At 42.0% G+C, this 68,585-nt stretch overlaps 1 protein-coding gene across 3 annotated transcripts; it reads left to right on the top strand.

The window, feature by feature from the left end:
• Positions 1–21,540: 21,540 nt before the first annotated feature.
• LOC146571941 (atlastin-2) lies at positions 21,541–64,823 on the top strand. Of its 3 annotated transcripts, XM_085275948.1 has the most exons (14): positions 21,541–21,621; positions 36,360–36,646; positions 37,712–37,846; positions 40,884–40,988; positions 41,121–41,171; positions 50,361–50,417; positions 50,704–50,796; positions 51,009–51,147; positions 54,861–54,988; positions 55,117–55,173; positions 55,475–55,546; positions 55,839–56,270; positions 59,163–59,177; positions 62,628–64,823. In XM_085275948.1, exons 1-14 carry the CDS (start codon positions 21,561–21,563, stop codon positions 62,736–62,738), a joined length of 1,743 nt encoding a protein of 580 aa, XP_085132074.1. In that variant the 5' UTR covers positions 21,541–21,560; the 3' UTR covers positions 62,739–64,823. The 3 variants fall into 3 exon arrangements, with proteins under 3 accessions (XP_085132074.1, XP_085132075.1, XP_085132076.1); XM_085275949.1 differs by lacking the exon at positions 59,163–59,177; XM_085275950.1 differs by lacking the exons at positions 59,163–59,177; positions 62,628–64,823 and adding an exon at positions 57,598–59,154.
• The last annotated feature ends 3,762 nt before the right edge of the window (positions 64,824–68,585 follow it).

Genomic DNA, 68,585 nt, shown 5'->3' with positions numbered 1-68,585 from the left:
CACACACACACACACACACACACACACACAAATGCTTTAACAAAATCTGTTATGTTTTTGTGACACCTAAGTGTCCAGACCACTGGCTTTCATGAGCAAGAGACAGGACTTTATGTCTATACATGGTTGGTATAACAATCTGCCTAACTTTACTCCAGTCTGCCCTTTCCAAACTTGATGGAGACCACTGAGACATTAAAACATCCTGTTCTACAAAATAGGCTTGCTGTTCTTTACTGGCTTGATCAGCACTTACCACATGCTTGAAACAATTACAGATGTATTAGCCACGTGGAGCTCTTGCACAGAGCTAACACGTGCTTCTCATTGACATGGAATGATGACTTATAGGTGAGCACATCACATCATTTAAATACAAAACTACACATTCAGGAATGCTTTCTAAAGTCTTCCAGCAACACTACCTCTCGCAGGCAGTCATAATCACTGGCTTTCGACGCAAGACACCAGTTATCAAAGAGAATCCCCTTCTCTCTGGCAAACTCCACATAGGTTTGAAAGTTTCCTCTGCTGTCGAAACTTCTGCCTATAAGGGACCAATTCATAAGCTTGCAAGAAAGCTGCTTTAACACTCGGATTAGGCTTTCCTTTAAAGGAAGTGCGGCCACCACCTCTTGAGCTTTGCCAGACAGTTTGCACTGCAACAAAAGGGGCCAAATATCAGTAGGCCACTGCAAAGCACTAGCAAGGCGTTCAAATGGTGCAAAGTATGAATCAACTTCAGCTTCCCTAAAAGCGAGCACTAGAGAAATACACTTACTGACATCGAATGCTATAGCAGACGTGGAGATGGAACCTGGAAAGTCAGCAGAGGCAGATAAGGCTTGTAGCTGGGACTCCAGCTCAAGCTTATACCAGCTTTTTCTGCCTCTATCTCCAGCCTTCTGCTGGCCTGGGCCTTCCCAGAAGCCTCTCCCAGAAGAGAGTGGATCATAGAGAGGAAGCTTGCACGGCATCTACCCCCACTCATGCCCTCACCATCCATACTGGAACCATCCTTATGATCCTCCTCAAGCAGCTTGGCTCAGCCCAACAGAGACCTCAGCCAGATCAGGTACTTGAATCAGGCCAGCTTCCACCAACTTATCTACTACTAGGGCTTTTAACTCACTTTTACAAACTGTTTTTGGGACCAGCAGCTTAAAGTGGTCTACAATTTGCAGCAAATCACACTTGCAGCAACTAGTGCTTAAGTGCTCCAAACAAAATGCAGCCAACATAGCGCTTAACCTCTAACGGAAAAGGCTACTTTAAAGCAAACACACTTTCACATTTCTAGAAACAGGGAATCACTTTGCGAAAGGTATCCTGGACGAGCCCCCACTTATGTTACGACCCAGATCTGCCAGGGGACATGGGACGTAACATAAACGAGAGCCTCACAAGCAATGTTCCCTCTAATTTTTCATGTGTCTGAGCGAACACACAAACTCCCTGAGCGGTCCCTTGGACCAACAGCAGTTGTGTGCACTGTGGTCACGCCAGCATCAAATCCATCCAGGTTACGTGTTTTATTAAAATAATCAAATTACAGCATTTACATTTATGTTAGACTACTTTTAATTAACTGCTTTATCCCACTTACAATGAAAATGTAAAAAAATTTTGTTCATGACCTGTGTAGTATGTTAACACTGTTGGAAGTAAAAATAACTTGAACTCCGATTTTGAAAACACAACTTTCTTTTTATTTTATAAAGCTCTGACTTGTATTATGAGTATGAGTCTGTGGTCTGGGAGAGAGTCCTGTAACTCTCTATCTGCAAAATATAGTATATAATGACCAATGTTGGGCAATTAATTATATAGTTACTTCTTCAAAAAAGTAACTGAGTTATGCAAACAACAAAGTTTTTTGCAGCTGTTTACCTACAAATGCAGCAAAGGCATTTTTTTAAATAAACATTTCAAACTATTTACAGAACAATCAGCTGTTCTGCATCAAATTTGATGCCACACAAATTATTTGTTCCACTCCAAAAAATAATTTCTGTCCATTATGAGATAAAGGAGAACAACAGCCTGATACCTGCAGGCCTGACAACAGGAGATGTATCACTGCTGTAACACCTGTAACATTCAGCAGTCGCCTCATTGTTCTGACACACACAACAAAACTATTGACTACACTACACACTACACAAGATTTGCGCTAAACGTCGCAAATCTCTCACATCTCAAAACACTGCTGCAACGCCTAAAACTTCCCTCTTCCTAAACAACTAAATGCCATGTTGCCATATCATTTTTTGATTGGTCCACATAGTACATTTTTCCACCAATAGGAAAGGCTGGGGGGTTGCTCACATGCGGAGAGTGCTTTCGAGCATTTTCCTTATAAAATGCCGTTTTTAACCATTTCTTCCCGCAGTAAATATAAACAACGATAGTATTCAGGAAAAAAACAAACATTGCATATATTTTTTATCACAACTCTGGTTTTACATGGCCTAGCAACACAATTGTTCCGTCTGTCCTGCTCACATCTTCAATGGTTGTACACGTTGTCATTAACGTGGCTTCACTCCACATCAGCCACGCCGCTTTGCTAGCTAAAACACCGGTGTCGGCACATAAGGACGCTGTCATAGCCTGTCGACGTTGATTAGCTGCGTATATACAAATGTGAATCGCATTATTGCTATGGGATAAGGTGGCATCGTTCTAATCCCATACGGGAGCAGCCAGTCACTTACTGACTAACACTGCAAAACAGAATTGTTAACGTATTTATTTTAATTTCAATTCAGGTTAGATTTTTTTTTTGTGCGCAACACAGATTTTCTGTGCGCAGAGACCGTGCCAGCAGTGCACAATTGCGCACGTGCGCAGCTTAGAGGGAACATTGCTCACAAGGGAGATCAGTTAAGGAAAAGGAGGAAAAAAGGAAAAAACTCAGAACTCAGAAAGCGATAGTGAACCACTAGGCAAATAACCAATATGAAAATAACTTGCTCATGTATGAGTAGATGTTAAAGCTAGCCTCACGGGCAGTAACACGACTAAACACTACCCAAATAAATTCCACACATTAAACAGAGTTTACAAACAAGGCTCACAGCTTTCATTAGGCCAATGACAGAGCTGGCCTAATGAAAACTATGGTTGTTGTTTGTTTTGTTTTTTCTTTTGCTTTCTTAATTCTTCAAATTGCATCATCAGTTAGAGTTGCTGAAATAGTGTTAATTTTGGTTAAAATCGTCACAACATTTTCTAAAATATTCACTAATGAGAAAAAATTTATATCCAGAATGAAAAAGGTTTTCCTCATTTTTTTTTTTATCATATATAAGCAATTGAGTTGTGCAAGCAGACTGGCTACTTGAACCTCCTGAGAGTTTCTGTGAGCTGGATGCTGCTGCATATTGGTGATGTGCTACATTATACTCACAATTCGAAGTTTTTAACTCCGGATCCGAGCTGGCCGAGTGAGATCTTGAGGGAGAACAAAGGGAAGCGGCGGCGGCCTAGAGGGAAGCGAGCCGGCGTCAGGAACAGGCTGAGAGCTTGTGCACACCGCACACCTCTGCCTAGCATCCTGCTCGCCAACGTCCAGTCACTGGAGAACAAGCTTGACGACCTCAGGGCCAGGATAAAGTTCCAGAGAGACATTCGGGACTGCAATCTCCTCTGCTTCACCGAGACATGGCTGAACCCAGCGGTGCCGGACCACGCCATCCAGCCGGCCGAGTTCTTCTCGGTTCACCGCATGGACAGGACACGGGACTCGGGGAAGTCAAGGGGAGGCGGCGTGTGTTTAATGGTGAACAACAACTGGTGCAACAGTGCGAACGTTGTTCCTCTCACACGCTCCTGCACACCAAATCTGGAACTACTGTCCATCATGTGTCGTCCTTTTTATCTACCTTGGGAATTTACATCGGTCATTATAAGTGCCGTTTATATTCCACCACAAGCGGACATGGTCACCGCCTTATGCGAGCTGCATGAGGCACTCACACAGCACCAGACAACACCGGGACGCTGCGCTTATTGTGACGGGGGACTTTAATAGCGCCAACCTCAAACGCGCAGCGCCGAACTTTTATCAACACATCACCTGCCCCACCAGAGGTGAAAGGACACTGGACCACTGCTACACTACGGTCAAGGACGGCTACAAGGCACAACCCCGCCCCCCGTTTGGCAAATCTGATCACGCCGCCATCTTCCTCATGCCAAAATACAAACAAAGGCTGAAACAGGAAGTTCCGGTTCAGAGGAAGGTCGCGCGCTGGACTGATCAATCAGTGGCCGCGTTACAGGACGCACTCGATGACGCAGACTGGGGCATGTTCAGAAACAGCTCCGATGATGATGTCAACGTGTTTACGGAAGCGGTTGTGGGATTCATCGGGAAACTAGCGGATGATACCGTGGAGACAAAGACTATCACAACGTTTCCCAACCAGAAGCCGTGGGTGGATAAAACCATCCGCGACGCTCTGAGATCCCGCACCGCTGCCTACAACACGGGACTCATGACGGAGGACATGGACCCGTACAAAGCCGCGTCATATAACGTGCGGAGGGCGGTGAAAGAGGCGAAGCAGCGCTACGGGAGGAAACTAGAGTCACAACTCCAACAGAGTGACTCTAGGAGCCTGTGGCGGGGACTAAGGACAATAACGGACTATAAAGCACCAACAACTGGTATGACGAACGCGGCCGTGACTCTGGCAGACGAGCTGAACACTTTCTATGCTCGCTTCGAGGCTGCAGCTAAGGACTCCAACAATGCCAGTGTTAGCGGCGCTAACGGCTGCAGACAGGAAGATACTGCCAGCACCGGAAACGTGCTCGTCATCTCCGAGCATGAAGTAAGGAGAGCCTTCAAAAGAGTGAACACCAGGAAAGCAGCAGGACCAGACGGCATCCCAGGTCGTATCCTAAGAGACTGCGCATACCAGCTAGCTCCTGTGTTCACTGAGATATTCAACATCTCTTTAGTCGGTGATCCCCACATGCTTCAAAGAGTCCATCATTGTTCCTGTCCCGAAGAAACCCCACCCTGCTTCTCTCAATGACTATCGCCCTGTAGCCCTCACCTCAGTAGTGATGAAGTGCTTTGAACGCCTGGTCAGAGACTTCATCATTTCTTCACTACCAGACACACTGGACCCACTACAGTTCGCTTACCGTCCAAATCGTTCCACAGATGATGCCATCTCTCATCTCCTCCACACATCACTCACTCACTTGGACACTAGAAGGGGGAATTATGTTAAAATGCTCTTCATAGACTACAGCTCTGCATTTAACACCATAATTCCCTCCACACTCACCACCAAGCTGGAGCATCTGGGACTCAGCTCATCTATGTGTCAGTGGATCTCCAACAGGCAGTAAGGATGGGCGGACACGTCTCAGCCTCCACCACTCTCAGCACTGGAGCCCCCCAGGGGTGTGTTCTGAGCCCCCTGCTGTACTCTTTGTACACATATGACTGTGTGGCCACTACCAGCTCCACCACCATCATCAAGTTTGCTGACGACACCGTCGTGGTGGGCCTGATCTCTGATAACAACGAGACGGCCTACCTGAAGGAGATTAGGAATCTGGAGAACTGGTGCCAGAGGAACAACCTCCTTCTAAACGTCAGTAAGACAAAGGAGCTGATAGTGGACTTCAGCACTAAGCAGGAGAGGAACTACCAGACCCCCGTCATCAACGAGTGCCCAGTGGAGAGAGTGGACAGCTTCAAATACCTCGGAGTTCACATCACGCAGGACTTGTCATGGTCCTGTCACATCAACACCGTGGTGAAAAAGGCCTGTCAGCGTCTCTACCACCTCAGACGCTTGAGAGACTTCCAACTGCCCTCCAAGGTGCTCAGGAACTTTTACTCGTGCACCATAGAGAGCATCCTGGCGGGAAACATCTTAACCTGGTTCGGGAACAGCACCATGCAGGACAGACGAGCTCTACAGAGGGTTGTGCGATCAGCTGAGCGCACCATCCGCTCCGAGCTCCCTGACCTGCACTCAATCTACAGCAGGCGGTGCTGGACCAAGGCCAGGAAGATCGTGAAGGACCTCAGCCATCCCAACAACGGACTGTTCTCTCTGTTGAGGTCAGGAAAGCGATTCCGCTCCCTGAAGACCAACACAGAGAGACTGAGGAGGAGCTTCTTCCCGCAGGCGATACGGTCTCTCAATCACACCACCACACAGTACTGACCCACACATACAGTTCTTACACACACACTGGACTTTCTGGACATTGTTTTCACTTCATCACTTAAATCACTTTAAGCATATTTGCACTGCAGAAGACATAATGTGGATTGCACAACACTGGACATTATATTCTTCATTTCCAGTTAATACTTGTACAGCTGCTGTTATTGTGTATATATTTATTTATATTTAGATTTCTTCATACATTCTTATATAGTTCTATATTGTGTATTTTGTTGTACAGTTATTTTATTTTCAACTTTAATTTATATATTTTATCTTATTCTTTCCCAGTTAAATTTACCCTTCATTCTAATTTGTGTTGTACAGTTATTTCCTTTTTAACCTTAATTTATATTTTATTCCTTCCTAGTAAAATTTACCCTTTTTAATTTTTCATATTTATTTCCCTTTTCAATTTTTCATATTTATCTTATTCATAGCCTTTTCCTTTTTTTGTTTTCTTTAGGTCACGAGCAGTTGTCCAAGCATTTCACTGCATATCGTACTGTGTATGACTGTGTACGTGACAAATAAAATTTGAATTTGAATTTGATCACTCAAGACTCTGAAGCTGATTAAGTTTTCATCAGTAATTCAGACCGTAAAAATTGTGACTATCCACATACACAAGATAAACATTTTTACCTTTCTTTGTCTGCAAATAATAAGTTACAGTGGAACTGTCATTTAGCTGAGCTGTAATTCAATGTAAAAACAGGTCCCTTTATGGAGAGTACAATTATGCTTAATTTCCTTTTTTTTTTTTTTTTTTATAATTTTGAGTGGCGATAATGTGATCAGCAAACCAAACAAAACATGTAGCTTAATTTCAAAACTGGAAGTAAGTGGCAGTTAACAGTTTTGCGGCAGGTTTCAGTTGCAGCTGTCTGTTTGTATGACAACTGTAACTCATTAATTTCAGCCTGTTCTCTTTTACAGAATGAAAATCAGATAATGTAAGAGTCAACCACACTGCCATCCAGGTGTGAAGACAGAGGAAATTGTGAGCAAAACCAACTTTAAAGACACACAACAAACATGAAAGCAGGTCAGGGGGAGCCTGCAGTGTGCCTGACCACAACCTTTCATGATTATAGTGTAAAAGCCCTACTGAGTGAAGATAAAATAACTTACAGAGAAAGGATTCCCAATAGACAGTATCCAGTGCGAGGCAAGGGGAACTTGCAAACGCATTTTCTCCAAAAGTCAGAGGTTTTTAAAAACAAGTTTGTTATATTAAATTTACTTATTAATTCGAAGCCAGCATTGGAGTAAGACGTGTTTCTGAAGGCTAACCGCTAACCGAGTTTCAAAAATAGATTTTTTTCAACCTACAAAGTCTTATTTTGTGTTACAGGGGAAGTTAACAGTTTTATATATCATATTACAGCTTTATTCGAGACAAAATGGCATCTAACCTAAGAAAATATAAGTACACAGGAGGAACAGCAACTAGGCCCGGCGCACCCTCGGGCGAGAGTACCAATGATGACCCAAGGGCAGCGCCCAGCTCTGAGGCCACTGAGGAACAGACTCAGCAGAGCGATGGGCGTTTTGTGGATACTGATGCCCTAAAATTGGAGCTTGTTAAAAGAAGAACTCAGAAATGCACTTTAAGAAGATTTTGATAACATTAGGGCTGACGTGCAAGAAGTGAGAAATGACATCACTAACAGCACGGCAGCAGCGCACGCTGAAATTAATGGAGTTAAGGCCACGGTGAAAGAAGTTGAGGATGGGCTGTCAATGTGGAGCGTAGGGTTGGTACCTTGTTCAGGGGTACCTCAGAGTAGCCGTTCAGTGGATTCGAACCCCAACCTTCCGATCATGGGGCCACCACTCTACCTACTGAGCTATCCAGCACCAAACCAGTTGTCCATTTATTCAGTCCATTTACCCCTACTGTTCATCAATATAATGTAGCCAACATCGCCTCACTCAAAAGGCAATGGAAAAAGGTGCTTTGATTTACAAAAATTTTGACTTATGAAAGACCCTCTGGAACGATTTCCTTTCGTAAGTCGGGGTTCCACTGTACTGTAATTCCGGGGTAATTATGGTTACCCAGTAACATCCACTGATCTCCAGAGAGAGCAACAGCTGGTGCACATTGTAAAGCAGACACTTTCATAGTGCTCCACTTTTTATACAACGTATACACTCTTATTGTGATGGTGTGTCTTGAGAGAGGCTCATACATGCTTTCATTTGTTACTATTCTAAGAACATTCCTCACACTCACATCTTCAGCAATGCAGTTTGTAGCTATCCACTTGACTATGGGGTTTGTTGTTCTTTGTCCTGCTTTTGTACACTTCTTCAAGCTGCATCCAATGTAGTCTGCTGAAGCTTGGATGATTTGGGCGTATTTGAAGTACTCTAGTGATAAGAAAACTCAACTTTGCAATGACTTCAGTTGTATCAGCTCTACCTTCTGAAACAGTTTTAAAATTAAAATGTCCATAATCTGTACATTTCTACGTATTTCTGTCCCCGCCAGTTTGTTATGTTTTGGTTCATGTGAGTCCCCCCGCCCCAAAAAAGAGAGGATGACTGTGACCACTGATTATTTTTAGGGGCTTGCTTATATTAAAAAGACAAGATACGAAGCATTACAACACTTTAAAAAGAAAATGGCCTCAATGAATGCTGTAGCAGCATAGACTCAGAAACAGGGTTGATAGTACGCGTAAAACAGAAAAGCACTGCATTACAATTTAAAACCTGTAAAGAGTTTAGACATTTTAATTAAACAGCTAACCAAGAAGAAACAACAACTGAATGTCATTCAAAGGGTCTTCAAAATTGAAGATAGCTATTAAAAAAATCAGGATCTAAACAAGTTAATTTTTGCTATTAAGTTTCTAACAATGACATTCAATGTTGCTTGATCACTTTTTGGACAGAGGTGAGTAGTAACGAGTTACATTTACTCCGTTACATTTACTTGAGTAAGTTTTTGAAAAAAATTTACTTTTAAAGTACCTTTTTTGCACGATACTTTTTACTTTTACTTGAGTACATTTGTGAAGAAGAAACGGTACTTTTACTCCGCTACATTTGGAAGATTTGACTCATTACTTTTTAAAAAATAATTAGTTTAACACATTAGATAACATGCCGCCAGTGGAGTTTCCGGTAACTTTTTTACCAATCAGATGTGGCCATGCAGTCACATGACCAGTTTGAAACTGTGGCGGGCAGAGCGGCCCAAGCGTTTCAAAGCAGTGTTGCCAACTTAGCGACTTTGTCGCTATATTTAGCGAGTTTTCAGACCCCTTAGCAACTTTTTTTCTAAAAAAAGTCGCTAAAAAAAGATGTGAAAGCGCGTATCGCTTTTACTCTCAACAAGCAGCGGGTGCTGTAACGCAGTCAGTTCTTCTTTTACTCTTTTACTCTTATGCTGTTTTGTGGATCACAAGGTTTAAAACTACTTATAAACACACACACACAAAGTAACTCCACCAGAGTGCCTATTTCGGGTCACTTTTACCGGTCCAAGCCCGGATAAAGGAGCAGGGTTGGAATTGTGACATTAAAAAAAAAAACAATTGCTAAAAGAAATTTAATTTGTAGTTCTAAATAAACTCTAAATGCATTTAGGACGTTTTTAACTCACTTTATGTCTCTTCCACGATGTTATTTCTCTCTCCAACAACATAAGTTACAATTAGATTAGCATGACCAATTATGCAAATTAGGCGATGACATCATTTAGCGACTTCTAGCGACTTTTAGGACAACCAATAGCGATTTTCCTTACTGAGGAGTTGGCAACACTGTTTCAAAGTAGCGGACACACGGAAAGAAGGAACATGAAAACATGAGTCTACGCTAGAGCTGAAGAGGATGAACACCCTTGGCCTCACATACAAAGAATGTTTCGCTTAAAAGCAGCACAAAAGAACAACTATGTCTTCAGCGTCGGTGTCTTCAGTGAGAGCCAAAACAAACCAACTTTTCAGCGTGAAAAAACTCAGCTCGTGTAACCTGAGGAAACGGTAAGTTTTCTCTAAATATCTTTTTAGCTGTGGTTAGCTGGATGTCAGTCTTATGTTACAGCAGCTGTCTAGAGCTTGAGCTGCGAGTCATATTTTCCGCGCTACGTTGTAGTGAGATAAGTTTGTGGGTGTTTTGTGCAGCTTCGGCTGTCTTTTTAACTGCTCGCTGGTTAGCTAGCGTGAGCTAGGGCTTTGGAGTTGACGTCACGCCGCAATGCATTGTGGGAGCGCGGCACCATTTTCGGGGTCTACGAATCAAAACAAACACACTGTGTTGGAACGACGATTACAAGATGCTTAAAAGCAGCTCAAAAGAGAATGGACTGCATAGAGACCGATTTCGTTCAGAGGCGAAGCGGCGGTACTTGCAGAAAATAGCGTGCATTGGAAATGTGGACCCGTATGAAATACGGCCGTGGAGTAGAAACCCTGAAGACCAACCGCTATTGACGTAGCCTGACATATTTTTGTACCTTATCTGTGGAGTCAGCGCGTCCTTGTCCTGAAGGATTTAGTTATTCTTTATGGTTAAAGAAATTGCAATGATTTATTCATATTTATTATAGTCAAAGGAGCTTGACATTTTATTTTAGTTTTATACAATGATTAATGACCTGCAGAATCTCCTTATCATATTAAGTGATTCATAATTGTCACTTTATGCTTTCTCTATCTCTAAAGTGATGACAGAGAACAGGCAGATTTACACTATAACATGCAGCATTCTATAGATGGACACATAAAGAAATGAAAAATTACATGTATGTGCTAACTTTCTAAACACTTTGTTACATTTATGATAAAGTCGATTAAACACATTTATGTCGGCCTTGGCTCATAGTTCTTGTCTGTAAATTCACTTTGCCTGTGTGTGTTTCAGGTCCTGCACTCTCAAAGACTGAATGAACCAGCATTGCAGCCTTGGGTCATGGTGAGCATCACAGGGAAGTTTGAAGCCGCCCACTGCACCTGTATGGCCGGAGTCGCGGAGACCTGCACCCATGTACCTGCTCTTCGGTTTAATGTAGGAGCAACAGTGTTGATCGTGGCACAAGGACTGTTACAGATGAACCTGCATACTGGGTTTTGCTGGGTAATGTGACCAAGATACAGTCAGTGGTTGGCCATAAGATAGACTTCTCCTCTTCAGCTGCCCAAAAAAAAAGCTTTTGATCAAAACATAAACAGAACATCCATAATGAAAGGTAAAAGGAGCCGTCCTCAAAACAGAAAAATCCCACCTGCTACTGTGGAGGAGTTGTCACTGCTATAATGACATAATGTTTTATCTAGGGGTCTAGATTTATGCCTGTAGTGCACTGCCGTGTAAATAATTTGCATTTACTGAATATGTACTGACTGAGTCCCACTGTTCAAAAGTTAAATAAAGAAACAAACTAATTTTTGCCTCTTTTTTTTTTTTTTTAATTAAAACCACTTTATAGAACATCACATCCGTTACAGTGTAGAATCCATGTCATTTATAGTTTACAAATGACAAAATGTTTACATAAAATCATGACAGTGTTTACATGATATCACCCACTACTAACATTACTTTATTTACTGTATCTTTTGGAGAGAAAAAAAATCGCTATTTATACAGCAAAAGACTTAAGAATATTTAACAGGAGCAGGTTTCATTTTCCCTGGTTTTATTATCACACTGTTCACCAAACGCAGCAAACCTTCACCATCTTATCCAGAAGGGTCACCTCTTCACTCTTACATGGAAGAAGTAATCTGATTGGCATGGTAGTATGTTTGAAGCAGGTCCCTTGTGTAGTGCTGGAACCCAGTCATGATGTTTCATCCATTTCATAGGCTGGTTTGCTGCAATAATGCCAAATAATTAGCAACTCTATAAATAGAAGGTAGTTCTGCAAAATCACTCATTAGGATGTTTGTTCTAATTTGCTATGAGCTCAGAGCGCATCGAAAATAAAACGAATAGGCTATAAAGAGTGATATGAACATATTTAGAACTTACCGGAATGAAAATGTCTGGAGCACCAACAGATATCTGGAGATGGAAGAGAACTGGATATCAGCTCGTCTCACAGCTGCTATCCAGGCTACACGCCTTCGTTTGGTAACATTGATACACAAGCTGCCTCATGTTGCTTCCAGGTTGGGAAAGAATGAAAAGACAAACCCTTTTCAAGCGATCGAACACTGCAGCCGACCACACAGCAAATATGAATGGTGGCTGTTGTGTGTGCCTTCGCTCCCTTTTCGCTTGCGCTTTGTTTAGACTGTGGCGGTAAGCATCAACGACACAGAGCTCTCAGTCCTCACTCCTTTATTTGTCTCCAACATCAACTGCGCATATCGCGCCACAAAACACAGGGACACACTTCCTATACACTGGGTGTGAGTGGAGCCCTCTAGTGGTCCACCACACATGCCCCCCCCCCCCCCCCCCCCCCGAACACCCAGCAGAACTAGTCCAGGACCCGGGGCTTAAGCAAACGGCCGGAACAGCTGAACTGGGGGGGTGGGGAACTGACAGAGGGCAACCCAGCCCGGGAGCGAGGCTGGCACTGGCGGTCAGAAAAAGCTGCAGACGACTCGGACTCCGTTGATTTTGGGTCGCTCCTGGGGGAAAAAACAGAATCCATCAGCCCGGTGGCAGGTGGGCGGCCGCGGCGAGGGGCCTGGGCCGGGACCACCTGATCCTCTTGCATAACACGTGCAGGCTTAAGTCTGTCAACAGAGACAACTTCCTGCCGACCGCCAAAGTCCAAAATGAAATGTTTGTTGCCTGGTTTAAGAACCCTGTATGGCCCCTCATATGGTGGACGCAGCAGAGTCCTATGGGCATCGTGCCTGACGAAAACGAAACGAGCAGAGTCCAACGAACTCGGAACAAAAGTGTCAGGCAGGCAGTGGTGCACAGGACCAGGAACAGGAAATGAGTCTCTTCGGGGGCGAAAAGGCAACAAAGAGGTATCGAAACATGGGGGAGGGCTCTCAGGTAAGAATTCCCCGGGGACCCGGAGAGGCTGGCCGAGGACCAGTTCAGCCGGGGAAACCCCGAGGTCTTCTTTAACCGCGCTACGCAATCCCAGCAAAACCCACGGAAGACGGTCGACCCAGTCGCCACTTGTTAAGGAAGCCCGGAGCGCGGCCTTAAGTGACCGGTGAAACTGTTTGCACATCCCATTAGCTTGCGGGTGGTATGCTGTGGTGCGGTGGACCTTGACTCCCAGGCCGTCAGCCATAGCAGACCAAAGCTCGGAAACAAACTGGGGGCCCCTGTCCGAGGTAATGTCAGCAGGGGGGCCGAAATGTGAAACCCACATTGACAAAAATGCCCTGGCCACCGTCGCCGCTGTCGTGGACGCCAGGGGTACCACCTCCGGCCACCTGGTTGTGCGGTCCACCACAGTCAAAAGGTGCGTGAAACCCTGTGACTGCAGCAAGGGACCAACCAGGTCCACGTGATCGAAAACGCCTACCCGGGACACGGAAAGGTTCGAGGGGTGCCTGTGTGTGCCGGTGGATTTTCGAGCGTTGGCATGGGATACAAACCACCGCCCATTCTTTCCCCGTCTTGCGAAGACCCGGCCAAACAAACCTGGCGCTGACCAGCTTGACTGAGGCCCGGACGCCGGGATGAGAGAGGGCATGCACCGAGTCAAAAACACGACGACGCCACGAAAGGGGAACCACCGGGCGGCTGGTGGAAACGTCGCAAAGAAGGTGTGGACCGCCGTCCCACACCGGGCTGTCCTCCAGCGCAAGGCCCGTTTTTGTTGACTGAAGGGCAAGGACGTCCGGGTCAGCACGTTGCTCGGCGGCCATGGCAGCGTAGTCGATGCCGACATACACCGGAGAAACCAACACACGTGAGAGACAGTCAGCAACGTGATTGGACTTACCAGCCACATGCTGAATGTCTGTGGTAAACTCTGAAATGGCCACCAACTGGCGCTGCTGGCGTGCACTCCATGGGTCAGAGACCTTGGACATCGCAAACGTCAAAGGTTTGTGGTCAACGTACGCAGTAAAGTTGCGACCCTCGAGGAAAAAACGCGAGGTGCAGGGCCAGGAACTCCCTGTCAAAAACACTGTACTTGCGTTCAGCATCCCGGAGCGTACGACTGAAAAAGGCGAGCGGTTGCCAGAGACCTGAAACCCGCTGTTCCTACACCCCACCCACTGCCACGTCAGAGGCGTCGGTGGTCAACGCGATCTCCGCCGACGGAAGCGGGTGGGCCAGCAGGGCGGCGTCAGCCAGCGCAGACTTGGCTGCGGAAAACGCACGGACGCGTTCCGGCAGCCAGTCAACAGGATCTTTGGCTGTTTTACCTTTTAAGGCAGCATAGAGTGGCTGTAGCAGGTGGGCAGCTCTGGGGAGAAAGCGGTTGTAAAAATTTATCATCCCCAAGAACTCCTGCAACGCTTTAACCGACGTGGGACGCGGAAAAGCCGAAACGGCCTGGACTCTGTCGGGCAACAGAACCACACCCTCAGCGGAAATGCGGTGCCCGAGGAAATCCAGAACAGGCAACCCAAACTGGCACTTGGAAGGGTTGATGATCAGGCCATGTGCTGCCAAACGCTGGAAAACCTGGCGCAGATGGGACTCGTGCTGGTTCGCTGAGCAGCTGGCCACCAATATATCGTCTAGATAAACAAAAACGAATGGCAGCCCACGCAAAAGTCCATCAGCCGCTGAAAGGTCTGGGCGGCACCTTTCAGGCCAAACGGCATGCGCAAAAACTCGAACAAGCCGAAGGGGGTAATTACAGCGGTTTTAGGAACGTCTTCGGCGCGCACGGGAACCTGGTGATACCCCCGCACCAAGTCAATTTTAGAAAAAATCGACGTTCCGGCGAGATTGGCAGAAAAATCCTGAATGTGGGGGATTGGGTAACGGTCATTCTCCGTGGCATTATTTAAACGGCGGAAATCTCCGCATGGCCGCAACCGACCGTCCGATTTGGGCACCATGTGAAGCAGAGAGGCCCATGCACTGTGCGAACGCTGTACAATGCCAAGGCGCTCCATGGCTGCAAACTCTTCCCGAGCGACGGACAGTTTCGCGGGGTGGTAGAAACAGATGCTCTTTCCACGGTGCCGGCGTGTAGCAATCCCTGCCGTCAGCAAAGGGGAGGAAGCTCCGGGGGAGGCAGGTGGAGGCGTGGAAGGTGCCGCCGGCGTGTCCGTAGCCAGGGCGTGAACGTCGAAAGTGCGGCTAGCCAGGAGAATGCGATCCGCTTCTTCAGCCAGGGAGCGATAATCCTTCACAGGCAGAAGCGGAGAGTTCGCGAGGACAGCTCTCACGGTGGCCGGTAGTTGGCAGAGGAAGAGGTGGGCGAAGAGGAAACCACCGTCATCCGGCCCGAGCAACGATAGCATGTTCTCCATGAGCTCGAGTGCGGTACCGCCACCCAAGCCTGACAGGTTGAGGAGCTTTTCGGCTCGTTCAGCGTCGGAGAGGGCATAGCGCCGAAGAAGCAGCTCTTTGAGGGCAGCGTATTTCCCTTGGGCGGGTGGGTCCCGGAGGAGCGCCATCGTGCGACGGGTGGCCAGCGGGTCGAGTGAGGCCACCACATGGTGATACTTCGTGTCGTCAGCCGAGATGCCGCGAAGGGCGAACTGAGTCTCCACGTGTACAAACCATGACGGGGGGTCATGGAGCCAAAAGTCCGGCGGTTTCAGCGCCACAGCAAACGTAGCTGCAACAGGAGGCGGAGGTCCGGCGGCCGCTGATGCATCCATAGCGGAGTCTGCGTTATCTGCGGCCCGTTGCATGCTCGAGTCAGGGGTCACCAATGTGGAGGTAAGCATCAACGAAACAGAGCTCTCAGTTCTCACTCCTTCTTTATTCGTCTCCAACATCAACTGTGCATATCGCGCCACAAAACACAGGGACACACTTCCTATACACTGGGTGTGAGTGGAGCCCTCTAGTGGTCCACCACAAGACCCCCAAAATGGCGGATCGGGCCAAAATCCTTTCCACGCCCACCCCCGTGACATCACGCTCCAAAGCCCTTAGTCTGGTTAATGACGCTAGAGTTCCACGCACATGTAAACAGCTCGTCTCCACTGCTTTAACTGTTAAAACAGAAGGCAATACTGCGGGTGACAGGGTTTATTATGTGAAACAGCAGCTTGTTTAGTTTAACCCTTTAGAGCCGATCGGAGCGGACACGCTCTGTTTTGCGTAACTATTTTTAAATCCCAGTAGCACTGCAACCATGTAAGCTAGCGCAAAAATTTTTTTTGCATATGAAACCGGAGGAGTTGTACTTACATCTTATGCCATCAGCTTGTCCTCGGTCACGGTTTCATTCCACATAAAGCTTTGCAAAAACTGCATAAAAAGCGCTTGCAGGAACAAAAACATAATATTCCAGAAACACGCTTTGCCGATCCGATCAGCTGTTCATAACACTTCCTACGTTGGACTAGACGTCAGCGCGAACTTTTGCATTTCCGCCATTACCTGCCCGGAAGTGACGTCATTTTCCCGGAAATGTAGTCTTTTTTACCATGAGGGCCTTAGGGCCTGTACTTGTCTTTTCAAAAGTTATCTTTGACTTTATGACTTTCTGTGTCGTTTCTGGGATGTTTAGGACTCATATTGCACTGCTGGAAATAGTTTTTTTTTATGCATATGCTGCTTTTTTGCAAATTTGCAGTATAATATTTACTTTCGTTTTTCCTGCAGTGTATAAAAATTGGTGTATTTCAAAAATAAAACTATGAAGACACTCAAAATAAATTTCCTGTGGTGGGAAACTATTTTGTGCAACTTTTTTGTATTTACAGTTTTGAGGGATAAGCCTCTTAAATTTCTCTAACTACAAATATATGTTAAAAAAGCAAAAACGATTTTCAATTTTTTTGTAGTTTATTGCACTTTTTTGCAATTTATGTAATTACTATGCACTTAATGAATACATATTATTAAAATCTGGGCTATAATGGTTGTATTGATGTATAGCAACTTGAAATGCTCCCAAAAATGGCTCCACAGCATGTAAAAATATAATATAAGCTCTGGCGGACTTGGTTCTATGGTAGGTCTTAAAGGGTTAAACAGTCTGCATTAAGCTGGGCAAACACTGCGATTTTTTTCAGTCGCTTTATTCAGCTCCTGCTCAAACTGTACAATTGAATCTCAGGGGTTAGAAGTTCATAGGTCACGATGCAGGGTCTCACACTATACGGCCTGATGCTCTGATGCGACCTGAGTGCTCAAACTGTGCATTCATAACATGAAGCTTATCATATAAAATCTGTCTCTGGCTCTCCCTCTCTGTCTTTTACTCACTCACACAGGCACACACACACCACCACCGTCAACTTTGCTAAATTACTAATGAAAAACATTGACCAGGCAGCTGTGATTGAGCAGCAATGTCCATCCAACTCTTTTCATGGTTGTTGTAGTCGTGATAATTTTGTGAGGCCACATTGAAAAGACTTGGATACGGAAGCGTAGAGCTGCCACAAAGGCAAAAGAAAAATAGAAAAGGGAAAAGTATATTGTTCTAACAATATACCTTTCACATTTGAACAATATAATATCACGTTATTACAATATACAGAATTATCACGTTCGTACAATATAAATATTATATAGGCTACATTGCAGCTCCAGTCACGGCTTCCATCACAGTCTTTCCTGTCTTTTCCCAGAGTAACAGCCAAACAGGAGGATCTATTGGCTAGCACTGCTTAGCAGGGCTCGCAAAATTGCTAGCCCGACGTCCCGGGGCTAGCGATTTTTCCAGTCGGGTTACCAAAATCTATCGCTGCCCTGCCTGTTGGGCTATCATAGGAAGGAAAAATATATGTCAATGCTTTTGCATTCTTTCGGAAATGTAGCTGGGTAATTATGTCATTGGCATCGGTGAGCCACTGTCAATATGCAACAAATTGAAATCGCGTTTGAATTTGCGCTTGTTTTTTGCTTTCACTTTGCAATCACGTGAACTGTGTATAGAGAGCGACAGCACTGATTGGTGAGTGACGATAATTTGCGCACCAATTCCTCTGACATCGTCTTATCAATCGTTAGCTTACTATGCAAACATGACAAGTGAAATCTCCCGCAGCAAGCTTAAACATGTGAGAGGTTGATCGCGCAGAGAATCGCTGAGCGTTATGTGAGTGCGTGTGTAAAAGCAGCAGGATATATATTTTAGTTCTGCTGAGCCAAATAAGACAGGTCAGGGTGAAGAAGTGACAGCCAAAGAAAAGCTTACCACGAAACGGAAAAGTTATGACAAATCAGACTATAAGGCAAAAAGAAAGTGCAGCTTTATGGTTTCATGGACAAAAGAATTTCCGTGGCTGCAATATGATGAGCTAAATAACCAGGGCTGCACATAAGTGGTCCGCAGGTGCGCATTCGCTGCCAAAATAAAAAACGCGCACAAGATAAGAAGTTGCAATGCGTGTTTGCGTACATAAGATTTTCTGGAGGAGGACAGACATTTGTTTAGAACTCTTAAAGATGTCGAAGAAGCAAGCTCCTTTAAGCAATTACTTTGGTGTTCCTCCACCTCCAAAGAAATGTCAGAAGGAGTCCGAACCGCAAAAGAAGCGCATATTCTCGGAAAAGTGGTTGCAGGAGGTGAGCTGGCTTCAAACAAATGATGAACGCACAGATGTGGTGCAGAATGTGCCCTGAAAATCCCACTCTAGCGGACAAAAACAGTGCTTTTTATATGGACGCAAACGCACGTTGCAACTTCTTATCTGGTGCGCGTCTTTTATTTTGACAGCGAATGCGCACATGCGGACCACTTATGTGCACCCGTGTAAATAACATAATGTTCTGCCGGGTGTGTTGTGAGTTTCATTCGATTTCTGAGTCGACAAGTGTCTTTGTTACTGGGACCAGTAATTTTAAGAAAGGCCCCCATTAGAACCCATGAAAAATGCAAGAAATGCATTATTGCTCAGTCTGCAATATCTTTCCCGGAACAAACACCAATTGCAAATAACATACTAAAAATAAACCTGAAAGATCTGTTTAGAACAGCTACTATGTTGCAAAGAGTGAACTACCACTGGCACAATTTAGCAGTCTTTGCAAACTTCAAAAAGCAAAGGGCCTCGATCTTGGTTCCATTTGCCTCTTACCCGTGACTTCAGTGGAAATTTCAAATTCAGGATCTGACACAGACTGATTCATGTCCTACACAGTTCTTACAAGTTCATAGAAATTTCTGTTCAATTAGAATCAAGTATTTGAGTTGATGATTGTAATTTTTATTCAATGTTGTAATTTGCGTTTCAACAATTTTTTGATTAATGTTTTGTTTCCGTTACAATAATATACTTTAATGTATAATATTGTAAAGGAAACAAAACAGGAAACAAAACATCAATCAAAAAATTGCTCTCTTTTTTATTCGGGCTACTTAAATTTATTTTGGGCTACCAAAAACCGAAGAGTCCCTGCCCGAAGGGCTACCAGGGAATTTGAAATTTTGCGAGCCCTGCTTAGCCTTGCACGCATTCTTATTTTAAACTTAATCTGGAATTCATTGCAAACTGTTTGTGCGGAATATGAATGACAAGATTTTGTTTTTCTACAAGAGTTAGTAAAAAACATCTCCAGTGTGATCAAATCTTCTTGCCAAACATCCACAGCTTGGCAGTGTATACAGCACTATAATGACCAGACCTAATTCTTTTGAAAACCATACATCTTTCCACAGGTCTCAACTTCATCAGACATCACCTAGACACAGAGCTGGATGATGCTAGGGCAAACAGTGGCCTATTCGACTAAGATGATGGACCCATGGGGTCAAAAAAGCCAGAAGCAGGGCTGGAGAGGTACCTTTCATGTCCATTCACTGGAGGTGTGGATCTATTGCATAGCGTCCCTCACATCAAGAAGCTGTTGATCAAAATCAATACTGCTCTTCCTGCATCTGGAGCTTGTGAAGGACTTCTCAGTCATGCAGGACTCCTGTTCACTGCTAAACAGTTACAGCTTCACAGAAAGAACCTTGAGAGCAAACTGCTGCTGAAGCTTAACCATCACCTTACTGAGTCAAGAAATGGCACATTTTTGCTAAATATGCAGAAATAAATGCACACCCATACAATGTATGGTAAACTGAGCTCCCTTGTATGTACATTAGATTAGATTAGATTAGATTAGATAGAACTTTATTAATCCCTCGGGTGGGTTCCTCTGGGAAATTCGATTTCCAAAAAAGCACAGCACCGACAGAAGTTACAGAGTTACAGAATATTATATATATATATATATATATATATATATATATATATATATATATATAAAATACACACACACACACACATATATATATATAAATACAGAGACAATATAAATAAAATATACGAAGGGGATAAATAGAATAAATAGGAATAAAAATAAAAATACAAGTGAATTGCACATTTCAAGTATTGAGTCTATTGCACCGTTGACTATTTACAAAAGTATTGCACAAAAGGTATTGCACAGTGAGGTGAAGAGGCACTACAGCTTAGTTGTTCCCCCCTCCTTTGTCCTCCTGTTTCCCCTCCCTCTCCCCTCCAGGGAGGAGTTAAACAGTCTGATGGCGTGTGGGACAAAGGAGTTTTTAAGTCTGTTAGTTCTTGTCTTTGGGAGAACCCTTCATGAGGAAGATGTCTCGTTCTGTTTTCTCTGAGGCTGCTGTGCCATTTGGAACAAAAATGAATATAAAGTTTACAGCATATCTTGTCACTGGAAATTGTTTGCACTGTTTATATATTTATATTATTTACTGTAGGTATTGGTGAAAAAAGCTTGTTGAAAATCTGAAATCTTGAAATTAGAATTGTTGTGCCTTATTTTGTTCATGTTTTTACATATATTCCGTTTGAAAATACTAAAATTTGTATATTTATTTTTTTTGGTTTGTCTGATAGCATTTATTTATAAAATAAATCAGACATTTCAAACGGTTACTCGCTACTTGAGTAGTCTTTTCACGAAGTACTTGTTTACTCTTACTCGAGTAACTTTTTTGAAGACTACTTTTCACTTTTACTTGAGTAATATTTTAAAGTAATGCTACTCTTACTTGAGTACAATTTTTGGATACTCGACCCACCTCTGCTTTTGGATCCACTTTTTTGACCATTTAAAGAAACCGAATTTTGAGGTACTGTTGAGTCCACTTCCCTTCTCAAAGGTGTCTAATTCCTACCTCTGGTATTTACCTAGTAATATTGCCATAAAACCATGGAAAGTGAGGGCTGCAGAACAGAAGCCAACTTACACGAGGAACAGGCCGGTTGTGTATTTTAGGACCCCACGGACATTACTGCCGCTCTGAGTTCGGTGACGTCAGAGCGGTCTGCCGATATTTGCGGGTTAAGAAAGATGGCGGCTGAGAAGAGCAGGTTGAAACAGCGGAGTCATAAAAGCAGCATATTTAAAGAAGGTAATTAATGCTCTGAGACTTGAAAGATTCTAGTAAGAAGAGTTTTTGTGTGGTTTTAACCGCAGTGTGTTTGTGCGCGTTTGATAGATAACAACGGTTATGAAATGACAATGCAGCGCTCCGCTTCGCCAAATATTCGCCTCAGCCGTTGTTTCGCATAATTTTGCGAATTTGAGCTTCCCGCTGTGTTCGACCGATAAAATATCACTGAAAAGATTGTTTTGATTATGACACTGAGCGTGCGTTCTTTGAGCCGGGGACGACTCATTCTCGCTGTGCAGTGTGTTGTTACAATAAAGCCGGTGTGAAGCCACTCAGCTGTCCTCACCTGCAGCTGAATCTGTTTGTTTTTCCTGCTACTGCTTACCCCTTGAGCTGATGTTCCTTCTTGTAGAACATGTCATTATAACAGCCGCTGAACCGATCTGTCAATGTACAGTAAATAGAAGCCTGTATTCGTCTATTATCTAGCAATTAGCTAACTTAACTTGCTGTGTAATTTTAGCTAGGCTAATGTACGACGCACTGGATAACGAGGCGCTATAACAGCGGACACCGTTACAAATGTAATATAGCTTTATGCCTTAGGCCTTAGGGTACACACATTACAAATTAACTTCGAATTCCAACTAAAGTTAAAATTGCCAGTTGAATGGCTTTCCTCTCTTATTAAGAAATTCATGAAATTAACATTTGTAAATGAAGATCTGAATTGAAAAATTCAGCTTTTTAATTCTCTAGTATCGACGAAACTTGTATTATTTTTGCAAGAGCTCTGATTGTGCACCCTTGATCTCAAATGTAAGTCAACGATTTAATGGACAGAGGTCAGAAGGAATAAGCAGTGAGGTAAGTTTACCTTAATACTGGAATGCTCTACTATTTAGCTGTGGAGCTTCAAAGAATTACTTGCCAGTAGTTGTTACCTGTCACTGGAAAAAATAAAACGCATAAGCAATGCTATCGTGGTTTTCGTGAAAGACACCCAGTATCAGGTTAGAGTAGTTCATAATAATCTGCTTACAAGGTTCTCAAGGATACCAGGACAGCTGTGTTGGTTTCCCTGAGCTGGCTGTTTAGGAAATCTTGGATTTTTAAAGTTTACTAACTCCTTAGTCTGTTTGGGGAGTGTTGGTGGACTGTAATATCAAAAAGCCTTCACTGTTCTTTACCCTGTTTTTAAGCACAGAGTTTCTTATGTCATTGAAGAAGAAGCTGGAAATGTTTGCTGTTAAAGATGTCATGGGATTTGTATGTATTTGTGCTGGTATGTTTATTATCTTGACAGATTCAAGTTCAGACTGAATATTGCAACAGCACTGATGCTTATAGACCTGTACTTATTAGCCTGATCCTAATGGGAATTCTTAGGGCGTGGTTATTGGTTTTGCAATTCTCTGATAAGCCCTGGGCTTCTTCATAGAAGCACTTTAAGACAGATTAGCAGAATTTTGACTCAGAATCAGAATCAGAATCAGAATGGGTTTATTGCCAGATGTTGAGGTTTACAACATTAGGAAATTGCTGCGGTGCTTCAGTGCAGACAATAAGAATTAAAGTGCTATGTAGAAAGAAAGATATGTGCATGAGATATATACATGAGAATAAGAATTATGAGTGCTACGTAGAAAGATATATACATGAGTGCAGGTGGTGATCAGTGCCAAACATGAAATGATGCAGTTACACAGCGTAGGGTCATATGTTAGTGGCGGGGACAATCATGTGGTTATTGTTCATGTGTCCAACAGCAGAGGGGAAGAAACTGTTCTTGTGGCGAGAGGTTCTGGTGCGAATGGACCGGAGCCTCCTGCCTGAGGGGAGCAGGTCAAACAGACTGTGTCCAGGGTGAGAAGGGTCAGCTGAGATCCGGGCTGCACGCCGCAGTGTCCTGGAGGTGTACAGGTCCTTCAGAGATGGGAGTCTGCAGCCAATCACCTTCTCAGCAGAGCGCACAACACGCTGCAGTCTCTGTTTGTCCCTGATAGTGGCTCCAGCGTACCACACGGTGATGGAGGAGGTGAGGATGGACTCGATGATTGCAGTGTAGAATTGCATCATCGTCCGTGTTGGCAGGTTGAATTTCTTCAGCTGCCTCAGGAAGTACATCCTCTGCTGGGCTTTCTTGATGACGGAGGTGATGGTGGGCTCCCACTTCAGGTCCTGGGTGATGGTGGTACCCAGGAAGCGGAATGAGTCCACAGAGGTGATGGGGGTGTCAGTCAGGATGATGGGGGGGAGTGGGGCTGTGTGCTTCCTGAAGTCCACAATAATCTCCACTGTCTTCTGGGCATTCAGCACCAGGTTGTTGTGGCTGCACCAAGACACCAGACGTTCAACCTCTCTCCTGTAGGCAGACTCGTCCCCGTCCGAGATGAGCCCAATGACGGTGGTGTCATCTGCGAACTTGATTAGCTTGACAGACTGGTGGGTGGAGGTGCAGCAGTTGGTGTACAGGGAGAAGAGCAGAGGAGAAAGAACACAGCCCTGAGGGGAGCCGGTGCTGATGGTCCGGGAGTCCGAGACATTCTTTCCCAGCCTCACGTGCTGCTTCCTGTCCGTCAGGAAGTCAGTGATCCACCGGCAGATGGGATCAGGCACATTCATCTGGGAAAGCTTGTCTCGGAGATGGTCTGGAAGGATGGTGTTGAAGGCAGAGCTGAAGTCCACAAACAGGATCCTGGCGTAGGTTCCTGGGGAGTCCAGATGCTGCAGGATGAAGTGTAGGGCCATGTTGATGGCGTCGTCTACAGACCTGTTGGCTCTATATGCAAACTGCAGGGGGTCCAGGAGGGGGGCCGTGAGGGTCTTGAGATGGGAGAGAACTAGGCGCTCAAATGACTTCATGACCACAGATGTCAGAGCCACGGGTCTGTAGTCATTTAGTCCAGTGATCCTAGGTTTCTTGGGGACAGGGATTATGGTAGAGGACTTGAAGCAGGCAGGCACATGACATGCCTGCAGTGAGGAGTTGAAGATGCCAGAAAACACTGGGGCCAGCTCGTTTGCACAGTGTCTGAGGGTGGCAGGAGACACACCGTCTGGGCCGGGAGCTTTCCCGAGCATTCAGACTCCTAAACTGCTTCCTCACATCTGCTTCATGAATATGAAGAGTTGTGGTCGGAGGAGGTGGTGTGAAATCCTCTTTTGTGTGGGGTGAGGGGGCGGGTGTTGCAGGTGAACAGTTTGAAGGTGGTGATGGCTCTATGGAGGGGGGGGAGGTGGGGGAATGAGTGTCCAAAGTGCCTCTATTGTTGGGGTCGTTGGAGGTGTGAAGGCTGCCTGATGGCTCGTCAAAACGGCAGTAGAAGTTGTTAAGGGTGTTGGCTAAGAGCAAGTCATCAGTGGAGTGGGGGGTTTTAGGCTTGTAGTTTGTAATATTCCTAAAACCTTTCCACACAGAGGCCGAGTCATTCTCTGAGATCTGCTGCTGCATCTTCTCAGAGTGCTGATGTTTGGCAATGTCCACTTCTTTAGTGAACCTGTACTTGGCCTCTCTGTAGTAGTCCCTGTCTCCGCTTCTGAACGCCTTACTCTTTTCCAGCCACAGCTTTTTGAGTTTAGGAGTAAACCAGGGTTTGTCATTGTTATAACTCACCCTGGTGCGTGATGGCACAATGCTGTCCTCACAGAAGTGGATATAGGAGCTGACAGTGTCCGTAAACTCGTCCAAGCTGTTAGAAGCAGCCTTCATTGTGTCCCAGTCTGTGGTCTCCAAACACGTGCGAAGCTCCTCCACAGCTCCTCCACTGAATATAGTTTCTAATGTGTTTTAATAGCAAAGGACAGACACTGGAGAAATGTTTAAATTGGGCAACTTGCTGAAAGGGTGAATCTAAAGGGGGCGTGGCATGTAGACTGTTTATTTTCAGGGTTCCATAGCGTTATTTATTTTAGATTTAAATTTAATGCCCTGTCCTACCTATGACATGACAGCCTTACCTATCTGCTTTTGATGTGGAGGAGTAGCAGCTCTACTCTGAACCCCTCCCGAATGACTGAACCCATCCATCCACCTTTTCGAGGCAGAGCCCATCCACCTTTTACAAATCAGGCCTAGATTAATAGATTTACTGCATTTCCCAAAAACCATGAGCAGTCTGGTGGCAAAGTTGGCAGTCTACAGTAGTCCTTTTTAGCAAATGGCTGTGTTAGCCTTGCTCCATCTTAATAATTACACCAGCAGCAGAAAACAAAATACACTGTCCTGTCCAGCAGCTTCACGCTGAAACTTTACCGTGTCTTGCCAACATGGGTACAGACACAAACTGTGACTTCTCGTGACGAAAAGTCTGAACTCACTCACTGAAAATACTTGAAAACAAGCTAACTTCTCCACCTGCTCTGTGTCATCGCACACTGTCTCTTTGCGCTCTTTTTACTTTTCCTCTTCTCTCCCACTTTGTGCTACCTTCACCCATCATATGCAGGAAATTACATTTTTCACAAGCAGTTCACAATAACTGAAAGAACCTTTTTTTTTTTTTTTAAACAATGTAAATATGTTTTTAGTCATTTTACATAAACTTTGACTTTTAACAAAATGCATTTACTCAATTTCCTTTTCTTTGTAATCTTACTTTACTTTCTTACTCCACTTTACTATCTATCTATAAATCTAAAATTAGTAAAACATAACTGAAGTTTTAGATTATAAATACAGTATGAGGGAGATAGATGATAGATATTAATAGATGGATCTCTTTGAAATCTTCATCCAGAAGAGTACAGTATGTTTATGCTTGGATACATTAATAGCTTTGCATTATTCACAGTTCAGATGATCTTCATTTGTCTAATGGTGTACCTCAGTGACCCCTCTGAGTTTATCAAATATCTGAAACAAAGAGTTTCTAGATGTCTTCCTCCCTTTCAGTTAACTTTATTCTGATTTGCTGGCCCTCGTAAGTAGAACGTTAAAGCACGGACTGTCTTTTTCATATAGCATAAGCAACATCATAGCATAAGCAACATCACTGCTTCTATGACAAATTGAATGGGGACCAGGTCACCCAAAGAGTTAAATCTGTCCTGGTTACATGTCTCTATTCAATCTAAGTGGCTCTGTAGGTCAGTGAAGCATCACTGCTGCCATACAAGGAGCTTTACTCATCCAAAGGTTAAAACTGACTTTTGTAAATAGTGGTTTTATTTACTATACACTTCAGGTCAGGCCTGCAGTTCCGTAATGGCAATAATTCCTCTTAGAGGACTATAATCAAGAGGAAAGCTGAGGCTTCTAGAATTAGACTGGGTTTTTTTCCCCCATCCAGCAGACTTTCACTTCGACTGCCAGTTTATTGATTCCTGCAAGGAGACTCAACCTTCAAGACTACAGCCATGCTATATAGAACATATTCACACTGTAAAGAGTGCTTAGTTTAATGCATTTATTTGAAAATGGCAATAATGGTATTGCATTTGTTTAGAACTGTCAGCATTTTCCCATAAATAAAAGGCAATTAATTATTTTATTCTCTAAATACTCTAATATTCTATATTCTCTAATATTCACGTAAAGATTATTTTGGTAGTCAGTTTGTGGCTAATCTGTCAGTTAATTTTTATTAGTCAACGATTATTTATTCACTCCTTTAATCTTTGCTTCCTGTAGGCATACCTCTTGTTCCAGGCTACAGTGCATATTTGCTTTACCTGTTCAAGTTGCCCAGCTATAAATGTCACCCTGCTGTCTCTTCTCCAGCCAATTAAAATAATGACCCATGAAACATATGAATTTGAAGTCAGTGTTTTCAACCAATAACTGTAGAAAACATGGACGACCTAACAGCTTGTCCCCTGGTGTCTGGCTCCAGTATAGGTCATAAACCCCGGCTCCTCCATGTTATCAGATTTTTCACAAATATGCTTTATGCCATTATTAGCAATTCTCATTGTTCAAGGGGTCTCCTTTCTCACAGGTTGGATTCTAGTTAATAACTTAATGCTGTTATTGGGGTCAACGTCATCATGACAGCTTTGACTGGCAACTGTTGTTACAGAGAAACTTGCCTATATCTAATCTGGAATGGCTGATAGAGCCAGGACGCGGAGAGGAGGGCCAGGATTTACTTTCCAAAACCACGACTGTTTCAAACTGACAGCATGAGGTGTTCTGCAGTAAACTGGATTAACCGACAGAAGGACCAGAGGCCTAACTGCACTTTTTCGGTAAGTTGAATGTGAGTTTGTAAGATAATCAGAAATTAACATCCTGAGATAGCTAGCTTAGTTGAGCAGTCATCTGTTGGGGAAAGCCGTGTTTGGTAGCTAATCCGTGCATGTGAATGAATATACCTTGACTAAACAAGTCACTCTGAGCTTGAATGTACATTAAAGTCAGTGCTGTACAGTCAGAGCTCTGCTGCTGTACTCAATGGAAAGATGTTCAGACCTGCAGCTGAAGATCAGGCACTAAAACTGTTTATAAGAGCAATGGAAAAATGCCACTCTAGCTGCTCAGTCACTAACTAACATGACAGTTACTGTACTTTTTATGAGTATTATTCTGTAAGAGAAACAAGTTAGACTCTCCTTCAGTTCTTTTGGAGAGCTGATTATAAAATATATGCAAATGGCAGCATTTTTGTGTCTCCCTTACATCTGTAATGACAGTAACACCAAATTAATAAAAGAAAATGCACTTTAAACCCTCATTGATGGATTTCATTCAGTTTTAACAGAAGAAGAATTACTGAAGATCGAAAATGTTCTCACAATACAGCCTGTAAAATCAGTCCCAGTTTCTGATTTCCGTTTGTGTCTTACACAGCTGATGTTCACAAACTAAAAGAAACAGGATTATAATAGGAAAGCAGGGGTATCTATACACAGCCTTGTACATGGGGGCTTGCTTGTTGTGTTAGAGACTCCATGATAGTTCCTCCTCTTGCTCCCATTTCTTAGGTTTCTGTTGCCTGAGGTATTCACTGAGCACATTGGTGGTGGCCATCTTTCTGGTGTAGTTGTGGATATTCGTTGTCTCGTCCTGGACTGTGGTACTGACACTCACTAGTCCCCGGCCTCCTTCCTTCTTAGGCATACCTTCCTTCTATTTAGGCGTACAGTCTCAGGGTGCTAGATTTGGGGTGAAACCCTACATGCATGGTAAGGAGCTTCCATGTCTTGATGACAGTGGCTTCTATGTCTGCATTGCTATTGCTGCATTCCATAGTCTACCAGAGGCCTGGGAGCTTGAGGGTCCTGCGGAGTATCTTTGCCGTTTCTAGGACTTCGCTCTTCTGGACAGAGATATTGGATGCTGTTCCTGGGATCTGCTGGAGCCACTCGCCTAATTCCTGACAATTGCTGCATTCTGTAGTCAGTATCCATAATGATCTCACTGAGGGGGTTCAGGCCTATGCAGAACTGGAACATCTCCTTGGTAGATCCCGCACTTGATGGTGACTTGGGCTATGGGCTTGAAGTTGGCCTCTAGCATTGTTTACCACATCTGCATTGGGTTCCTGATGAAGGCTGTTAGGGACCCGTTGATCTTGTACAGTTCTAGGCATGCCAGGATCCATTTGTGGTGCATCGAGTCATAGGCCTTCTTATAATAAATCCAGGCAGTGCACAGGTTGGTGAACCTGGTCTTGGAGTCTAGCACAACTGTTCTGTCTGCCAGTAGCTTTGCCAATTCCTTTATGTGCCCCCTCTCATGTGTTGAGCCATATGCCTATTCATTTTAGCTACTATGATACCTGACTAGAGCAGGGCGATATGACCAAAAATATTTATCACGATATACATTTGAAAATTTGTGATAACGATATAACTGATGATATAATTGACACTAGACAAAATATTTTACAACTCCACAACTTTATTAGTGCAAAAAAAACCAAACAAACATCAATGTATTTTTACTTAAACAAGCAGCTGTTTTTTATTAAAAATTTAACAGTGCAAATGCAAATTCCTTGCTGACAGTTTAACCAAAAGGCATTTCTAGTGGAAATTGGCCGACATATCCTCAGCATAACCAAGGCATAATCGCCTTGTGCGTATGAAAACAAAGGCACTGCTCATGCGCGTTTTACCCATATACCCATCGCAATATTTCATTTTCTTACCGTTGCCCAACATTATACCAGTATTACCGTGAACTGTATAATATGGCCCAGCCCTATACCTGACAGGAGCTTCCATGGGGTACTGAGGTAGGGTATTGGCCCGTAGTTTGATGGAACTGGACCCTTCTAAGGATCCTTGGGGAACAGGACTGTCCGGCCTTCAGTTAACCATTGTAAGTGTCTTGACTAGCAGCTGCTTCATTTGCACTGTTAGATTCTCATAGAGTGCAGTCAGTTTCTTCAGCCAGTAAGAGTGAATCATGTTAGGGCCTGGTGCTGTCTAACTCTTTACATTGGAGACCCTTTCTTGGATGTCTGCCACTGTGATTGTTACTGAACCCTGTTCAGGCAGGGTTTTGTGGTCTGCTCTTATATCCACCAGCCACTGAGCATTGCCATTATGTGTTGCGTCCTTTTCCCATATGCTCTTCCAGTATTGCTCGGTCTCAAGCCTTGCTGCTGTTCTCATACTGTTCCCCTGACACTGACATTGGTTTATTCTCCTGCCTTCTATTTCTCTAACCCTAACCCTCTTGAAGCGGCTGGAAAAGGCTCAGTTTTTGCTTGGCAGTTTCTAAGGCCTCGGTTATGGGCAGCTTGCTATACTTCTTGGGCAGCTTCTTAATTTCCCCTTTCTGTAGCTCCGATAGTTGGCCAACCACCTTCCTCACGTCTTTGATCTGTCGCCTGGATTAACAAGGTCCGCGTCAGGTGTTGAGTAACCAGGACACACAGATGACAAGTGGAACAAGACAAAATAAGTGGGCAAGAGACAAAAATAGGGCGCTGTTGGAAGCTGCTACATAAGTAACCCCAGCGGAAATAGTTGCATGAATGGATGAGGGACCTATGGAATTTTCCATACCCAGCATCCAGATTGATGGCGAAACTAGTAGCTCAGTGTTCCAACATTTGGAAGAAGGAACTGCTCTCACGGCTAGAGATTAATGAGGTACCACCCAAATGCTATGTCATTTGGAAGTCAGCCACTTCCTCTATGTTGCTGCATGTTACATGCCGAGCAGCTGAGAAATAGAAGGCAGGAGAATAAACTAGCTGTTCCCAAAGGAACAATCCAAGGTGTGCTCTCAGTGGCAGGGGAACAATATGAGAACAGCACCACCAAGGCTGGAGACTGAGTAATACTGGAAGAGCATACGAGAGAAGGACGCAACACATAACGGCGATGCTCAGTGGCTTGTAAATCTAAAAGCAGACCACTGCACTAACCCTGAACAGGGTCCAGTAACCATCACAGTGGCAGACATTTAAGAAAAAGGTCTCCAGTATGAAGAGTTGGACTGCCACCAGGCCCCAGCATGGTTCACACCCACTGGCTGAAGAAGCCAGTAGGTTGTCAGTGAGCGCCTAACTACACAAATGAACCAAAGGATCAGTCCCATCCAACCACCGGCTAATAACTTGCGTCAGTACCACGTGGAGGCTTCTGGCAGGCACATGGGTCAATACATCAGCGGGGCACATAAAGGAATTGGTAGGAGTATCAGAGGAGCAAAACACCAGCTACTGGTTGACAGAGCAGTTGCCCAAGACTGCTAGACTAGGCTGACTAACCTGTGCACTGCCTGGATTGATTATAAGAAGGTCTATGACTTGATGGCTCACACTTGGATCCTGGAATTCCTAGAATTGTACAAGATCAACAGGACCCTAACAGCCTTCATCAGGAACTCACTGGTGATGTGGCAAACAACACTAGAGGCCAACTTCAAATCTATAGCGCAAGTCACCATCAAGTGCGGGATCTACCCACTGCTGTTCTGCATAGGCCTGAACCCCCTCAGTGAGATCATTACGGATACTGACTACGGAATGCAGCAATTGTCAGGAATTAGGTGAGTGGCTCCAGCAGATCCCTGGAACAACATCTAATATCTCTGTCCAGAAGAGAGCAGTCCTAGGAACGGCAAAGATACTCTGCAGGACCCCCAAGCTCATAAGCCTCTGGTAGATGACCTGAGCTTGAAGGATAAAGACCGGCCACAGGTTTGAAAGGGGGAGAGAGAGAGAGAGTGAGTTTTTTTTTTTTTTTTTTTTTTTCCTCAACTGAGTTTGTTTCAAGTGTTCTTGTTTAAAAGGGCAAAATTAGGTTCTTAATTAGGTGTTGTTCACAAAGTTAAATGTTCAATACTCTGTACATGTTATATCGCTAGAGAGAAATGATGTGAAGCATTAACCTCCTAAGACCCGAACTCTTCCACGGCAGGCATTTTTAATTTCTCTTTGATATTTGGGCTGATTGGGTTCTCATGAATGTAAAAACAAAGAATTACCAGATTTTATTTTTTTTAACCAGATTTTTGTTCCTAAGAAAAATGAGAGCCACATATGAGGATATTCGTTTAAAATGTTGATAGAACAGTAGCAGTATAATGTCCTCGTAAGTGGATATCAGGCCCTTGTAGAGCAAAATTAAATATTTTGGTCTAAATAACCCAAAATGTGATGTCCACATATGTGGACGCCAGGTCCTAGGAGGTTAATATGTTGTCCAGTACTCGGGCAGCAGCTCAAACAATGCTAATGATGTGTGTTTGTCTCTTGTTTTCCTGCAGGTGACCACCATTGAATTCTGACCACTTTATTTCAGATTTGAGAGATACACTTCACATTTTACAGTTTGTAATGATTCTTTTCTCCTTTTGATTACAGGAGCCGCCCTCAGCACCACCCAGAAAACAACAACAGAAAAATCATGTTATGTGTTCACTCTTGATGAACACACTGTTCATGACATGTTGGGTTTGTCCATCTTATTGGCCGAGCGGATAGTGGAGGTCTGAAGACTTCCCTCTGAGGGAGCTGCTGGTGAAGATTATGAGTCCTGTTTGATCCCTGCGATGAGCGTCAGTCCTCCTGATGTCACAAAAATAATGTCTTTCTCAGTGGGTCAACAGAACATCTGGCACAGGACAGGTGTAATTTATAAAATAAAAATAAAAAAATAAGCATGAAGCTTCTCCTAACCTTTGGACCCAGAGAACCGCCTTGGCCCTGCCTCCAGGGTGAATCTGTTGATTATGTGGACTCTGGATCATGTTATGAAATTAGAAGAAGTAATCACACTTCTGTGAAACCTTCTGCTGCTGTGTTTTTCAATCTAACATTTTATTCAAACAAAGTGCTTTGAGAGTGTATAATGTATCTAAAACTGTTTAAATCTTCAGTTTTATAACACCTAAGTCTTATGTTAAAATCTGAAAGGATAGCATTAACAGTAAAAAAACAAAAAAAAAAAAAACTTTAAACCACATTTTTTAGAGTCTCAGCAGCTGAATAACAGTTATTAAGATTATTTTAAAATGAACCTAGAATTGAATTTACACAAGGTCCTGAATAATCAGGTCCCATCTTAATGGCCTTATAGCACCATATCACCCCATTAGAGCACTTTGCTCTCAGACTGCTTACTTGTGGTTCCTTCAGTATTTAAAAGTAGAATGGGAGGCAGAGCCTTCAGTTTTCAGGCCCCTCTTCTGTGGATTCAGGAGACAGACACTATTTCTACTTTTAAGATTAGACTCAAAATATATATTTTTTCCTTTTTTTAATAAACATATTGTTAGGGCTGGATCAGGTGATCCTAAATATTTCCTTAGTTACATTGCAAGGTCCAGGCTGCTGGGAGGTTCCCATGAGCAAATGCAGTCAAAATTGTAGAAGAAACTGAGTGTTTCTTCTTCAGTTGCCCCTTTCACTTTGTTTATACACCTCTGCATTTCGTTATTATTTATTATAAATCTCTGGCTCTCTTCAATAGCTTGTCCTTTCCCTGTCTTCTTCCCCTTACCCTAACTGGTCAGGGGGCCAGATGGCTGCCCCCTGTGAGCCTGGTTCTGCTGGAGGTGTCTTCCTGTTAAAAGGGAGTTTTTTTTCCCTTCCTACTGTTGTCAAAGCACTTGCTCATAAGGGGTTGATGAGCAAGCTTTTTGGGGTTTTCTCTGTTGTATTATTATAGGGTTGTGGGATCTTTACCTTACAATAAGGCAACTGCTTCTTTGATTTGGAACTATATGAATAAAACTGAATTGAAATTGGAAAAGTGTCTGTGTTTTGGAGGTATTGGCCATTTCTCATATTTATAATATTTATTAGAGATTATATTGTTGTCACCGACCCCCCCCCCCCCCCTTTTTTTTTTTTTTGTTTCTTTCTTTGTTTCTTTCTTTCTTTCTTTCTTTCTTTCTCGTGAGAAGTCATGTATTTGATCAATTTGTAATTGCATTGACAATTTGTAATGACAATAAGAATATTGTATGTAAAATTTGTCTTGGAATGCTTCCAATTGTAAAAATTTACCATTGTCATGGTGATTAATAAAAATACCATTATCATGAAACTGTTTCTATATCCAGTGTTTTTTCTATTTCTGATAATGGTTCTCTTGTTCCATTGAGTAGAACCATGTAAAGTTATGGGTAAATATCATCTTCCACTAATAAAGTATTTGTTTGTGGATTTTGGCTAGGTTTACAGACAACTTTGTATTATCAAAGTCGCATATTATTGGAAAATCCAGACCTCCCATTTAATAAAAATTTCACAGTAATTTAACTTCCTCAAATGTACCTATTCAGAGTTGACGTCACAGCTCCAGGGCACTGATCTTTTAAGTACTTGTGCGTTGCAGTCGCAGGACGACTGTGATATTCTCACACACTTTTCAAAGTCTCCCTTTCATCTTTCTTCCATCTTCTCCACCCTCCTGTTATGCTGTGTTTTAATGGTCACACTACATTTTTCTTTGTTAGTACTGAGTGTAGTCTTGGCAGGCAGTCAAGGCGATACTCTCCAATGTATTTCTGTAGTATATTGTAGTTCTTAAACCATATAAGTGTTTCTGTAATATGACACATCAATAAAATTAGATGTTGAGCAATTTTCCTAGTCATTGTTATCGATGACAATGTGTAGCTGTGTCAGATCAACAGTTAGCTGTAAAAAGGATGTTACTGCAGCTGTGGCTACAACCGTAGCTTGCCTCCACCAGTGTGTGAATGTGAGAGTGAATGAATAGTGGCATTGTAAAGCGCTTTGGGTGCCTTGAAAAGCGCTATATAAATCCAATCCATTATTATTATTACTATTACTGATTAAGATTGTGTGATTTGCGTCATAATCTTTGTACTGTTACCTTGTGACAATTGCTTGTAAAGTTGGTGTGAACCATTAAGGTAGCCCTGTAATGACAGGGCTACCTTAATGTAACTGTACAGTTACTGTACTCTAACTGTAGTTTTGCAGGCCATTTCACTAATACTGGTAACACACAGATCGGGGAGTTTCTGACTTCCAGCATAATAGAAAATTAAGTAGACTATAATGAGCTTATTATATTAAGTTATAACATGTGCATCTTTATTACTCTTACTCTTCATGCTTATGGTTCTATTAAATAAAAACTGAATTAACCTCCTAAGACCTGAACTCTTCCACAGCATGCATTTTTTTTATTTGGGCATATTGGGGCCTGATGAATGTAAAAACAAAGAATTACCAGATTTATTTATTTTTTTTACCTTATTTTTGTTTTTAAGAAAAATAAGAGCCACAAATGAGGGTATTCGTCTAAAATCTTGATAGAACAGTAGCAGTATAATGTCCTCGTAAGTGGATATCAGACCCTTGTAGAGCAAAATTTAGTATTGAAGTCTAAATAACTCAAAATGTGATGTCCACATATGTGGATGCCAGGTCCTAGGAGGTTAAAGGAGGTATTAATTGGCTCACCTCTGTTCTTTGTGCCCTCAGTACACACTCTGGACTCTTTATTTGCCTACTGGTGAAATAAATCTGTAAGGATGTAGTGGCATTTGAGTCTGTCTGAAAACCTATTGTCTCTCCTGTGTATTTTTTCAGTCATTATTATATATGTTTAGCACCCACTAACATCTATTTAATCTATTCCTAATCTATATATTCCTTTCTATTTCTTATTTATTTGCTTTATAAATACATTTGGCTCGACTTTGCATTGAGAGATGAGTTTCATTATCACCCCAACCGGTCGCAGCAGATGGCCGCCCCTCCCTGAGCCTGGTTCTGCCGGAGGTTTCTTCCTGTTAAAAGGAAGTTTTTTCCTTCCCACTGTCGCCAAAGTTCTTGCTCATAGGGGGGTCATATGATTGTTGGGTTTTTCTCTGTATCTATTACTGTAGGATCTACTGTACAATATAAAGCGCCTTGAGGCGACTCTTGTTGTGATTTGGCGCTATATAAATGAAATTGAATTGAATTGAATTATCCAAGTCAAAAATAATAGAAATGGTCTCCCATATAATAACAGGATCAATGTAGCTGCCACCCACCCCTCCAAACTCCACACTGATTTTTAAAGAATCTGGAAGTGAGTGTAATTTATCTAAGCACTCACAACCAACTGTTTCACAAGTGGTTGTTATATGTAGAGTTGCCAAAATTAAATTGCTAGAAAGTCATGTTATATTTAACAGCAATGTTCATGAATGTTGAGACAACTGAAAACGATATTTTTTTGCTACAAATGATAATTGATAATAAGAACACAGGCTGTAAATCCCTTTAATTGGCTAGTTATTGCTTTGTACCAGTGAACAGTCATGACCAATCATTTCTGCATTCTGAGCCTTCAGACACATTTTAAGCTTACTTTCCCCCTCTCAGGTGGCCACAGTTTTAAATCATGCGCATCCCAGATGAGGTGTGAAGAGGAGGACTATGACCTGCTGGAGGAGGAAGAGGAGGAGAAAGTGGGCAGGCCCCAGCCTGTGCAGATTGTAGTGGCAAATGAGGAGGAGCATTCATTCTTCCTGCAGGAGCAGGTGCTGGAGCAACTGCTGCTGCAGAAGAAGGTCCAGGACCTCCATGTGGTCGTCGTCTCTGTGGCTGGAGCTTTTCGCAAGGGCAAATCCTTCCTGCTCGACTTTATGCTTCGTTACATGTACAAACAGGTAACCTGTCAAGTTCTGTGAAATTCAAATTGTTAGTTTCATCATAATCCTGCTGACAAACATCACCAAATATATCCACTGACCTCAACTCTCGTCTTGGTGGAGCAGTCAAAAGAACCACTGAATGGCCCCACTCTGGCAAAATACAAATGCAAACTATACACCACGATAATGAGCTTATGGAATCTGGTTTTCCTGAATTAATCATTAATTTCAGAATTGGCTTGTTTCAAAATGTTGAAAGTTGTAACGCTGTGAATAATGCTGTACACATATTTGATTTATCTGAGTGTGGCTACTATTAACTGCGGTAGCAGTTTCTGTGTCCATTAACAGTTAATGTTCATAACCATCACTGGGTGCTATGTCAAGCAGATGAGTGCTGCTCTTTGAAGCAGTTTCTGTCAACATACTGTTTGAAGTCTAATCCACACTGACGATGAAGATTGGGAAATTTGGTTTACTAGGAGCAACTGGAACAGTCAGTATTTATGATTTTATGTTAAGCTTATACTGCAGTGTTCATATCACTGCAGATGCAGCCCAATCCATCAGACTGCTCCTCTTTCCCCTTGCTGGTGAAGAAGACCCCGAGATACTTAAACTCCTGCACTTGGGGCATCAGCTTGTCTCTCACTCGAAGTGGCCCTTTTCTTATTGAGGACCATAACCTGTAACTTGGAGGTGCCAATACTCATTCCTGCCACTTCACTCAGCTACAAACTTCTCCAGTATGAGCTGGAGGTCACCTGCTCAGAAGAGATTATAAGGCCACCAAGGTGAAAGCTTTCTGCCGCTTGGCTACCCCTAGAAATTCTGTTCATAAAACATTATAAAGAGAGCCGGAGGACAGAGCAGCCTTGGCGGGGTCCCATCAAAAATAAGTCCAACTCATTGCTGGCAATACAAAACAAACACTTGTAACAGTTATACACAGACAGACAGACTAGCTTGTAACAATTGACTGGACACCCCCCCCCCCCCCCCCATAAACACAAGGCTTTCCACATGTTTGCGTGTGAGTTTGGAATGCAGTTTGTTAGCTATACTCTTGTGATCTTCCAGTCATCTGATTCGTGGCTCGGCGGTGTGGAGGAACCTCTGACTGGCTTCACTTGGCGGGGTGGTTGTGAACGGGAGACCACGGGCATCCAGGCGTGGAGCGATGTGTTTGTAGTGGAGAAACCAGATCACAGCAAGGTCTGTGTCACAGCATCTTCTAGGCTGTTCCTTTTAAAATGTGGTGTGGGTATGTGTGTATATGTGTATAGCGTGAAAAAATGTTTCACCCCGTACTGATTTATTTATTTTTTGTTAACTTAAATTTGTCAGATCATCAAACAAATTTAAATATTTGACAAAGTTGACACATGTAAAAACAGAAATGGGTTTTTTAAGTGAAGGCGTTTATTATTCAGGTGAAAATACAGACCTATATAGCCCTGTCTGTAAAAGTAATTCCTCCTATGCCATCTTTGTAAAGCTGAGTTTAATTTCTCTAGCCACACCCAGGCCTGATTACTGCCACACTTGTGACAAATGGTGAAAAATGGAACATTGGTAAACCTTCCCAGGAGTGGCTGGACAAGAACTGAACAAAATTGCTCTAAGAGCTCAGTGACGACTCACAAAAGACTCCAGCACAACATCCAAAGTAGGTCTGACTTGCCTCAGTTACTGCCAGTGATACCGACTATGGAATGGAGCAATTGTCAACCACCTAATCTACCTACCACACAACTTGGATCTACCTGAATGACATTCTGATGTCTGTAGTGTAGCATAGGCGGATGGTAACAAAGAGAGGGAAGGTATTCCAAACTGATGGGATTGCATTACCAGAAGGCAGCATTGCAGACATCGAGGGCAGCTACAGGCACCTGGGAATCTCATAGGCAAATGGGAAATGGGAACCACGAAGAGGCCGCTAGGAAAGCTGCAACCACCAAGTACCAGCAGAGTGTAAAGCAAGTTCTGAGGAGTAAGCTTCATATGAAGATCAAGATCCCGGCAATCTACACTTACGCCCTGCCAGTGATTAGTAGCATCAGAAACCGAAGACGAAAGAGGAGTAAGGAGAAGAAGTAAGGATGATGGAACGGCAGGCCACTACTTGGCCACTGTCAGAAGAAGTGTCTGACATCCTGTCAGTGGGTGGACAAAACTGGACTGAAAGACAGCACAGAGACGCTAATCATGGCAGCACAGTAACAAGCCATAAGTACACGATCCATAGAGGCTAGGGTCTAACACACTAGGCAAGACCCCAGGTGCAGAATGTGTGAAGATGCCCCTGAGACAATCCAGCACATAACAGCAGGGTTCAAGATGCTAGCAGACAGGGCATGCATGTAATGCTACAACCCAGCAGGCATATTATACAGGAACACCTGGGCTGAGAATGACCTGGAAGTCTCAAGGTCAAAATGAGACATGCCCACTAGGGTCGTCGAGACCTAAGATCATGTGGGACTGCCAGATACAGACAGCCAAACTGGTGATGGCTAACCAACCGTACATAATAGTCGTGGACAAGCAGAGGAAGACAGCTGTAGTGATTGATGTAGGTAGGGCTGCTCGATTATGGCAAAAATGATAATCACGATTATTTTCACTGAAATTGAGATCACGATTATTTGACGATATTTATTTCGTCCGCCAGAGCTTATATTATTTTTTTACATGCTGTAGTGCCATTTGTGGGAGCATTTCAAGTTGCTATACATCAATACAACTGTTATAGCCCATATTTTAAAAATGTGTATGCATTAAGTCCATAGTAACTACATTAATTGCAAAAAAGTGCAATAAACTACAAAAAAATTGAAAATCGTTTTTGTTTTTACATATATTTCTACTTGGAGAAATTTAAGAGGTTTATCCCTCAAAACTTTAAATACAAAAAAGTTGCAAAAAATAGTTTACAACAACAGGAAATTTATTTTGAGTGTCTTCATAGTTTTATTTTTGGAGATACAGCAATTTTTATATACTGCAGGAAAAACAAAAAAACAATCCTATGATGCAAATTTGCAAAGAATGTGCATGTGCATCAAAATAAACTATTTCCAGCAGTGCAATTCGAGTTCTAAGGCCTACAAGTAAAAAACTACATTTTCCGCAAAAACGACGTCACTTGCGATAGTTCGCGTTGACGTCTTGTTCAATGTGGGAAGTTCATGATCGGATCGGCAAAGCGTGTTTCTGGAATATTATGTTTTTGTTCCTGCAAGCTCTTTTTATGCAATTTTTGCAAAGCTATATGTGGAAGGAAACCGTGACCGAGGACAAGCTGATGGCATAAGAAGTACGTACAACTCCTCTGGTTTCATATGGAAAAAAATTTATTGTGCTAGCTTAGCGTTCAGGTTCTACAGGGATTTAAAAATAGTTACACAAAACGAGCATGCTGCTCTGACCGGCTTTAAAGGTTTAACAATAACAATGTATTGAATAATGACTTTAAAAAATAATATAAAATAGTGTGCAAATACTGATAACAGCGCAAATGTTTGCAATATAAGAAATAAATGAAAAATGTGAACTTTGCAGTGTTGCTCTGTGGTGCAGCTACGACACCATAGCAAAGTTTACACACTGTGTCTACTTGATCCACGTCTGACTCCGCGAAGCCATAATGTTTCCACACCACTTAAGTTTTTTTTTTTTTACCTTTCTTTTCAACCAACGGCAGTCCACTCCTCTCCAAATAACTTCTGCTTAGCTTTCCGAGCTTCCCTCGGGTCCTCTTAATTGTTGTGACGCGTGTTCGAAATGCAGAGCAGTGCGCTTGATTTGCCACATGGAGCAGCGCGAGAGTAAAGCATGAGGGAGGGGCTAATAATCGGCTCAGTCATTTTTAATGATCGTTGAAAGCCCAGATCGTAATCGTGATTAAAATTCGATTAATTGAGCAGCCCTAGATGTAGGTATACCAAGTGATATCAGGGGGCTGAGAGAAGAACTCAAGAAGATGTCGAAGATGAAGGCAACAGTGGTCCTAGTGGTAATCGGAGTACTCTCGTTACCCCCCCCCCCCCCCCCCCCCCCCCCCCAGCTGGGCAAGTGACTCCAACAGATCACAGGAACAACATCCTTAAGCGCACAGGCCTCTGGTAGAGGACCCAAGCTTGAAGGATAAATAACGCCCTCGGGGGAGAGGGAAATTTAAAAAATATATATATTTATTTGTATGTATGTGGTGTGATGTTTTTATTTTTACATCATTTTTCCACAGGTTGCAGTTCTACTAATAGACACGCAGGGAGCGTTTGACAGCCAGTCTACCGTTAAAGACTGTGCCACACTATTTGCCTTGAGCACCATGACCAGCTCTGTGCAGGTCAGTCATCTTTTTTATTTCTAGTATATTCTAGTTGTCACATAAGAAACTCTTTAATTCATTGTGATAGTATAACAATAGAATATACATTTTTATCTAGAAATTATGGCATCAACATTATGTGTGTTTCAGGTGTACAACCTTTCCCAGAATGTTCAGGAAGATGACCTTCAGCATCTCCAGGTCAGTATCAGCCTGCAAGACAGCTTTACTATTTCTAGACTGAATCCTATAGCATAAACCCAATTCTCCAAAAAGTTGATTCTGTTCATCTGGACGTAGCGTTTTGTGAGAGAAACGTTTCGTCACTCATCCAAGTGACTTCTTCAGTCTCAACTGACTGCAGGTTTCCCCAACCTTATAAACAGTACATTTGCATAATGACTGAAACCAGCCCACTGAAGGAACAATGGGCTGAGAGGTCAGTCAGCTGAGACTGAAGAAGTCACTTGGATGAGTGACGAAACGTTTCTCCCACAAAACGCTACGTCCAGATGAACAGAATAAACTTTTTGGAGATTTACTTTCCTAGATGATTGAGAATGCATCAAGACCCCATGAACCCAATTATTTAGGTTATTTCTTATGTTACGTTATTTCAGCAACAATTAAATGCATCAAATTAGGGTTGTAATGATTTGAGTAATTCAAATAATTTGATTATAAAAAAATACTTGACAGAGCTGTGTGTTAAATGATGTGTCATTTAACACACAGCTCTGTTGTGTGCTAATGTGTTAAACGATGTAAATGCGAGCGTGGGTTGTACTAGACCATATTTATTTAGGCTTTCATTAAAAACGTTTTACGTTGAAAGTGAAATAATATCAAATGTTGTTGTCATTTTAATTGCGTTAATATTTAAACATATATAAGCTTTTTCACAAGCCAATAAAAAAGTATGGTTCAGTAAACCTGAGGGTCGTTAGATTGGACACTGAACTGTTATTAATATAATTTAACATCTACACATCAGCAGCACAAAAACCTTGCATCAACCCACATAGCAAAATTTGTATGGCCCGGATCTGGCCCACACAATGTGCTTACACATGGCCCACATACCGCAAAGAATGACGGCCCCTTGGTGGCCCAGACCTGGTTTGCCAGAGGTGAACCACACATGGGCCAGCACAAGGCCAGTTAGAGACACACTGGAGGTCCTGTGCTGGCCCATGTGTTACCTCTGGCAAACCTGATCTGGGGCACCATTCTTTGTGGTATGTGGGCTGTGTGTAAGTTGTGTGCAGCCCACGGGCCAGTTGCAGACACACTACTAGCCCAGTGCTGGCCCAGAACAGTTTCAGCTCTTGCCCCAGATGTAGGTGATCTGCTCTACCTCATGAGCTACAGCCACCCAGTGGAAAACATGAGTAAAGGGCAGGGGGGGCAGGGATAGCTCAGTAGGTAGAGTGGTGGCACCATGATCGGAAGGTCGGGGGTTCGATTCCACTGAACAGCTACCCTGAGGTACCCCTGAGCAAGGTACCGTCCCTACACACTGCTCCCCGGGCGCCCAATGGCTGCCCACTGCTTCACTGAGTGAATGGGTTAAATACAGAGAGGAATTTCCCCACGGGGATCAATAAAGTACACTTTCTTCTTTCTTCTTTCTTCTTTAAACCTCACTAGGTTTTGGATAAAGTGTATACTCACAAACCTGTCAAATCTGCATTTGAAACGTTTGCTACCATATAGTGCTGGGCCATATCATATTGTTCACGGTAATACCGGTATAACGTTGGGCAATGATAAGAAAATGAAATATCGCGATAGAATATGGGTAAAACGCGCATGCGCAGTGCCTTTGTTTTCATATGCACATGGCGGAAAAAGCATGGTGGCGACGGAGTATGAGAAGGGCGAAAGTGGATCGTTGAAAATGAAACAGATGAACCAGAATTGGTTTGTAAAAATGCTGCAACTTCAGTGGTGTGTAACTGGTTTAGCTTTCATCCGTCACATACACAACAAAGCACTATTTTTGGTAGAGCATGCTAGCGGGCCGTCGTTATTACCGTTTTTTTTTTTTTTTGGAAAATATGGCACACTTAAAATCAATCCTTTGATTTTTCTGAAAATCGACAGTGCCCTTATAATCCCGTGTGCCTTATGTATGAATTCTGGTTGTGTTTACTGACCTCGAAATGATTTTATGCACACGGTGCTCGAAAATCTGTCAAATGTTTTAGTACGACTTTGCTAAGCTACGAACCCGCACCGCTTGATGGATTGTCGGAGCATTACGGCTATCATAGGCAGGCGCCTCGCGGAGTGATACGTTCTGCGCTGTGTGTATAACGTCTTTTTATGTTTTGTGGATATTATACATGGTTATGCTGAGGATATGTCGGCCAATTTCCACTTGAAATGCCTTTTGGTTAAATTGTCAGCAAGGAATTTGCATTTGCTCTGTAAAATTTTTATATAACTTTAATGCATATAAAAAACAGCTGCTTGTTTAAGTGAAAATACATTGATGTTTGTTTGTTTTTTTGCACTAATAAAGTTGTGGAGTTGTAAAGTGTTTTGTCTAGTGTCAATTATATTGTCAGTTATATCGTTATCGCAAATTTTCAAATGTATATCATGATAATATTTTTGGTCATATCGCCCTGCTCTATTACCGTAGCAGTATAGTATTGCAACATGGCATTTGGGTCTTCTTACTAAAATGGGAAAATAGGAACATAAATAGTGCCACCATTGCCAGACCTGGCCCACATCTAGTTGACATACACCCACCCATGACACCAGTCAGTCAGAAGTGCCAGCTTGATGCCGGATCTGGACCAGATCTGGGCCAGACCTGTCTGTTATGTGGGAAAGCACAGGGTAGACTTCAGAATGCTCAGTTTTCTTCATAGCAGCCACCACATTCCTTTAAAGTCTTTTAAAGGCTTGAAGACACAAACTCACTCATTCCCTGCACACTTAAACTTGCAGACACACATGCACAAAAACTCATAATATGCACACACACCCTTTCAGAGCTCTTTTTTTTCAAAGCTGCCTTTCAGAACTCTGATTAAAAGATGGAATAATCAAGAGATTACTCGATTACTAAGATAATCAATAGCTGCAGCCCTACATCATATCCACGCATGAAATGGACAAGCAGTTTATGAAAGCTGCAGTCTCTCCAAACAAGATAAGGTCAAATTTTTCTGTGACAAGAATCAAAGAAAAAAACAAACACCAAATGAAAAAATAATTGTTTAGCACTCTTTTTAAAAATCACTACAACAGCATAGGAAATGGCCCAGAAAGGTTAGTTTTTTATGTGCTTCTTTTCTCTGACCCTCTGCCTCCCACTGAAGTATCCCTCTGAAGTTTAAGAGAAAATGACAATTTTTCCATCGTATAGATCTCTTGTACAGAATGTATCCAATCTTCCATCGTTGGTGGTTCAAGCTTAAGCCATTCCCTTGTAAGAGGCTTTTTACTTGCGGCCAGTAGGATATACAAGAGTCTATTATCATTGGAATTCAATTTATCCACTGGTACATTACACAAAAATATGGTCTCAAAGGTTAAAGGAAAAACAAATGAAAACACATTTTGTAGATGTTCATGGATTAGAGACCAATACTGGCGAATAACTGTGCAATCCCAAAAAGATTTGGAAATGGTTAGCTCCATCTCCCCCACATCTCTAACATGTGTCACCAGTTCCCCAATATCTTTGTTAAGCAGGGGTGATGAAAAATCTCATAATTCTTTTCCAGCAAAATTCACGCCAAACATTAGACCCAGTGGTAGCCCACTATATCTTGCATGTGTGGTCCCAACACTCCTCTGTAATTGACAAATTACCTTCTTTTTCCCACATTGCTTTAATATACACAGTGCTGTCGTTTTTACACCGCAGGATGCTGTTATATAATTTGGAAATGATTTTGCTTTGTGCTCCAGATTTGGTTAATAATAAAAATGTTTCTACAAATTGTAATTCGTTTAGGTTCACTTTTAATTTTTGATTAAAATAATTTCTGACCTGTAGATATCTAAAGAAGTTGTCTGAACCTAAATCATGTTTACGTCTTAAAAAGCTAAAAAAAAAAAAAAAAGCTCAAAGCTTTGGAATGCCCCCTTGTGGACAAATGAATAATAATTAGTTATACCTTTTGAAACCCAGTTCTTGAATCTATTATCGTAATGATTTGGGGTAAAAACTGAATCATATGCACACCATCTTAAAACCTTGGAGCCCTTTTCCAAACCGCGAATTCTTATTACTTCTTTCCAAGCAGATATCATTATTTGTAGTATAGGTTCGTCTGCCACGTTTATGTCCGATATTAAAGCTGTAACTGGTATTCCTTTAACTATTGTTCCTTCAACATCTTTCCATCCGGCGTGTAATCTGGACAACAGAGACATATCCATGGTCTTAACTGAGCTGCACAATAATATTCTCGTAGACAAGGAAGCCCACGACCTCCCTTTTCTTTCTTTAGTTTGAGTGTTTTATATTTAACTTTAGCTTTTTTCCCGTTCCAGATTTTGACAATCCAGTATTTTGACAATATTCTATCCCATGCCACAAACTGTTTTTGTGGTATGGCAATCGGTAAAGACTGAAACAAATACAGCAGTCGGGGAAGAATATTTAATCTGATTGATTCGATCCTGGAGTGTAGGTCCAGAAACGGAATGGTATTCCATCTTTGTATATCTGATTTTATAGATTCATTTATCTGGGCATAGTTGGCACTGAACATTTTGGTGAAGTCACGGTGTATTACCAACCCTAGATACCTAATGCTATCTGCATCCCATTTCCATTTATAGCAATTCTTAATTTTGACTGGTGGTTCATAGTTTACAGTTAATACCTGCATTTTATTTACATTAACCTTATATCCCGAAAAAGAGCCATACTCTGATAGCATGTCCATGATTTGGGGGAGTGCCTGTAAGGGAAAGGATATTGTTAAAAGTAAGTCGTCAGCAAGTAGTGCTAATTTCTGTTCCCCTCCTGCCGTTCTTACTCCAGTTATATCCTGTCTCTGCCTGATCCATTGACTTAATGGTTCTATAAACAAAGCAAAAAGCAGTTGTGAAATGGTTCTTTATTCTATGTATAGTCCTCTCTGCTTGTTGCTTCCTAAGTTTAAGAAACAGGAGTCTTAATGATTTCCTCCCTACCTCGCATTGCTGTTGTTTAATAAAAAGACCTTTTTTCTGTATGTCCATTGTGTTTAGATTATCTTTCTTTTTTTTTATTATATCAGATTTAATATCATCATTCAGCGTCACAGAGTGTAGATGTTGTAGCTCTAACAATTTGTCTTCTAATTGACAACGGTTTTCCCACCTTGATTTTATAATGTAAGAGGATATACTAATTATTTTTCCTCTAATCACTGCCTTCAATGCATCCCATAATATTCCCGGAGATACCTCCTCATTTTCATTATACTCTAAGTAAGTTTCTATTTCTTTTTTCAAACTCTCTTTAATATTTGGATAATTTAAAATGTTTGAATTCAACCTCCATAAGGTTAATCTATTTTTGCTATTCAGGCAGATATCAAGATAAACCGGCTTATGATCTGAGATGGTACAAGCGGCTATTTCACAGCTTTTAATTCTAAATACATAGTTCTTAAACACGAGAATATAATCTAGCCTAGAATATACGTTGTGCGGAATTGAGAAATGGGTGTACTTTCTATCATTTGGATGAAAATCTCTCCACACATCTAGTAGTCCAAAATCGTCCATAAAATGCACCATTCTTCTTCCAGTATTCCTCTGATCACCTTTTCCGTTTGAAGAATCTAGTTTGACATTTAATGTGACATTAAAGCAAATGAAAATTCCCTGACTCCTTGTTGTTGCCAATTTCAAAATCTGCCTATATAAGGACTAGTCACTGCCTGGGGGAATATACACATTTAAGAGAGTAATCATGGTACCCTCAGTCTTACCTGTTACCAATATATATCTACCTTATATGTTCATAATTCAAAGCTGAGGATAACAGAATCGCCACCTCCCTTCGCCTCCCATAACTATGAGAAGAATAGAAGGCATGTTTGAAACCTTGTTTGTTAAGTTTTGCCTGGTCTTTGTCAGCTAGATGTGTTTCCTGCATCAGAACAATTTGGGCTTTGTCCCTTTTAAACTTAGATAGGGCTTTCCACCTTTTCACTGGACTATGTAAGCCATTAATATTAATTGACAAAATTTTTATTAACCTGCTACTCGTCTAAATTGTAATTTTCTGTGATTATTATCTGCACACCCTTGTAAAAACTAAACATAAAACATATGAAAAAAAGTTTCATCAGAAAGGAACAGAAATCAAAATAAAATCTTAACTTCCGAGGTAGAGGTCCCTGAAATGGACCCTGCTTCACCTCGAGAGGCAACTTCCTCATCAGTCTATGAAGGAGGCTCTCGATGGCTTAGGCCTCACCATAAAGAGCATTCATGAGAGAACCTATTTATTTATGTATTGTACACCATATAGTAAACTTAATTGTAAAGGGAAACAAAGTAAGTAGACCTCAATTTTCCGAGGAAGAAGGTACCGTCCTCCTGAAGGCTCAGAGTTTTTCTTTGTAACCGGGATCGCGTTTCTTGTTTGCCGCTGCGCTCACTGGTTCTCTGCTGACCTTACTCCATGTTAGCTGCTTCAGTTCTTCCAGAACTATTTCAGGTGTTATAACGACGTTTACAGCATAACCTCTACTGGCCATATCTTCGGTGGCTTCAGCTGCAGTGTTGTAAATTTTTGTTTTATCAGTACAGGGAGTGCAGAATTATTAGGCAAGTTGTATTTTTGAGGAATAATTTTATTATTGAACAACAACCATGTTCTCAATGAACCCAAAAAACTCATTAATATCAAAGCTGAATGTTTTTGGAAGTAGTTTTTAGTTTGTTTTTAGTTTTAGCTATTTTAGGGGGATATCTGTGTGTGCAGGTGACTATTACTGTGCATAATTATTAGGCAACTTAACAAAAAACAAATATATACCCATTTCAATTATTTATTTTTACCAGTGAAACCAATATAACATCTCCACATTCACAAATATACATTTCTGACATTCAAAAACAAAACAACAACAAATCAGCGACCAATATAGCCACCTTTCTTTGCAAGGACATTCAAAAGCCTGCCATCCATGGATTCTGTCAGTGTTTTGATCTGTTCACCATCAACATTGCGTGCAGCAGCAACCACAGCCTCCCAGACACTGTTCAGAGAGGTGTACTGTTTTCCCTCCTTGTAAATCTCACATTTGATGATGGACCACAGGTTCTCAATGGGGTTCAGATCAGGTGAACAAGGAGGCCATGTCATTAGTTTTTCTTCTTTTATACCCTTTCTTGCCAGCCACGCTGTGGAGTACTTGGACGCGTGTGATGGAGCATTGTCCTGCATGAAAATCATGTTTTTCTTGAAGGATGCAGACTTCTTCCTGTACCACTGCTTGATGAAGGTGTCTTCCAGAAACTGGCAGTAGGACTGGGAGTTGAGCTTGACTCCATCCTCAACCCGAAAAGGCCCCACAAGCTCATCTTTGATGATACCAGCCCAAACCAGTACTCCACCTCCACCTTGCTGGCGTCTGAGTGGGACTGAAGCTCTCTGCCCTTTACCAATCCAGCCACGGGCCCATCCATCTGGCCCATCAAGACTCACTCTCATTTCATCAGTCCATAAAACCTTAGAAAAACCAGTCTTGAGATATTTCTTGGCCCAGTCTTGACGTTTCAGCTTGTGTGTCTTGTTCAGTGGTGGTCGTCTTTCAGCCTTTCTTACCTTGGCCATGTCTCTGAGTATTGCACACCTTGTGCTTTTGGGCACTCCAGTGATGTTGCAGCTCTGAAATATGGCCAAACTGGTGGCAAGTGGCATCTTGGCAGCTGCACGCTTGACTTTTCTCAGTTCATGGGCAGTTATTTTGCGCCTTGGTTTTTCCACACGCTTCTTGCGACCCTGTTGACTATTTTGAATGAAACGCTTGATTGTTCGATGATCACGCTTCAGAAGCTTTGCAATTTTGAGACTGCTGCATCCCTCTGCAAGATATCTCACTATTTTTGACTTTTCTGAGCCTGTCAAGTCCTTCTTTTGACCCATTTTGCCAAAGGAAAGGACGTTGCCTAATAATTATGCACACCTGATATAGGGTGTTGATGTCATTAGACCACACCCCTTCTCATTACAGAGATGCACATCACCTAATATGCTTAATTGGTAGTAGGCTTTCGAGCCTATACAGCTTGGAGTAAGACAACATGCATGAAGAGGATGATGTGGACAAAATACTCATTTGCCTAATAATTCTGCACTCCCTGTATATTTCACCTTAAGCAGGGCTGGGAAGAGAGTCTGGAAGGGGATCTGCTGCTCTTTCAGAATCTTGCGCATCTCTGCATTAGGGCTGCCACAAACGATTATTTTGATAGTTGACTAGTCACCGATTATTTTTGCGATTAGTCGACTAATCAGATCATGCATTCATTGGACGTAAAACGTACAGCTTATTGCACCAGCATGCTCTTATATAACTATCATTAGCTTACAGCTTTAAGTGTGTAAGGTATGTGCTAACTAAAAATAAAGACAAGATGATAGTTTATTAAATTTTGATGAAATCTGCAGATTGTTTCAGTGGAGTTTAATAAACTCAGCCGTCTGCTCCTTGCTATCTAAAATATAACAGGACACCGGAGTATATTCTGGAGCATCTCACACTTCTGATAATCAGCTGTCTGCTTGACGTTTATTCAGCTGTGTAAAAACTATAACTTTAATCTCAGCCAAACCGATTTACTCAGGAACAAATAAAATACTAAAAAAAGCCAAACAACAACATTTTTAAGTTATCTAAGTGGCTTATATATCATGTTTAACCTGAGTAGCGAAAGATGGCGGTGGGTTTGAAAACGATTTGCCGGGAGTCCGGTGTTCTCACGGGCTCTAGTGAGCCTTGAACCCCGGCTAGCTATCGAGCTGGTGGGTATCAGATGTCTCCGAAAACGTCGGAGCACTTTTGCAAATATGTGGTGTCCTGATAAACTGAGCAGATATTTGAAGTTTACACAGCTACATTCTCGCCTGAAAATATGTTAAACGTTTATTTTGTGACCCAGAAAGAATAATAAGAGTAATATTAAACTAACTAGCTGCCGCCATTGTTGGAAACTGAGCAGGGCCACGCTATGAATTCTGGGACACAGTTTCTTCTTCAGATTGTTATTCTTGATGTTAAAACAGACCCTGACAAATAGCATTAAGCATTGCTTATCGAACAATCAGATATGCAAACAATTGTTCTTGTACTTCTTGATATTTTATAGCTGCTTCTGTTTTCTAGGCTTTTTTTGCTTGTTTTGTCTCCTCAGCTCTTCACTGAATATGGACGACTGGCCATGGAGGAAGTCTATGAGAAACCCTTTCAGGTCTGCCATACTATGGTCATTGTCCTTAAAATATATAAGGGAGGTTTCTTTTAATTTTAAAACAAGCTTTGTCTTGTTGTATCAGTACTTGTAAAGTCATGAAAGGAAAACATTTTGTCTTCATGTCTGTTCCTGGTCAAAGCTTCTAACAATCTTTTTCTTCATACCAGCACATACTGCTTGAGTTTTAACTGTTGCACACTCTTATCCATTTCTAGATGTTCTTCACCTGAAAGTCACACATTGATGTCCATGCTGAATAATAATTTAAATGTTGTTTTTTAAGAGACTGATGTTCCTAATCAGAGATTGGAGTTACCCATATGAACATCCATACGGCCTGGAGGGAGGGCGGGGCTTCTTGGATAAACGATTGCAGGTGAGTTGAATAATTAAACCCTAACAGCCTGACTTAATAGATCAACAAAGTCACGTGGCAGTGGATGTAAAGCAGGTGGAAACTGCCTACCTACTATATATAGAGGCAATCTTCTGTCGAACATCTCCACGGTTTTTTACATTTCACATTGTTTTAATTTGTTTTAAGTGCAGTAAATCAGATATTAACTGAAGTGCCTGGCTTGTGTTCAGGTGAAACAGAACCAACACGAGGAGCTCCAGAATGTCCGCAGACACATCCACTCCTGCTTCTCCAAAATCAGCTGTTTCTTGTTGCCTCACCCTGGCCTCAAGGTGGCCACCAATCCTCATTTCGATGGGCGGCTCACAGGTATAACAGAACTTGTAATAGCAAAGGTCAGTTCATCTTCTTTTCGTCTGTATGTTCTCTTCCTCACCCCTTGGAGGGTGGTATTTCTCTGTTCCTCAAGCTGGGCCCTCTCCCGATTATGGATGCTCCTGGATTGTTGCTCTGGCACTAACTAATCCTTGCCCTCCCTTTTTTTATTGCTCATCAACCCTCAGGATGCTTAGCTTTGGGTGGAGACCTGAACATTGTGAGGAGTTTTTGTGTTTTGACATCAATAGCGTGGCCACCTTATTATTCCAGCTGTGCTGTAGCCTCTGAATGTTCTGCGCTATAGATTGATATTTACATCAAAAGCTGTGCGAGAAATAGCATAATCACAAGTAAATCTGTCCATCTGTGCAGGTATTGATGATCACTTGTGCAAGTATATTTTCGTGCACAGAACTTGTGCACAAAGACGGCATCTCACACAAGTGGCTAGTTTATGAGGGCTGCTCCATTATGCTCTTGATGGTAACTCTTTGTTCTTGAAACCAAATCAAGCTCGCTCAAATCACCTGAGTTTTGACTGTATGGAAGCCCAAAAGAAAAGGGGTCCTAATGTGATTGTTCACTTTGGACAGTTAAGGTTATTGTGTTAAATTACACTGTGGAAGCAACACAAGAACTGTTTTAAACCACTGTCTATGTACCATTTACGATTTTGAAAATGACTTTTGCCAAATTAACTATCAGCAGTTATTGTTTGTAGTGTAGCAGTGGAAGTAGTGAAAAGTGTCATAGGTGTCAGTATTTTAATGCTTTAATCCTGAAAATCTCTCAGAGCAGAGGTACTTGCAAGGGCACAAACATGCAGGATGTCTTGGAAAGTAGAAACTCTTCCTTTTTTATCCATGGCTGCTGAGTTCTATGTGTGCAGTTTGTTGAATTTATGCGAGTGGAGGAATATGTAATGTTATGTTACATGTTATAATATGTAACTATGCATGCATATAGTAGTAGTGAACAAACAGAGAAAAAATGCCGTGTGATAGATGTAGCAAAAGCAACTTCAGGAAGAATGAACAGAAGAAGCTCGAGAAAGGAAACACGCTGAGAGAAGACCTATAGAAGACACTGAAGGTGAAGGTAATCGAAACACTCAGAGCAGTGACCCCCAAATTTGGGGAGCGGCTCTAGCACATTCCAGGAATTATATCAGGTTTCTGTGTCCAGAAGAGCGCAGTCCTAGGATAGTTAGGATAGTGCATAGGCTCCTCGGGCTCCTAGGCCCGACCTGAGCTTAAAGGACAGACAGTTTGTTTCTGTTTTTGTATGTAATAATTAGAGATGGCACGATACCACTTTTTTATGTCCGATACCGATACCGATATCATAAATTTGGATATCTGCCGATACCGATATGAATCCGATATAGTGTTTTTTAATCAACAAAACTGTTTTTTAAAATATCTTGCTGCATTTTGCAAGTCTGCAAGTTCATACTCAAGTTTAAAACAACAACTACACTAAAGCTATTCTGTTATACCTGTATACAAAAAAAATATTTCATAGTTCAGCAATACTGATCAATCTAATAAACTTAAACCTACACCATCCTCCCTATTCTGGTATTTTAAAGAGTACTTAGCGTAAATATTAAGCAACCTAACTAATAGGGTTCCAACTCCCAGCAACAACAAAAATAAATAAATAAAAAATAAGGAACCACCCCTCACGCGCCACCTCATGATGCTCAATCGACGTAATCAACCTTAATTTGATGCAGTGTGAAAAAAAAAATGCACAGAAATCAATTATTTTTCAAGAAATATTAAATAGATTCAACATCTTTCTTCAACAAAATTGCAGACTGCACAGATGGTACCTTCCCAAAGTAAAAAGTACTATAGCTTACTAGGGTATATTAGACTTAATAGTCACTATATACAGTAATTGACTTCTATTCATTTTACATCAAATTAAAACTTTGGGTGTCAGATAATTATTTATTAAAAGCTCGACATTTTAAATGAGAATAAGAAAGAAAAGTATGTCTTTGTGCCCCCTTTTCCCTGTTCATGCCCTATCGGCCCCCCTGGCTAAACTTTGCTAGATCCGCCCCTGCACAGTTACCAGCGTCAGCTAGTAGAAAAAGATCCTGGTGTAGAAAGTAATATTAAATAAATTCTAACAACAGCTTATCAAGCTTAAACGTTCTGCTGTTGTTCAGCCGCTGGTTTCCTCTTTCTGGTGCAAAGTGGGCCAAAAACAAACAAGAGAGAGGGACTCGCAACAGAAAAGCCGATCAGCTGATCGTTAAGCAGTTTCATGATTGAAGTAGCAGCAGGAGAGAGAGAGAGAGAGAGGCAGTCGCTTGTTAAGCTTAACGTGGGAATGCTTTACAAACATTCAGAGATGGACTTACACACTTGCTTTACTTCTCTCGGGGATAACTTTGTCGGAGATGAAATGCCAGGTTGCTAGCGAAGCTCCACATGCTATCCAGACCACCGACAGGTCCTGCATGCCACAGCCGCTCTATCACGTGATGCATACTGCTCCGACTGCTAACGTTCTGAGGTGAGTTACGGCGTGTTGCAAGTTTTGTGAGGTGCTTTCGTGATATTTAATGGATCGGATTACATTTTTTATTTTTCTCCGATATCCGATCCAGTAATTTAGGTCAGTATCGGACCGATACCGATACGTAATATCGGATCGGTCCATCTCTAGTAATAATATAATATATTGGCCCGGTGGCGCCAGTGTCCGGCAGCCTCGCCTCTGTCAGCGCGCCCCAGGGCAGCTGTGGCTGCAATGTAGCTTGCCATCACCAGTGTGTGAATGTGTGCGTGACTGGGTGGATGACTGAATGTAGTGTAAAGCGCTATACAAATACAGGCCATTTACCATTTATTATATATTGGTAGGAACACTAGAGGGGTGAAACATCACCTTCTAGTAGATAGAGCAGTCGCACAAAACTTCAAGACCAGACTGACCTCATCCTGGATCGATTTTTTTTTGTTTTTTGCAACTCAACCAGATGCTTTTGGTAGCCATCAACAGTATTATGGGATAATTCTTCTTGAATTTTGTGGTGAAGATTGTACTGAACTAATCAAAGCAAATAAAGAGTGAAATGACCCTGGGTAAGAGGGTGTAGGTATGGTAATCAGGGGCAGATATGAATATAATGATGAGCTTTGACTGTTCTGCTTTTTAGAATAATTATTCAAAGTGTTTTGTATACGTTTTTGTAGCCAGCTGTAAGATCAATATTTAAAATGTCGATGATCAGCTCTTCAATCTGTTTGGCAGGGAGTGCATGTTTATATGCCATCTTTGTGTCAGTGCAACCAAATATTACAACCCAAAAATAGTTTATAACTTTTCACCATGTTTTTCTGTAATGTTAATTTTTTTTAGATGTGTTAGCTATTATGTGTCATTTGTTGTACCCTTTGTTTGTTTGTTTATTCTAATGTGAATTTCAATTTACAGACTGTGACGATCTAATTAATATAACACCTAAAAACCTATATTTGGTCAAGTCTTACTTAAAATGCGAAAATATGGATATAAAGGAACAACTTGGCTTGCTCAGGAAATTATTTATTTGCAGGAGGGATCTAATTGACCCCTCAGGGATAAACATGGAATGCACACAACTCAGTGCTTCTCCACCAGGAGAAGCTATTATACACTTTTTTGGGGGTGGGGGGTAAATATGTTTTTGGTGTGTCACTCAGATATTGATGGGGACTTCCAGAAGGAGCTGCTGAACCTCGTTCCAGCGCTGCTTGCTCCAGAAAATCTAGTGGAAAAAGAGATTGGAGGAGTCAAAATTACCTGCAGAGATCTGCTGCACTATTTCAAAGTGAGTTTACTCGTCAGTAAGTCATCTATGTAAGACTTGGTTGAAAGCCACAGAAAAAGCTATCTGTTTTGGTTGATTGTATTGTCAAATTTCTAAAAATGTTCCCTACCCTACTGCTGTATTTGCAGGCCTACATGAAGATCTATCAGGGAGAGGAACTCCCTCATCCCAAATCAATGCTCCAGGTTGGTTCAGCTCCTTCAGTTTCACTGTTAGATGGCTCCATCTCCTGGACAGTTTACATTATGATCTGTAATCAGAAGAGTAAGTGTCTCTGAGGTTAAGAAGTGAATGGCGTCTGTTTATTATGAAGATTTTACATCTTCAATCAAGTATCAAGTTGATACATTTGCTTTAAAGGAAAACAACAACACCACATGCCTCAGATCAGGCTGCACTCAATCTCAGTTTAATTAAAAACTTTCTGTATTGATTAATGTGTGATAAAGATTGTTTCTGCACAATGTTTTGTCCTCTGGTTTTTAGGCAACAGCTGAAGCAAATAACCTTGCAGCTGTAGCAGGATCCAAAGACATATACAACAAAAGCATGGAGCAGGTAAACATATGGCATTTTGAGGGACATGGATTTAAGCTGATCTGGAGAGTTTGAGATCCAGACACCTCAGAACTTGGATGTCAGACTAAAGTGATGTAACTCCTGACTCTCAATTCTGATTGATTTGTGAAGAGTACACATATAACCACAAAATATGTGGTTAACATGAGTTTGTGCCAGAAGTTTGATCATTGTCTAAACACTGTTACTTCCTGTTCATTTAATCAGAGATCCAGGTTTTGTTTGATGAATTCAGTAAATTTTTTTGTTGTATTTCCTGTCCTGGTCTCAGATCTGTGGTGGAGACAAACCATACATTTCCCCAGCAGAGTTAGAGCGCCGTCATGTGGAGCTACGGCAGGCTTCCGTGCGGTGCTTCCGCTCTGTCAAGAAGATGGGCGGAGAAGATTTCTGCCGGCGCTACCAGGAGAAGCTGGAGGCAGAACTCGATGAGGCCTATGCCAACTTCAGCAAGCAGAATGATGGAAAGAACATCTTCTACGCTGCACGGACGCCCGCCACACTCTTTGCTGTCATGTTTGTCATGTACATAGTGTCAGTTGTCACCGGCTTTGTGGGCATTAGCTCTGTGGCCACGCTGTGCAACCTGGTGATGGGATTGGCTCTGACAGCACTCTGCATCTGGGCCTATGTTAAATACTCTGGAGAGTTTCGCGAGGTCGGAGGATTCATTGACCAGGTGGCTGAAACCCTCTGGGAACAGGTGAGAGGACAATCTTTGCATTACAAGTGGTGCAAATTTCTTCTAATCTTTATGTCAGTGAATGATTGATTAACTGATTGATTGAGTATATCAGCAGTGTTGGGCAAGTTACTTTGAAAAAGTAATTAATTATAGTTACTAGTTACTTCTTTAAAAAAGTAACCGAGTTAGTAACTGAGTTACAAGATTCTAAAAGTAATTAATTACTTGAAAAGTAACTATTGCGTTACTTTAAAAAATGTTTAACCCTCTGGTGTCCAGGGTATAATTGGCCATTTTTAACTACTTTTGATTTTACCTCCACATTTTACCTTTAAAAACTATTTACTTTGCCTTGTTTGGTATCATTCTTTTCAGCACAACCTCACGTGTCTGAATTTACAGTTATGTTTTCATTTTGACATTCTGTATTAACCCAGTTGATCTAAAATCAGACAAAAAAGTAGAGAAGGTTATATTTTTTACTGTAACAACCTCAAACATGTTTATTGAATCATATTTCATAACTTTAAATGCAAATATAAATGGTCAATTTCAAAATCCTATGCAAGTTTTGCAAACAACAAAGTTATTTGTGTCCATTTACCTTTTACCCTTTTTCAAATAACCATTTCAAACTATTTACATAACAATCAGCTGTTCTGCATTCAATAAGATGCCACACAAATTATTTGTGCCACTCCAAAAATGTCTGTCCACTATAAAGGAGAACATCACAGCCTGATACCTGCAGGTCTGACAGCAGGAGGTATATCACTCCTCCTGTTTTCTACCTGGAGACCGCAGTCGCCTCATTGTTCTGACACACAACGCAAAAATATTCAAAACGCTACACGCTAACTGCACAAGACAACACATTAACCACACACTCCAAACACACTAAACGTCACAAATCTCTCACATCTCAAAACTCGCTCTCTCTCTTTTTCTGCTGTCTTTCTCTCTCTCTCGCCGTCACTCCTAAAACGTCCCCCTCTTCCTAAACAGCCAAATGTCATGTTGCCATATCATTTTTGATTGGTCGTCATGGTGCATTTTTCCACCAACACCAAAGGGCTGTTTCTTGTTTTTTTTGTTTTTTGGTCATAAGCAGAGAGTGCTCGCTGCGCTGTCCTTAGACAGTAAACGTTACAAAACTGTTGAGGAAAAAACGCCACGTATATATTGTTTATCATGACTCTGGTTTTACGTGGTCTATCAGTACAATTTAAAAACTGGCACCTTGTTGCTTTGTCATCTTGAAGTGGTCGTGTGATTGGCTTACCACGACTACTTTATTCTTCCTCAGTCAAACAGCAGCACTCATGCGATTGTTTTGCCCCCTTAGCTCCAGGTGTTGTGCCAAAAAGTCATCGTCTGCCAGAAAGTGATTGCCGCCTGCGAGAGCGCACGCAGCTGCTTGAAGCTGTAGCGCCCAGATTACTTACAGCTACTTTCGTACAACTGATATAAGATGTGGTAAGCTGAAGACAGCTTCAACCGTCTGCTTGTTGAAAAATAGTAACGCAACTGCACCGTATTTTCTTCTTAGTAACAGTAACGGCGTTGTAACAATAGGAATTATTAGTTAGATAACTTGTTACTGGAAAAAAGTGATGCCCTTAGTAACGCCGTTACTTGTAACCCCGTTATTCCCATCACTGTATATCAGTATTTTTATGTAGGTTCTCATTTAGGTCATGGTATATCAATGTTTTCTCCCCACCTTTTATGCTTCACTCAAAAGTTTTCAAAAGTGAGAGGTGATTGCCATCATCAACTGTCTAAATTTTATTATTTAAAATTCAAGTACCTCTATTTGTCAGGAGTTTAACCTCCTAAGACCCGAACTCTTTCATGGCATGCATTTTTAATTTTTCTTTGCTATTTGGGCTGATTGGGACCTGATGAATGTAAAAACAAAGAATTACCAGATTTTTTTTAACCTAATTTTTGTTTCTAAGAAAAATGAGATCTACATATGACGATATTTGTTTTGAATTTTGATAGAACAGTGGCAGTATACTGTCCTCGTAAGTGAATATCAGGCCCTTGTAGAGAAAAATTAAGTATTTTGGTCTAGACATCCCAAAATGTGATGTCCACATATGTGGATGCCAGGTCCTTGGAGGTTAATTTACTGAATATTTTATTTTTCAATATTTAAGCATAGAACACAAGAACAGTACACAATAAGGTGCAAGGTATACGTAGAACTTCAATGAAGGTTCTGACAGCTTTGACTCCCAGATGAGGTATATTTTGTGTGTGTACGTGTGCTATTAAATAAGTGACTGTTTCTGTAAGGCTTTAAAGGACCTTGAAGAAAAAATGTATGCAAAAGTGAGGTTTTTCTTTGTACTTCGATGTAATGTTTCCTGCTGCAGAAAAGATGTTCTGAGGATGTAGATTTATTTATAGTTATTTAATTATTAACTTTAATTATTAATATTAATAATAGTTCAGTAGCAGCCCCAATAAAGAATAAAATTAATTCTTCTGTAGCTTTGCTGTAGATTTGTCGCAGTCAAAAACAAATGGCTGTGAATGGGAGCAGCAACAGCTTGCTTTTTTTAAACAAGTTGAAGCATTAGTCGCAAGTGTGACTGACACTGGTACATGGTAAACTGGTACATTTACATCGTAAATGGACTGGTTCATATATGGTGCTTTTCTACTGTTCCTAAGCACTCAAAGCATTTTATACAACTTGCCTCATTCACCCATTCGCGGCTATTTATACAGGCGCTTTTTTCTTTTTTCCAAGTAAGTGCTTTCTGTCAAAGAAACATTGACATGGTGCTCCAACCCACCTTCCCCAAATTAGCTTCACTACCATAGTTCTGACATTTTTGGTTTTTCTGTTCTTGCTTTTTTGATTAATCTTTCATATTTGCCCCTTAATGCTTCCAGAGGACTCCACGAAAGGTGAGCCCTTGCTTCATGTATATCTTTCCTTTTTTTTAATAGTTGCAGGACTAGGGAGATATGTTAGATTTTATTTATTTATTTATTTTTAATCACAATCAAAACCACTAAGACTTATCAATGAACTTTTTATTTAGATAATTATTTGAATTTCAGGAGCTTGGCCACATCTCATACACTCCCCTTCCTGTTCTCTGTCTATAATTGACCCCCTGCACTACGAATTGGTTGTGTTCTCATTTTTGTCAAAACACCCATTGACACCTATTGTGTGTTTTTGATGTGAAGGAGGTAGGGAGGCATAACATTTAGGACATAACAGTTTACTAGCATTGAGCATCAATTAAAATGTTAACAATTAGATTGAACAACTAGTAAGTCTGGTACTGACCAGTGACAATAATAACTAATGTCTTGATGCATGCTCAATCATCCAGAAAAGGAAATCTCTAAAGGTTCTTCTGTTATTCTGGACATGTCATTTTCAGCATGAGAAATGTTTTGTCACTCATCCAAGTGACTTCTTCAGTCTCACCTACCTGCAGGTTTCCCCAACATTTGTATAATCACTGAAATTAGCACCAGTGACAAACAATGGGCTGTCAAGACCAGTTTTAATGATCGTTAATATGCAAATTGTCATAACTATTGATCAATAACCATTGATCAATGGCCATCAGCACCATGGCAAAGATGGTGATCTTTCTCCACCTTACAATTCCGTGATTGCAGCCATTCCTTAACTCTCTGTAAATTGTACTCATGGCCAGATACACAGAATCAACTTCTTGGAATCAACTTCTAGTGAATAATAGTTGTTTAGCCTTGTCCATCATTCCTCGAACCTGTCTATTACCGTCATTTCATGTCCTGCTGAAAAATAGTTGCAGTTCCATCTTTAGCTGCTCCTCCATTACCATTTTACTGCACAGCTGCCAAAGGAATGCTGGGTTGTTCTGTAGTCCTCCTTCATAGAATGCAGGTATCTAAAACTCTTAGGATGACCGCAGGCTAACAGATATCTGCTGAGGGAGTTCACATCTGCACTCGGGGGAGTGTAAAGACAGAGCACTACCACGTGACTGATGTATGTGTCTTGGAGAAAATCCTCACAGTTACACCTACCTCCTGTTTAAAAGGCCGTCGGCTTCAACACACTGCATCAGGAAATAGGTCTCCAAAAGTGGAGCGTGCCCTGAGAGACTGTTTGAATCCACTGACTGGGATATGCTGCTGGATCCACATGATGAGGACAGTGAAGGGATTGCAGGCTGTCAGTGTGGACGCGGTCTCACCTGTCAAGACAGTACGCTGTTATCCTAACAACACCTCCTGAATAACACAGGAGGTCAAGGCTATCCTCAACGGGAAGAAGGTGGCCTACAGAATAAAGGATAGGACACAAGACGAGGGGTGGTACAATAGAGGAGACATTGGAGGAGCCAAGTAACTCTTGGTAACCTTCTTCAATCGGTATGACCAACAACCAACTGTCCCACCTCACTACAGTGCCCTCCCCCAACTCCTTTCTCCACATGACATTGCTGCACACTCCACACCCTGCTCATCGCAGTCTCTCTCCCTCACTGGCACCCTCACCTGACACAGAGGACATACCTCTCCTCCTCCCCTCCCCACAGTCCTCTCCCTGCATAACTGCAGACCAAGTGAGGAGAGAACTGGCTTTGACCCAGGAAGTCCCCCTGCCTTTGGGCCTGCTGTGTCCATGGCTGCTGCACAGTCAGGATACTTTTCCTGGACTTCTCTAGTGCTTTCAATATCATCCAGCCAATTATGTTCCAGGAAAAACTTGAACGGATTGAAGTGGACCCCTGCCTGGTGACCTGGATAAGCAGCTACCTCACTGAGACACCACAGTATGTCAAGCTGAAGGACTGAGCAGCACTGGTGCACCGTAGGGCACAGTGCTGGCCCCTCTTCCCTTCACCCTATGCACTTTAGACTTAACAACTCAGAGATGTGTCATGCATGTCTCTGCACTCCTTAAACATCTGCAGGAAACTCCTGTGGATGTTCTACCAGTTAGTGGTTGCCAGCTTGATCTTTTACGTGGTGGCGTGCTGGAGGGGTGGTACATCCAAAAAGGATTCCTCCAGGCTGGCGAAGGTAGGCTGGCTCTGTGGTTGGCATGAAGCTAGACTGACTCTCTGGTAACAGTGGCAGAGAAAAGTACTCTGGAAATTTCCTCTGCTAACTGTCATCAAACCACAGAGAAACCGGATCAGCGACGGGCTGCTCCTCCCCAGCAGCAGAACCAGCAGGGCTAAAAATTCTTTGTTCCCTGAGCCATCAAACTGTACAATTCAGGGAGAGGGGGAGGAGTAGCAGCAGGAGGGAAGGGCACGGGACGATGTTGATCCAGTGAAATAAACTAAACTTATTACCTCCAATGCTAGAAATCACAGCATGCTTCACTAGAGCTCAGTGTTCCAGTTCTCTCATCATCTGGAATTTCTTCCGATCTCCTCTCCTGACATTCCGTGGCATTTATGCCAGTATATCCGTCACGCTGACCACCAATTATATATTTGCAACAGTCTTTAACCTTTGTAACGTACAGTCATCACTTCTTGGTGATGCCTTCCTTGGGGATTTGCCCAAAACTCGAGCCATAATATGCATCATATAATTCCTTTTTTAATAATGTATAAAAATCCTTGTAGATAGATGCTGACTATAGCTCCATTTGGTGGCACACCTGTCAAACTACTACACACCCAACATAAAGCTTTACCTATATTACTCCAAGATAACTTGGAAAACAGCTGTTATGGAGCAAGAGGCTAACACCATTCTTTGTACCAGGTTCTAAAAATGCTCTTTAATGCTGTGCAGCATTTTAACAGTCCATAACACTTTTAAAATATTCACCTTTAGACCCAGCCTCAAGTGATCCTGCTATATTGAGACAGCAGCTACCTCCTCTCCAAACAAGTCCAGTTAGCCTAATAAAATTTAACAAAAGTAAACGGTTTTGATTGCGCATACAGTACAGGAGTAATAATTAGTAGCTTTGATTTCATTACGTTATGTGTTGAGTGAAACTGAAATGGGCTTATTCATCAAATACTGATTTTTGAGGGGTGAGGGTTCAAAAGAAGAAAAAATTAAAACAACCCAGGACATCATTTTCACACCATAGAAACAATATAACAGTATAAAGCAGCTATTGTGGCATACCAGGTTGCCTAGCAACATGATTATTTGCACACATTTTGACATCAAGGCTGCTGTAAAATGAGCCAGAGCTGGCTGTATGTGATTGGTAAATAAATATTAAACTGTAATGGGATAAAAGATGAATAATTACTGCAGCGTTGAGGATGGGATTTTGAGCTCGAGCAGAGTTGGTCAAAGTGGAGATTGTGTTACCCAATGCATAGAGAACTTCAAGTCTGATGTGACCTCTTCCTTCTCCTTTTCCTCCAGATCTTCTCCAAAGTCTTTGAGGTGGCCCGAAGTCGAGTCCTGTTTGGAAGCTTTATCCCAACACCACGGTCCCGGCTCACCTCCAACAACAACATCAAGAAGAAAAATTAGCAGCACACCATGTTTTCCCTGTCATGTTGGGTTTTTTTTCCTCTCCCCCTCTCTCTTCCCTTTTCCTGTCACATCCACCTTCTGCCCTGTTTTAAAATGATTTGAAATGTATAAATAGATTGGTTTTTTTGGATATAGATGATGGTTCCTCGCCATGCTGGCTGTGGGTTTAAGGGCACGCTGTAGTTCTGAACAAAGTGGTATGATGTATTTTATTCTCAACGAGGGTTATGATTCTTAGTGTGGGTGGCCATTCTTACACCATTATACCAGGTGTGGTTACCTGTCAAATAATGACTGCACATTATTAATCCCCGTTTATCTGAATGTATGTATGAAGAGCATGTCACCAGACCCTCCTCACTTCTCTCTTTGCGGTACTTCCTCTTGTCTTCATCAGGTTTCTGTGTCGCTGGGCGGCAATACAAATAGTTGTCACAACCAAAGTTTACAGTGTTACTCGTAGAAACTCTCTTAGTGTTTCTTGTGACTCTGCTGAACATATATCAGCCATAAAAACTTTCAATCCACATTATGTAGGGTGTATACAATAAAATAACCCTGTGACATGAACAAACATGATTTCAGGTCAGGGCTCCAACCAGTTCTCTTCATTATTAAGTGATTTTTAAAGTCTTACTTCAATTGAACCTTTTCTGAAAAAGATGGAAATGACAGTTATGCAGCAATTTGTTTGTTTTTTTGTTTTTGTTATTTTCTGAGGTTAAGAAAGGATTTTAATTTTATTATCAAGCTAGTTCAGATAGTAATCTATAGTTACCTTAATTAGTTTGTCTGGATCTGGGAAAGAGCTGAAAGTAAAGGAAGCAAAGTTTTGATAAAACCAGCTCAGCACTTAAGTATTCACCTTAGTAGAATGATCTGCAGGTGTATTGTACTGATTGACAAAAGACAGTGTCTGTCAGTTCTTTTTTTTTTTTTTTTTTTTTACTGTTTTAAGTGGATTATGACTTGACGTGTTTACCTCCAGATACTCTTTATTTTTAATACTCGGCTTTGTCAGAGTCCTGCTTGCTTTCCAACAGCAAGATATGAGGTATCAGACTCATGTATGTTTGCAGTGCAGACTAGCATAGAGTGACCAAAATATTTGTTCAACAGATCTGAGACATTTCCAGCTCTCTACTTGACCTACCAAGAAAGATGTCTTACTAAATGTTCAGCTATTAAGTTTATCTATGTCTGGATCTCCAGCTTCTATACATTTTCTGCTACTTGGTCCTCTTAACCTGACTGCCAGTATTTGAGTAAAACTTTCATTTTTATTCTCCAGTGTAGCTCAGGTTAGCAATGTAGAGTATTTTTATTATTTAGCTTTGGGGGGGTTTATTATTAAACTTAAGCTCTCTTCCCTTCATCATTCCTCGTTGTCCTCTTTATCTTGGCAGATCTGATGGACTGAGTCAGCTCCTCTTGTTTCTAAACCACCCAAGACCACATAGTAAAACACCAAAAAATTGAATTGTTTGCCATTCGATCTGTTGCATCGCATATATGTAACACAACACTTTGTGGGTCCAGATTGGTGGGTCCAGTGTTTCTATTTTCAAAGCCAAAATCTGTAAATTGAATGGCAGGTTCATTCCAAGTGTTGGCATTGATCTCAGGGTCAGAGGTCATAAAACTTTGCTTTACTGATCAGTTTTCTTTTGTAACCATTCCATCCACAACGTCACCACTGTGTGCTCTTTGTTTTTTTACAGTGTACTTCTTTTTACTGCCACACACACACACAGGCTATGTGTATGAAATATAAACCTTTATAAACATAAATTTTCTAGACTTTTTTAGCTGGCAGAACGTTTGGGTGGTAAACCTCATTTCAAATCACTAGATGTAAAGGAATGCTACGTATATATATGTATATATATGTGTGTGTGTGTATATGTATATATATGTGTGTGTGTGTGTGTGTAAATTTATCTTACATGAGCACTGCAATTTCACCCCTTGCTGGCAAAGAATGTTTATAATCTGTTGTTTTTCCCCATTATGTTGTATTTAAAGTTATTTAAGTTAACTTATTTTTCAATACACTATTAAATCAGACTTCTTCAACACACATACCGGTGGTGTTCTGTCTTTACATTTTTTTTCCTTTAATGAAGAGGTAACACTGAAAATGCTAATGGTATTCTAGGTTGGCACAACCAATGCCAACATGGAAAAGCTGGACTGATATCTGAATGCTGTTGTAACTCAAACTAAATGCACAATAAAATACCATTTTCATCAAATTACCTAAACCATAGACTACTTTTGTCTAAAGTAGAGAAGAAAATATAAAAACCATAGAGTACTTCCATGTCCAGATTCTGCATTATTTGTAACATAATCACTTAACATATTTGTTAGATGATAAAACGTCTGCTGTCGTTTATTAGCTTAATGTCCATGCTGACTTTAGCAACCAGAAGATTATATGTATGTTTCTATACTTACATTTTGTTTTATGAAGGAAATTTCATTTGAGTTTAAGAGAATGTGAATTGTTTTTTCAGTATTAACATTACAAAGTCATATGTTTAGCAAATGTCTCAGACATTTCCCCTTGTGTAAATTTTACACAGATTTTTTTTTTTTTGCACATACGCACGACCGCTCAAAAGTTTGGGATGTACTGGAAATTTCTTTCGTTTGTGTATTAATCACATCATTTTAGTAATAGTAGTAACACTTTCTGTACTCAGTATAGAAAGCTCACTCTTGACATCAGTTGTACTCCTGTGGAATGTGATCACAAGTGGGGCCCAAGTTTTATTGCACCTTCGCAAGCAGACTCATTTTCCTATTGAGGGCTCTGGACATCTTATTGCAGAGGAGATGACGGTTGGTCGGAACTGTTCCTAGACTGAAGAGATAAGGATCTGCTAATAATTGATCTGCTGTGGAATGTTCTTTGTTTGGGAGGTATAAAAGGGTTCAGGGTGATGTCTTTCCCTCAGAAAAACGGGTTAGGAGTGTAACTCCTAACCCCTGCAGTTTTTCTTTTCTTTTTTAATATCATGGCTCAAGAGTTGGCAGTTCGTCTTGTAATCGGAAGGTTGCCGGTTCAAGCCCCGGCTCCGACAGTCTCGGTCGTTGTGTCCTTGGGCAAGACACTTCACCTGTTGCCTACTGCTGGTGATCAGAGGGCCCGGTGGCGGCAGTGTCCGGCAGCCTCGCCTCTGTCAGTGTGCCCCAGGGTGGCTGTGGCTACAATGTAGCTGCCATCACCTGTGTGTGAATAGGTGGATGACTGAATGTAGTGTAAAGCGCTTTGGGGTCCCTAGGGACTAAGTAAAGTGCTATACAAATATAGGCCATTTACCTCACTTCAAAAGGCACGCTCGCCTGTTGGGTGCATTTTCATTCAAGATTCAAGACCAACGGGAAGAGCCTCGGCTCCTTATTATTGCAACAAGTGGGTGCAGGGTCCTAGAAACTCAATGAGTTTGAGTATTCTAGTGTGAGAAATTGCGCCCTGTTGCGGTAGTAAGTGCAGGATCTTAGGAGCTCAACAAGTTGGGCGTTCTAGTGTATGTTTTTTTAGCACTTTTGCACCAGTGAAAAAAGGCAGAAAGGCTGAGCGGAGGACGCTCCGTTACATTATGGGAAAGTGGCCCAGTAAAATGGCCAGTGGGGCTGTGGGAGGCATTCCTCTAGGTGGTCTGGGTGAAAACTCCATTTTTGATTCCATGGTAAAAAAGTTTGGACTTGATAGTATCAGATATGTTGAGAAATGGCAAAAAAAAAAGAAGAATGGTTTTGCTGCTTAGTGTGAACCAGTTGAGAAAGGTGGAAGAGCAACTGGGGGGAGAAGAACAACAAATGTTAAAAAAGAAAAACGTTAAATCGACTGATGTGCGTAGGATCAATGATTTCAATTCAATTTTATTTATATAGCGCCAAGTCACAACAACAGTCGTCTAAAGGCACTTTATATTGCACAGTAGATCATACAATAATAGATACAGAGAAAAACCCAACAATCATATGACCCCCTATGAGCAAGCACTTTGGTGACAGTGGGAAGGAAAAACTCCCTTTTAACAGGAAGAAACCTCCGGCAGAACCAGGCTCAGGGAGGGGCTGGGCCATCTGCTGCAACCAGTTGTGGTGAGAGAAGGAAGACAGGATAAAGACATGGTGTGGAAGAGAAACAGAGATTACTAACAGGTATGATTTAATGCAGAGAGGTCTATTAACACATAGTGAGTGAGAAAGGTGAAAATCAAGTGCATCATGGGAATCCCCCGGCAGCCTACGTCTATTGCAGCACAACTAAGGGAGGATTCAGGGTCACCTTGATACTCAGCTTTGCCATTGCTCTGCGGATAGCCAGGTGATGAGGTATGGTGTCGAAATTCCCATTTCCGGCTGAAGTTGGCAAACTCTGTCGAGCTGTACTGGGGCCCGTTGTCAGAAAAAACAATATTTGGGATTCCCTGACGTGCGAAATGAGCCTTTAGTTTCCTAATCACAGTATTCGACTTGGTATCAGGTAGATAATCTATCTCCCAAAAGTTGGAGTAATAATCAACAGTTATTAGGTAGTCCCTACCCTCAAAGTTGAATAAATCTGTCCCAACCTTGGTCCATGGTCTAGTGGTCAGCTCGTGTGGTTTTAGTGTCTCTTTCTGTTGTTTTGTATCCACAGACCGACATATGTCACATGTAGCGATGTACTTTTTGATGTGGTCGTTCATACCATGCCAGTAGACACAGTCTCTAGCTCTCCTGAGGCACCCTTCTGTGCTGATGTGTGTTGAGTGAATTCGCTGTGTTATATCTGCCTGGAGTGCTTCTGGAATCACCACTCTCTCTCCCTTGAAGACCAGTCCATCCTGTGTGCTCAGTTCATCCTGCAAAGATTGGAACTGAGTTATTTCAACAGGTACATCTTTCTTACAGACCGGCCACCCCTTTTGTATTGTTTTTATCAGCGTTTGTAGTGTGTGGTCGGTTCTTGTCCCTGCTCGTATTCTGTCCATGCTTTCTGTTGAAACAGGTACATAGTCCACCATGTTGACACATTCTGTCTCCAACTCCATCTGGCTTTTGATGCTGTCCTGCAGGTAGGCCCTACTCAGCGTATCAGCGAGTAGCATGTCGCAGCCTGGAACATATGTTATGGTTATATCATATTTTTGCAGCCTTAATAACATCCTTTGCAGTCTCTTAGGTGCATGTAACAGTGGCTTTTTAATAATGTTCTCGAGTGGCTTGTGGTCTGATTGCAATCTCACAAGACAACCATATGTATATTGGTGGAATTTCTCCATCCCAAACACAATAGCTAAACATTCCTTTTCAATTTGTGCATAACCTCTTTCAGTGAGCGTCAGTGCACGACTTGCAAATGCCACTGGTTTTCCATGTTGAGTCAGAGCTGCTCCCAGTCCTGTTTCGCTGGCATCACACTGCAGTGTCAGCTCTTCTTCATGGCTGTAATATTTCAAAACTGGGACTTGTGTTAGTTTTTCTTTCAGTCTTTTAAATGCATCTTCCTGCAAGTCTGTCCATAGGCTGTCTCTGTGCGTCAGTTGTCTGAGAGGCTCACAGTCGTCTGACAGATGCTTGTAGAACTTGGATAAATAGTTGACCATTCCAACTAGTCTCTGCACCCCTTTTATCTCAGTTGGTGCTGGCATCTCTGTGATGGCCCGTACCTTCTCTGGGTCAGCTCTCAGCCCCTCTGCCGTGAGTAGATGTCCGATGTATGGTACTTCCTGTCTTCTAAGCTTGAGTTTTTCCACATTTAATTTGATGTTCCTCTCTCTCTGCAGCGTTCCAGGAAAAGTCTCAGGTTTCTGTCATGATCCATTTCTGCCAACTCAGTTGTCT

The sequence above is a fragment of the Mchenga conophoros genome, linkage group LG6, assembly GCF_057382185.1.
Source record: "Mchenga conophoros isolate Kocher_MC1m ecotype Shallow Benthic linkage group LG6, M_conophoros_male_GT1.1, whole genome shotgun sequence".
NCBI lineage: Eukaryota > Metazoa > Chordata > Actinopteri > Cichliformes > Cichlidae > Mchenga > Mchenga conophoros.
This window is presented reverse-complemented; position numbering and strand designations above follow the sequence as displayed.

What these genes read in the sequence shown, in the direction of transcription:
- LOC146571941 (XM_085275948.1), top strand. Translation starts at nt 21,561, where the DNA reads ATGGCGGCTGAGAAGAGCAGGTTGAAACAGCGGAGTCATAAAAGCAGC. An exon ending in TTCGTTACATGTACAAACAG is followed by an intron (nt 36,647 to 37,711) that starts GTAACCTGTCAA and finishes GTGATCTTCCAG; the next exon opens with TCATCTGATTCGTGGCTCGG. An exon ending in ATCCCAAATCAATGCTCCAG is followed by an intron (nt 55,174 to 55,474) that starts GTTGGTTCAGCT and finishes TCTGGTTTTTAG; the next exon opens with GCAACAGCTGAAGCAAATAA.